Source organism: Tachyglossus aculeatus, chromosome Y4 (genome assembly GCF_015852505.1).
Source record: "Tachyglossus aculeatus isolate mTacAcu1 chromosome Y4, mTacAcu1.pri, whole genome shotgun sequence".
NCBI lineage: Eukaryota > Metazoa > Chordata > Mammalia > Monotremata > Tachyglossidae > Tachyglossus > Tachyglossus aculeatus.
The window spans coordinates 8,365,511-8,437,376 of NC_052096.1; the positions used below are offsets into that span (position 1 = coordinate 8,365,511).

A 71,866-nucleotide genomic window follows, 5' to 3' on the forward strand; every position below is an offset into this window, starting at 1 on the left:
AACCAACCCGGAAGCACTGAGGCCTAGTGGATAGAGCAAAGGCTTGGGAGTCAGAAGGACCTGGGTTCTAATCCTGCTCTGTCCCTTGTCTGCTGTGTGACTTTGTGCAAGTCACTTCACTTCTCTGTGCCTCAGTTACCTCATCTGTAAAATGGGGACATGCACTGTGTCCAACTTGATTATTTTGTATCTACCCCAGCTCTTAGAACGGTGCCTGGTGCAGAGTATGGTATTTAATAAATACCATATAAAAGGGCTTTAACAAACGTCATTTTTATTATTATCCTTAATGCTTCTGTCACCAATCCCTTCTCCTACCTTAGCCTGGGAATCCCTTGGGTATCTAATTTTCACCTTTATGGTGCATAGTACAGTGTTCGGCCCATGGTAGTAATAGAGTTAGTAGTAGTACTAAAAGCAGCAATAGAAGGAATATCAGTACTACTACTACTACTACTACTACTACTACTACTACTACTAATGGTATTTGTTAAGCACTCACTAGGTTCCAGACCACTGTACTAAGTGCTGGGGTGGATACAAGCAAATCAGTTTGAACACAGTCCCTGTCCCACATGGGGCTCACAGTCTCAATTCCCAATTTACAGATGAGGTAACTGAGGCTCAGAGAAGTGAAGTGACTTGTCCAAGGTCACACAAGGGGCAGAGCTGTGATTAGAACCCATGACTTTCTAACTCCCAGGCCCGTGCTCTATCCACCAGGCCATGCTGCTCCTCTAGCTTGTAATAGCAGTAGCTGTAGCAGTAGTAATAGTAGTAGTAATGGTGGTGAAAGGAATAATAGTAATGGTAGTAGTAGTAATATAAAATATAGTGTCCTCTCCCAAATGCTTAGTACAGTGCTCTGAACACAGTAAGTGCTCAATAAATATGACTGAGTAATTGGTTGGTAGTAGTAGTAGTAGTAGAAGTAGTAATAAAAATAATAATGATGGTATTTGTTAAGCGCTTACTATGTGCAAAGCACTGTTCTAAGCACTGGAGTAGCTACAAGGTGATCAGGTTGTCCCATGTAGGACTCACAGTCTTTATCCCCATTTTACAGATGAGGGAATTGAGGCACTGAGAAGTGAAGTGACTTGCCCAAAGCCACACAGCTGACAATTGTTGGAGTTGGGATTTGAACCTATGACCTCTGACTCCAAAGCCCGTGCTCTTTCCACTGAGCCACGCTGCATCTCTGTAGCAGCAGTGTTCGTTCATTCATTTGTATTTATTGAGTGCTTACTGTGTGCAGAGCACTGTACTAAGCACTTGGAAAGTACAGTTCAGCAACAAAGAGAGACAATCCCTGCCCACAACGGGCTCACAGTCTAGAAGGGGGGAGACAGACATCAGAAACAATTATACAGGCATCAATAGCAACGATATAAATAAATAGAATTATGGATACATACACATCAAAACAAAGCAGCATGGTTTTAATGGACAGAGCCCGGGCCTGAAAGTCAGAAAATCATGGGTTCTAATCCCAGCTCTGCCAGCTGTCTGCTGGGTGACCTCGGGCAAGTCATTTCACTTCTCTTGGGCTCAATTAACCTCACCTGCAAAACGGGGATTAAGACTGCAAGCCCCATGCAGGACAGGGACCGTGTCCAACCTGATTAACTTGTATCTACCAAAGTGCTTAGAACAGTACTTGGCATATAGTAAGCGCTTAACAAGTACCATAATTATTATTATTATTCGTGGTGGTAGTAGTAGTTGTTGTAGCAATAGCAGTAGCAGTAATAGTGGTAGTAGTAGCGTGTTTCCAGAGTGGTTTGGAGCTCAATTCATCAACTCACGAGGATTGTACAATTTCAGAAAGCCCTTGGGCATTTGTCTGGTTCATTCGTTCAATTGTATTTATTGAGCGCTTACTGTGTGCAGAGATGGTGGTCCCATGGGGTCAACGGGACCTTCTGCTCTTTCCAACGTGGGGGTCAAAGGCTGGAATGACCTTATCCTCCCTTTTTCCTTCCCTCCGCTAACTCCGCCTCCCAGTGATGTCACACCCACGCCCTGGGAGAACGCATTCCCCCCCCACGGCTTCAGCGACCACCTCTATGCAGATGATTCCCAGATTTCCATCTCCAGCCCTGACCTCTCTCCCTCTCTGCAGTCTCACATTTCATTCACTCATTCGTTCAATTCGATCATATTTATTGAGCGCTTACCGTGTACAGAGCTCTGTACTAAGTGTTTGGGAAGTACAATTCAGCAACAGAAACGATACCTGCCCGCAACAAGCTCACAGTCTAGAAGGGGGAGGAGGGGGAAGACAGGCATCAAAACAAGTAAACAGACATCAGTAGCATCATTATAAATAAATAGAATTATAGATCTATACACATCATTAATAAAATAAATAGAATTACAATTATAAACATGTACATATATACACAAGTGCTGTGGGGCAGGGAGGGGGGTAGAGCAGAGGGAGGGAGTCGGGGTGATGGGGAGGGGAGGAGCAGAGGAAAAGGGGGGGGTTTAGTCTGGGAAGGCCTCCCGGAGGAGGTGAGCTTTCAGTAGGGCTTTGAAGGGGGGAAGTGTGCTAGTTTGGCAGATCTGAGGAGGGAGGGTATTCCTGGCCAGAGGTAGGCATTTCCTCCTGCCACCAGGACATCTCTACTTGGATGTCCCGGTGACACCTCAAACTAAAATTGTCTGTACTAGAACTCCTCACCTTCCCCCCTGCCAACCTTGCCTTCCCACCGTCTTTACCATCACTGTAGACAACACCACCATCCTCCCTGTCTCTCAAACCTAAATCTTGGCATCATCCTTGACTCACCTCTCTCAGTCAACCCTCATATTCGGCCTGCCACCGAATCCTGTCGGTCCCACCTTCACAACATCTCTAAAATCCGCCCTTTCCTCTCCATCCAAACTGCTGCCACGTTAATCTAAGCACCCATCCTCTCCCACCTTGATGACTGCATCAGCCCCCTCGCTGACCTCCCTGCCTCCTGTCTATCCCCACTGCAGTCCAAGCTTCAAACTGCTGCCCGTATCATTTTTCTAAAAAAAAAAAAAGCTCAGTCCACGCCTCCCCACTTCTCAAGAACCTCTAGTGGTTGACCGTCCGCCCCCGCGACAAGCAAATCCTCCTCGCCATCGGCTTCAACTACTCAATCAGCAATCTTCCTCCTACCTCCCCTCGCCTCTCTCTTACCACATCCCAGCCAACCTACTCACTGTCCCACAAACCCATCTCCCTCACACCAGCTCCGTTCCCCCGTCTTCCTCCTTCCTCCTTCATATCTGACAGACCACTGCTCTCCCTTCTTCCAACCCCCACTAAAACCACATCTTCAAGAAGCCTTCCCTGACTGACCTCTCATTTCCCCACGTTACTCGCCGCCCTCCCTTCTGCATCACCAGTCAGTCAGTGGTATTTATTGAGCACTTACTGTGTGCAGAGCACTGTACTAAGCACTTGGGAGAGTAAAATGTAACAGAGTTGATGAATACAATACACCGTACACTCGGGTCTGTTTCCCTAAACACTTCAATATTCACCCCACTCCCAGCCCCACAGCACTTATGACCCTATTCATTCATTCAATCATATTTATTGAGTGCTTACTGTGTGCAGAGCACTGTACTGAGCGCTTGGGAGAATACAATACAATACAACAATAAACAGACACATTCCCTGCCCACAACAATCTTACAGTCCAGTATTCTCATATTCCCCCATTCCCTTACTCTGTAACCTATTTCGATGTTTTTCTCCTGCTCTAGACCATAAACTCCAGAGAGCAAGTATTGTGTCAACTAATTCTATTCTCTTGTACTCTCCCAAGCGCTTAGTACAGTGCTTTGCTCACAGGAAGAGCTCAATAAATAGAAGCAGCATGGACTAGTGGAAAGAGCCCGGCCCAAGGAGTCAGAGAACTTTTTTTTCTTTCTTTGGTATTCGTTAAGCACTTACTACGTGCCAGGCACTGTACTAACTGCTGGGGTGGATACAAGCGAATCGGGTTGGACACAGTCCCTGTCCCACATGGGGCTCACATGGGGCCCCATTATTCAGATGAGGGAACTGGGGCCCAGAGAAGAGAAATGATTTGCACAAGGTCACCCAGCAGACAAGTGGCAGAGCTGTGATTAGAACCCAGGTCCTTCTGTCCACTAAGTCATGAGCTCCACCACCTGTCTGCTGTGTGACCTTGGACAAGTCACTTTATTTCTCTGTGCCTATGTTACCTCCTCTGTCAAATGGGGATTAAGAATGTGAGCCCCATGTGGAACAGGGACTGTGTCCATTCTGATTAGCTTGTATCTACCCCAGCACTCAGTACAGTGCTTGGAACATAGTAAGCGCTTAATGAATACTAATACTGATACTAATAATAAGAAATCAATAAATATCACTGAATGATTGGTCAATTGACTGATTGATTGCTTAGTTAGTGCAGCCCGGGTGTTATTGGACTATGTCTGGCCCATGGTGGGACGGAGCAGGTTTTCAATTGCATCCCTCTAGACCACGTTGCTCTCCAGCCTGGCTAAAGCTGAAAACTTCCTCAGATTTCAATTCATGGTATTTACTGAGCACTTACTGTGTGCAAGAGCACTGCACTAAGTGCTTGGGAGAGGGTAATATGACAGGTTTTTTTTGTTTTGTTTTTATGGGATTTGTTAAGTGCTTACTGCGTGCCAGGCTCTATGCTAAGCTCTGGGGTACAGCCAAGCTAAACAGGTTAGGCACAGTCCCAGATGGGGCTCACAGTCTTAATCCCCATTATACAGATGAGGAAACTGAGGCCTAGAGAAGTGATGTGACTTTCCCGAGGTCACACAGCAGACGAGTGACAGAGCTGGAATTAGAACCCAGGTCCTTCTGACTCCCGGGCCGTCCCCTGCCCATCAGGAGCTTAGAGTTTCAGGATAGGCCCCAATCAATCGATCGTCTTTATTGAGCGCTTAATTTGCACAGAGCACTGAGCTAAGGCTTGGGAGAGGACAGTACTATGGAGAAGCAGCATGGCCTAGTGGAGAAAGCCCGGGCCTGAGAGTAAGAAGGATCTGGGTTCTAATCCCACCTCTGCCACTTGTCTGCTGTGTGACCCTGGGCAAGTCACTTCACTTCTCTGGGCCTCAGTTCCCTCATCTGCAGAAAGGGGATGAAGATAGTGAGCCCCACGTGGGACAAACTCATCACCTTGTAACCTCCCCAGCGCTTAGAACCGTGCTTTGCACATAGTAAGCGCTTATTAAATGCCATCATTATTATTAGAGAAGCAGCGTGGCTCCGTGGAAAGAGCACAGACTTCGGAGTCAGAGGTCACGGGTTCAAACCCCGGCTCCGCCAATTGTCAGCTGGGTGACTTTGGGCAAGTCACTTCACTTACATCAATCACTTATAATAAATGCCGCTATTATTATTATTATTACCCCAGTGCTTAGAGCAGTGCCTGGCACACAGTAAGCGCTTAGCAAATAGCAGAAAAAAAGCAGAAGAAGCAGCGTGGCTCAGCGGAAAGAGCCCGGGCTTGGGAGTCAGAGGTCATGGGTTCAAATCCCGACTCTGCCACTTGTCAGCTGGGTGACTTGGAGCAAGTCACTTCACTTCTCTGGGCCTCAGTTACCTCATCTGTAAAACGGGGGTGAAGACTGTGAGCCCCACGTGGGACAACCTGATCACCCTGTAACCTCCCCAGCGCTTAGAACAGGGCTTTGCACATAGTAAGTGCTTAATAAATGCTATTATTATTATTATTATTATAAAAGACTAGCCTCCAGCCTGGGAATGCCTCTCCCGCTGCCCGTTTCTCTCCTCCGCCCCCCAGATCTGCTTCCCGCTATAGGTTGGACCCCACGAGCCAGGCCCGGACGGACCGGGCAAAGGGGAACCGAAACCCTGGAGTCCCGGCAGCTCTAGTCTCTGGGATACCTTCCCAGCAGAGCGGCTCGGGGAGCCCCGGTAGCCGGGGTAGGGGGGAGGGACGTGGGCTGGGGCCCGGAGGATCCAGGGGAGGATGGGGAGGGGGGCAGAGGAAGGGACAGGGGGTGGGGGAAGAGTGGGGGACCCTGCTTGGAAACCAGGGCTCCCCGGGGCCTGGGGAGTTGGGGAATGGCCCTGGGTGACTGGACCTTTTCTCCAGAAGGGTGAGTGGGCCTGAGGAGAAGAGGCAGGAGGGGGGGATGAGCCGGCAACCCGTTCTGCTGGAGAAAACCCCAACAGACAGGAAGCATAAGGCTGGGGGATGGGCCGCCCTTTCCCCACCCCCGGCCCTGGGGAGGAGGACGCACACCTGCTTCTCAAAGCTCGACAGCAGTGCTCCCCCCCACTGCACCTCCTCCTCCTCTTCCTCCTCCTCCCCTAGTCCCCCAGAGGCCGGGCCCCCCGATTCCTCTCCTGGCCCAGCCATGGTGAGAATCCTGCTGCTCCTCTCCCTGGCCCTGGTCCTGCACTGCAAAGCCGGTAAGTGCGGCTGGCTCTGGGGTGGATAGGTGGGGCGGCTGGAAGGGGGGGACCGCTGTAGAGACCCCTGATTGTGCTATTCCAGATCCCCTTCCCCTCTGCCATCCTCCTCACACCCCCTCCTCACCTCCAGATCGAGGCCCCTCCGGCCCTGGCGGGGGTACCGACCTCTGGGCCTCTTGGTCAAACACAGTACTAAGGAGGGGTGCCAGCACTGTGCCGAACGCTGGGGCCCACCTGATGAAGAGGGAGGGAGGGTGGGCCCCTCTTGGCCCCGTTTGACAGAAGAGGACGAGGCCAGAGAGGTTCAGCGAGTCGCCTGGGGTCGCCCAGCGGAGGTGAGCCCATGACCGGGGAGCTCCAGGGGCCCGGCTCCACCCGGGACATAAAGATGATGAGAATGGTGGCATTCGTTAAGCGCTTACTCTGTGCCAAGCACTGTGCTGAGCGCTGGCGGAGAGGTCGGACGAAGAACCTGACCTGGATGGGGAAAATTGTCCCCGGGACCTTTCCACTATATTCATGGGATTTGTTAAGTGCTTACTATGTGCCAGGCACTGTACTAAGCGTTGGGGTGGATACGAGGTTGGACACGGTCTCCGTCCCACATAGGGCTCACAGTTTATAGATGAGGTAACCGAGGCCCAGAGAAGTGAAGTGACTTGTCCAAGTTCACACAGCAGACAAATGGCAGACTCGGGATTAGAACCCACGTCCTTGCTCTACCCATTAGGCCATCCTGCTTAGAACAATGCTGCCAAGATTATTTAGGTCAGGGCTGGGGTCGGGGAAGGGTCGGGGGTGAAATGGAAGGTGGCAAGGGAGGATCTCTCTGAGAAGTTCACCAAGAATGGATCAATAGTATTTATTGAGCACTTACTGTGTGCAGAACACTGTATTAAGCACCAGGGAGAGGACGACATAACAGAGTTGGTAGACATGTTCCCTGCCCACAGTGAGTTTACCATCTAGAGGAAGTTCAAACTATAATCAGTCAATCAATGGTCTTTATTGAGCACTTACTGTGTGCAAAACACTGTACTAAGCTCTTGGGAGAGGGCAGTGTAACAGAGTTCATTCATTCATTCATTCATTCAATCGTATTTATTGAGTGCTTACTGTGTGCAGAGCACTGTACTAAGCGCTTGGGAAGTACAAGTTGGCAACATATAGAGACGGTCCCTACCCAACAGTGGGCTCACAGTCTAGAAGGGGGAGACAGACAACAAAATAAAACATATTAACAAAATAAAATAAATAGAATAAATATGTACAAATAAAATAAATAAATAAATAGAGTAATAAATACGTACAAACATATATATAGGTGCTGTGGGGAGGGGAAGGAGGTAAGGCGGGGGGGATGGGAAGTGGGAGGAGGGGGAGAGGAAGGAGGGGAAGGAAAGGAAGGAATGATTGAATTCAATCATTCAATAGTATTTATTGAGCGCTTACTGTGTGCAAAGCACTGTACTAAGCGCTTGAGAGAGTACAATGCAACAAGAGACACATTCCTGCCCACGGCGAGCTCACAGTCCAGAAGGGGAGACAGACATTAATATAGATAAGTAAATAAATAAATAAATGACTGATATGTACATAAGTGCCACGGGGATGGAAGGGGGGAAGAAAGAAGGGAGCAAGTCTGGGCGACACAGAAGGAAGTGGGAGAAGAGGAAAGGAGGGCTTAGTCAGGGAAGGCTTCTTGGAAGAGATGGGCCTTCAGTAAGGCTTTGAAGTCAGGGAGAGCAATTGACTGTCTGATATGAGGAAGGAGGGCATTCCAGACCAGAGATAGGACATGAGCGAGAGGTCAGTGGCGAGATGGACAAGATCGAGGTCTAATGAGAAGGTTAGTATTAGAGAAATGAAGTGCGTGGGCTGGGTAGTAGAAGAGTAGCAAGGTGAGATAGGAGGGGGCAATGTGATTGAGTGCTTTAAAGCCAATGGTGAGGAGCTTTTGTTTGTTGTGGAGGTGGATAGGCAACGACTGAGGGTCTTGAGGAATGGGGAAACATGGTCTGAATGTTTTTAAGGAGAATGATCAAGGCAGCAAAACGGAGAATGGACTGCAGTGGGGAGAGACAGGAGGCAGGGAGGTCAGCGAGGAGGCTGTTACGATAATCAAGGCAGGATAGGATAAGTGCTTGTATTAACGGGGTAGCAGTTTGGATGGAGGGAAAGGGATGGATTTTAGCGATGTTGTGAAGGTAGAACTGAAAGGTTTTAGTGACGACTTAATTATGTGGGTTGACTGACAGAGAGGTGTCAAGGATAATGCCACGGTCACAGGCCTGTGAGGCAGGAAGGATGGTGGTGCCGTCTACAGTGATGAGAAAGTTGTGGGGAGGACAAGGTTTGGGTGGGAAGATAAGTTCAGTTTTAGACGTATTAAGTCTGAGGGGATGGGAGGACATCCAACTAGAGATGTCTTGAAGGCAGGAGGAAATGCTAGACTGTGGTGAGGGAGAGAGAGCAGGGCTGGAGGTGGAGATTTGGTTATCATCCTCGTAGAGGTGGTAGTTGAAGCTTTGGGAGCAAAAGAGTTCTCCAAGGGAGTGCAGCTAGTTGGAAAATAGAAGGGGATGCAAAACTGAACTTTGAGGGACCCCCACAGTTAGGGGGTGGGAGGCATAGGAAGAGCCTGCAAAAGAGACTGAGAATGAGCAGCCAGAGAGGTAGGAGGAGAACCAGGAGAGGATGGTGTCAGTGAAGCCGAGGTTGGGGAATGTTTCTAAGAGAAGGGGCTGGTCGACAGTGTCAAAGGCAGCTGAGCGGTCGAGGAGGATTAGAATAGAGCAGAGGACCTCGGATTTGGCAAGAAGGAGATTATTGGTGACCTTTGAGATGGCACATTCTGTGGAGTGAAAGGGCAGAAGCCAGACCGAAGTGGGTCAGGGTGAGAATTGGAGGAGAGGAACTTGAGACGGCAGGTGTGGGCAGCTCGTTCCAGGAGTTTGGAGAGGAATGGTAGAAGGGAGATGGGACAATAACTGGAAGGAGCCAAGGGGTCAAGGAAGGGTTTTTTTAGGATAGGGGAGACGTGGGCATGTTTGAAAGCAGTGGAGAAGAAGCCACTGGAGAGTGAAGGGTTGACGATGGCAGTTAGGGAGGGAAGGAGGGAGCGGGCAAGTGTTTTGAGAAGGTGCGAAGGAATAGGGTTGAAGGGAGGTGGAGGGGGTGGATTTTGAGAGAAAGCAGGAGATCTTCTCTAGAGATACTGCAGGGAAAGATGGGAGCATTGAAGAACGGGCAGGAGGGGGGAAGTACCGGGAGGGGCAGGGGAGATTTTTGGGAGATCGCGCCTGATACTGTCAATTTTCTTAATCAAGTAGATGCCCGGGTCACTGGGGGCAAAGGATGGGTGAGGCGGGGGGTCAGGGGGGCTGAGAAGGGAGTTAAATGTCTGGACCAACTGGCAAAGGTGAAGGGCATGGGGGTAGAGAAATGGTTTGGTCGGGTAGGGGAGAGGGCAGAGTTAAAGTATGCAAGGATAAACTTGAGGTGGATGAAGTCGGTAGAATTGGTATACGTTTTCCCTGCCCACAATGAGCTCACACTCTAGCGGATCCTAAACTGAAGGAACAGTTAAGGTTCAGGACAGGAGAGGGAATAAGTAGCCTGGTGGCTAGTCACTTAGTCAGCTGGGCCTCACTCCCACCTGGGGGATCCTGAATGTCTGACCAGGGCAGGGAAAAGAAAACTCAGAAGCAGCGTGGTCTAGTAGAAAAAGCACCGGCCTGAGCATCGGAGCACCTGGGTTCTAATCCCGGCTCCACCACTCATCTGCTGTGTGACCTCAGGCAAGTCGCTTCACTTATCTGTGCCTCCTTCAGTTGCAGAAGGGGGATTACGACGGTGAGCCCCATGTGGGCTAGGGACTGTGTCCAACCTGATGATCTTGTATCTACCCTGAGAGCTTAGTACAGTGCCCGGTGCATAGTAAGAGTTTAACGGAGAAGCAGTGTGGCTTAACGGAAAGAGCATGAGCTTGGGAGTCAGAGGATGTGGGTCCTGATGGTATTTGTTAAACGCTTACTATTCTATGTGGAAACACTGTTCTAAGCGCTGGGGGGATACGAGGTGATCAGGTTGTCCCATGGGGGGCTCACAGTCTTAATCCCCATTTTACAGGTGAGGTAACTGAGGCACAGAGAAGTGAAGTGACTTGCCCAAAGTCACACAACTGACAAGTGGCGAAGTGGGGATTAGACCAAATGACCTCTGGCTCCCAAACCCGAGCTGTTTCCATTAAGCCACGCTGCACTTCTCTGCTGCGTGACCTCGAGCAAGCCACTTAACTTCTCTGTGCCTCACTCACCTCATCTATAAAATGGGGATTAAGACCGTGAGTCCCTCGTGGGACAATCCGATTACCTTGTATCTACCCCAGCGCTTAGAATAGTGCTTCGCACCTAGTTAGCACTTAATAAATACCATAATTATTATTATTGTAAACAAACACCGTTGAAGAAAACAAAAGATCGGGGATTCCCGTCTCAGAGCCGGCGGTCGGAAGGGGAGGGAGAGGAAATGATCAGTGGAGCGGACTTTGGATGGAAAAGGGGAGGAATAGGGGTTGGGGTTCTCTCCTCCCAAGAGCCCCTAACTTGTCCCCCGTCCCTCAACCCCCAGGGGGTGAGGGGAGGGAGAAGACTGGGGTTTCTCAGGGTTTCAGAGGCGTAGACAAGAGGGCTTCTAGGTGAGGACCCGTGTCCAGCAGAAAGCTCACTGTGGGCAAGGGACGTATCTACCAACTCTGTTGCTATCATCCTCACCGAAGCGCTTAGTACAGTGCTCTACCCACAGTAATAATAATTACAATAATTATGGTACTCGTTAAGTGCTTTCTATGTGCCAAGCACTACTCTAAGCGCTGGGGGAGATACAAAATAATCGGGTTGTCCCACGTGGGGCTCACAGCCTTAATCTCCATTTTACAGAGGGAACTGAGGCATAGAGAAGTGAAGAGGCTTGCCCAAGGTCACATAGCAGACAAGTGGCGGAGCCGGAATTAGAACTCATGTCCTCTGGCTCCCAAGCCTGGGCTCTTTCCACTAAGCTACACTGCTTCTCTAGGTGCTCAACAGATACGATTGATGCATTGAACGGTTGGGACGGCCATGATCCAGGCTTGCCAGGCTCAGGTGGTCTGCAAGAAAGAGCCCCCTGAGGGAGGGGTCTCGGGGCCCCAATCTCCAACCAAGGGGACGGGGGCTCGGGAAAGAACCCAGGCCGCCTAAATTCCAGTCCTGTGCCCCATCACTGGACCACCGGCAGCTGCAAGGCCTTGTGGGAAAGGGCCTCAGTTTCCTCATCTCTAAAATGGGGAGAAAATCCCCATTCTCCCTCCCCCTCAGACTGCGGGCTGGGGACTGTGTCTGATCGGATGGCCTTGCACCCATCCTGGCGCTTAGTAAAGAGCTCAGTTTAGAGTCAGCGCCTAGTATAATCCCATAATTTATATATGTATATATGTTTTATATATGTATATATGTTTGTACATATTTTTTACTCTATTTATTTTTTTATTTTATTTGTACATATCTATTCTATTTATTTAATTTTGTTAGTATGTTTGGTTTTGTTCTCTGTCTCCCCCTTTTAGACTGTGAGCCCACTGTTGGGTAGGGACTGTCTCTATATGTTGCCAATTTGTACTTCCCAAGCGCTTAGTAGTGCTCTGCACATAGTACGCGCTCAATAAATACGATTGATGATGATGATGATGATGATAATTTTGATCGCCACAGTTGATGGCAAGCTCAGGGTCGAGGGTTTGCACCCCCAAATTCTGGATCCTCCAGAGGAGTGGTGGACCCCCATGTCCGAGGTGGGAGTGGGGGTGGGGGAGAGCAAGAGAATGAAAGGAGCCTCAGATTGGGGACCCTTTTTCACGCCCACCTCCGCCGCCCTCCCCTCTGTCGAACTCTGCACCCTCGAGTTTGCACATCGGACAATCCGTGGTATTTATTGAGTGCTTACTGTGTGCAGAGCACTGTACTAAGCACTTGGGAGCACACAATACAACAGAGTTGGTAGACACACTCCCTGCCCACAATGAGTTTACAGTCTAGAGGAAGTTCAAGCTATGATCAATCAATCGGTAGCATTTATTTATTCAATCGTATTTATTGAGTGCTTACTGTGTGCAGAGCACTGTACTAAGCGCATGTGCAAGTACAACAGAACAGAGTTGGTAGAAATGTTCTCTGCCCACAAGGAGCTTACAGTCTAGAGGAAGTTCATGCTATAATCGATCAATCAGTGGTATTTATTGAGCGCTTACTATGTTATGAGCACTGTACTAGAGAAGCAGCATGGTTTAGTGGCAAGAGCACGGGCTTGGAAGTCAGGGGTCATGGGTTCTAATCCTGGCTCTGCCACTTATCAGCTGTATGACTTTGGGCAAGTCACTTAACTTCCCTGTGCCTCCGTTACCTCATCTGTAAAATGGGGATTAAGCCCGTGAGCCCCGCGTGGGACAACCTGATTCGTTCAATCGTATTTATGACCTAGGTCATTTATAATAATAATAATGACATTTATTAAGCGCTTACTATGTGCAAAGCACTGTTCTAAGTGCTGGGGAGGTTACAAGGTGATCAGGTTGTCCCACGAGGGGCTCACAGTCTTAATCCCCATTTTACAGATGAGGAAACTGAGGCACAGAGAAGTGAAGTGACTTGTCCCAAGTCACACAGCTGACAGTTGATGGAGCCGGGATTTGAACCCATGACCTGTGACTCCAAAGCCCGGGCTCTTTCCACTGAGCTACGCTGCTTCTCTACCCCAGTGCTTAGAACAGGGCATTTAACAAATGCCATCATTGTTATGATTAGTATTACTACTAAGCACTTGAGAGAGTGGGAGACAGGTTCCCTGCCCACAGCGAGCTTACAGTCTATATGGGGAGACACATCTCAGACAAGCATCTCTCCCCATTGGTCAATCGCATTTATTATTGAGCTCTTACTGCGTGCAGAGCACTGTACTAAGCACTTGCCACGTCCCATCCTCCAGGATTTTAAACACTTTTCCACGGCTCCAGAGCTATCTTCTGCATCATCCATGCACCCTTTGGGCACTTGGTATTCATTCAAGTCATATTTATTGAATGCTTACTGTGTGCAGGAAGCACTGTACTAAGAGCTTGGGAGAGTACAATACAAGAAACAGACACATTCCCTGCCCACAACGAGCTTACAGTCTCCTCTCCTCCTTCAGCCCCACAATCCTTATGTCCTTCTCCAGATTTATTTATTTATATCAATGTCTGTCTCCCCCCTCTAGACTGGAAGATTATTTTTTGTTGGGTTTTCTTTCTAGTACTTTTTTTCATGGCATTTGTTAAGTGCTTACTCTGTGCCAGGCACTGTATTGAGCACTGGGGTAGATATACACTAATCAGGACGGACACAGTCCTCGCCCCACGTGGGGCTCGCAGTCTTAATCCACATTTTCCAGATGAGGTGACTGAGGCCCAGAGAAGTGAAGTGACTTGCCCAAGGTCACACAGCAGACAAGTGGCGGAGCCGGGATTAGAAGCCAGGTTCTCTCACTCCCAGGCACTTTCCCCTAGGCCACGGTGCTTCCCTTGTTTAGGTATTTGTTAAGCGCTTACTCTGTGTTAAGCGCTTACTCTGTGTCAAGCGCTGTACTAAGAGCTGGGGTAGATAAAAGATAATCAGGTCCCACATCAGACTCACAGTTGCGGGGAGAAAAGGCACTGGATTTCCATTTTGCAGATGAGGGAAGTGAGGCACAGAGAAGTGAAGTGACCCACCCAAGGTCACACAGCAGGTAAATGGTGCCAGAATTAGAACCAACTCCCAGGCCCGGGCTCCTTGCACTAGGCCACACTGCTTCTAAGCGCTGGGGGAGGTACAAGTTTATCAGGTCGGACACAGTCCCTGTCTCACTTGGGGCTCACAGTCTAAATTGGTGGAAAGGGGGAAACTGAGGCACAGAGAAGTGAAGCAACTAGCCCAAGGACACATGTCAAGCCAATAAGCGCTTAACAAATACCATCATTATTACTACTATTATTATTATTATTAATTGGCAGAGCTGAGATGAGGTTCTCTAACTCCCAGGCCCGTGCTCTATAATAATAATAATAATGATAGCATTTATTAAGCACTTACTATGTGCAAAGCACCATGCTGCTTCTCACCGTAGGAAGGGAAAGTGTCTATCAGCTTTCTCCTCACCCAAGTACTTAGCACTGTGCTCCATGCCCAGTAAGCACTCAGTAAGTACCAATGACTGATGGGTTGATTGGTTGATCATAGCCCGCAGGACTCAGTTTCCCCTTCACCATCACTTCCCAGACCCTACAGAGATTCCCACCCTCCCTCAGGCTTCAGGGGACCAACCACCTGATCCGCCGGGCCTTCTTTCTCCCGATGTGTCCATCTTAGGTATCAAACCTAAAGCTTTCCCGGAAGCCCCCGGGGGCCTCACTTCTCCTCCTCTCCCTGCTCTGTCCTCGGCCTTCCTTACTCCTTCCTTCCTCGTCACCTTCCTCAGCCCCCAGGGGATGGAGTCACCTTCCCCGGCTGGTCCTCCCGCCGAGGTGCCCATCTCGGGTACCAAACCCGATGCTTTCCCCGACGCCTCTGGGAGACTCTCACTGTCAGGGAGCCAGTGTTCTCCTCTCCTCCCTGCCCTGACCCATCCCCTCCCTCAATCAATCAATCAATTGTATTTATTGAGCGCTTACTGTGTGCAGAGCACTGTACTAAGCGCTTGGGAAGTACAAGTTGGCAACACATACAGTCCCTACCCAACAGTGGGCTTACAGTCTAAAAGGGGGAGACAGAGAACAGAGACAGAAGGGGACCGCCTCACCTGACCATGCTGGTCCCCCCCTGAAGTGCCCATCTTGGGTACCAAACCTGAAGTCTTCCCAGAAGCCTTCCCAGGGCCTTTCCCCATGTGGGGGCCTGTCTTCTCTTCCCCGGCCCGCCCTGGCCCGTCCCCTGCCTCAGCCCCCAAGTAGCCACGTCGGAACAGCGGGGAAGATGTGTGGGGGGTTTTGATTTGGGCCCGTCGCCCCCGGCGAGGACTCCCAGGAGCTGTGGACGGAAACGAGTGTGCCCACGGAAAGGGTGAGCCGTGACGAGCCAGCCAGCCGTGACGCCTCGTTTCTTGTAAACTGAGCGTTTCCCCCACCTCGCCCCTTCCCCCTCCCGCCTCCGTCCCCGGCTGCCTTCCCCCCGAACCCCTCTCCCACGGCCTCGGATTTACCCGCCCCATTGTCCCCTCTGAGCCCCCAATTCCTGCACCGTCCCCCTCATCCTGACTTCCCCCGCAGTTACCAGGGGCCTAGCGGAAAGAGCCCAGGCCTGCGAGTCAGAAGAGCTAGGATCTAATCCCAGCTCTGTCTCTAGTCCTCAGTTTCCTCATCTGTAAAATGGGGATTCAATACCCATTCTCCCACCTACTTAGGTTGCAAACCCCATGTGGGAAAGGGACAAATCTAATATATCTTTTTTATAAGGTATTTGTTAAGCGCTTACCGGGTGGCGGGCACTGTACCAAGCACTGGGGTGGATTCAAGTTGGACACAATCCCTGTCCCATATGGGGCTGGCTGTCTTAATCCCCATTTTACAGATGAGGGAACTGAGGCAGAGAGAAATGAAGTGACTTGCCCAAAGTCACATAATAAGGCAAGAGGAGGAGTCAGGATTAGAACCCAGGTCGTTCTGACTCTCAGGCTCTGGGCCCTATCCTTCAGGACACATTGTTTCTCTTGTAATCTCTGCTCTGCCACTTTTCTGCTGGGTGACCTTTGGCAAATCACTTCACTTCTCTGGGCCTCAGTTGCCTCATCTGGAAAATGCGGATGGAGACTGTGAGCCCCATGGGGGACAGGGACTGTGTTCAACCCGATTAGCTTGTACTCGCCCCAGCACTTAGTACAGTGCCTGCCACCCGGTAAGAGCTTAAAAAATAGCCTCATTATTACTATTATTATGGTACTTACCCCAGAGCACTTGACACATAGTAAGCCCATAACAAATGCCACTGTTATTGCTATTATTACTATTATTATTATTGTTATTATTACTATTATTATTGTTGTTATTATTACTATTATTATTATTGTTATTATTACTGTCTAAGAGAGGGGATGAGGGTCATATGCAGACAACTTGGTTGGAGTCTCAGGTGCTGATCAATTCCTCTCCACACACCCGCCCCCCGACCCACCACCATCGGCCAGGGGGTCTTGGAGAAGTTCCAGGGACCCCCGACCGCTGCAGGGGGAAGTGCTTAGTACAGTGTCTGGCACATAGTAAGCACTTAACAAATACCACAGTTATGATGATGATTATTATTATTATTACCTGGGGAGGCAGCGTGGCCTGCTGGTAATGCCCAGGAGCTGGCAGTCCCGGGTTTGAGCCCCGCCTTCACCACCGGGCTGCTGTGTGACCTCGGGCAAATCACTGAACCTCTCTGGGCCTTGGGTTTCTCCTCTGTAGAATGGGAACAAGATCTCCCCTGCCCTCCCTCCCGGATGGCGAGTTCCGATCAGGAAGGGGACTGCATCCGGTTAATTATCTGGAATCTATGAGGTGTTCAGCACAGTTCTGGGCACCTGCTCAAGTGCGTTGTCAATGTGGATTTCAAATGAAGAGTCTTCGACATGAGCCCCGTAACGGCAGGGAAGAGGACAATGGTGGGGTGAGAGGGGAGGCCGGTGGAAGGGAAGTGCTATGAGCACCATGCACTGTACCGAAGCAGAGTGGCTCAGTGTAAAAGAGCACGGGCTTTGGAGTCAGAGGTCACGGGTTCAAATCCCAGCTCCGCCAATTGTTAGCTGTGTGACTTTGGGCAAGTCACTTATCTTCTCTGTGCCTCAGTTGCCTCATCTGTAAAATGGGGATGAAGACTGTGAGCTCCACATGGGCCAACCTGATCACCTTGTAACCTCCCCGGAGCTTAGAACAGTGCTTTGCACATAGTCAGTGCTTAGTAAATGCCATCATTATTATTATTAGTGAGTGCTTGTTTAGTGCAATGTGCTGCACTGAGCTTCTGTTGAGTGTAGCGCGCTGTGCTGACTGCCTACTGAGTGTTATTTGCTGTACTGAACTCCTACTAAGTGCAATATGCTGTACTGAGCACCTGCTGAGTACATTGTGCTGTATTGAGCTCCTGCAGAGTGCCATGCGCTGTACTGAACGTTTACTGAGTGCAAAGGGACGTCCTGACAGCCTGATTGCTAGACAGTCTTACAGGGAAGGCCTTCCCCGCTCCTCCCGTCCATTCCCGCCGGTACCCCCCGGGCCTCCGCCATCAGGGCCCAAAGTTGACCGTCACCCCCACTTTGCAGGACGGACCTCCAGCTGCTCCAACCCGGAGAGGGTTCGGGGGACGGTGGGATCCCGGGTGCATCTGCCCCTGGTCCTGGAGGGGGCCAACGAGACCACACCGGTGACCATCAAGCTGCAGAGCCGGGGGCAGCAGAACAAGAAGAAGGTGTTTTCGGGGCAGAAGAAGAACCTGGTCGGAAAACTGGAGGCCCGTTACACCTTCTTCCCCGAAAACTCATCGCTGGAGATCGCCGAGGCCTCCTATGGCGACGCCGGCACCTACGAGGTCTCCGTGGAGGCCGGAGACTGGTTCAAGGAGTTTTGTCTCGAGCTGGAGCTGTTCGGTAAGCTGGGGGGCGGGGGTCCTGGGTCCTGGGTGGAAATTGGGGGGGCTCTGGGGTCAGCAGGAGACCCTGGGGGGAATAGGGAGGCCTCTCTCTCTCTCCATCACTCTCTGCCTCTCTTCGCCCCCTCTGTCTCTCTCTTCAGTTTATTAATAATGATAATAAAAATAATGATGGTATCTATTAAGCACTTACTAGGTGCCAAGCACTGTTCTCAGAACTAGGGTAGATATGAGGTAATCAGGTTGTCCCACGTGGCACTCACAGTCTCAATCCCCATTTTCCAGATGAGGTAACCGAGGCCCAGAGACGTGAAGTGATTTGCCCAAGGTCACACTGCAAGCAGTTGGCGGAGCTGGAATTAGAACCCAGGGCCCCTGACTCCCAGTCCTGGGTTCTTTCCATTGGTCCCTGCTGCTTCTTCTCTTGCCTGCTGTGTGGCTTTGGGTGAGTCGCTTCACTCCTCAGGGCCTCCACTTCCTCTGGAAAATGGGGATTCGACACCTGTAAATCAATCAATGGTATTATTTATTGAGTGCATGTAGTGTACAGAGCTGGGAGAGGACAATACAACAGACAGGACAGGGACTGTTTTGTAGGACAGGGACTGTGTCCAACCAGATTTGTATCCACCCCAGCACTTAGTACAGCGCTTGGCACATAGTAAGCTCTTAACAAATACTCAAATTATTATTAGGAGAAGCAGTAGGGCTTAGTGGAAAAAACACAGGCTTGGGAGTCAGAGGTCGTGGGTTCTAGTCCCAGCTCTGCCACTTGACTGCTGTGTGATTTGGGGCAAGTCACTTCGCTTCTCTGTGCCTCAGTTTCCTCATCTGTAAAATGGGGATTAAAACTGTGAACCCCCTTTGGGACAACTTGATGACCTGTATCTCCCCCAGCGTTTAGAACAGTGATCGGCACATAGTAAGCGCTTAACAAATGCCATCATTATTATGGTTGTTAATAAACCCCATCATAATTATTATTATTCCGATCAGAGCGGGTCTCGGCGCCGTCCATCGGAGTCAACTTGACGCTGGGGAACGGCAGCTGCGACCTGACGCTGGCCTGCCGGACGGAAAGCAAGGAGCCCGTGGGCTTCAACTGGACCTGGACGGTGGGTGGGGGGGCCTGGACCCCCCGGCTCCAAGGAAACATCCTGCATCTCACCCTCACGCCGGTGGCTCCCAATTTCTCCTGCACCTGTATCGCCTACAACGCCGTCAGCTCCGCCGAAACCCACTTCTTCAGCTCCTGGGACCGCTGCAGGGTCAGAGGTCAGTGTCCGTCCAGCCTCCGACCACCGGCCTGGAGAATACCCCGTCCTGCCGGGGAGGGGGAGGAGGCAGGAGAGCCAGGAAGTGGGGATGGGAAGCGGGGAGAGGAAGAAAGGAAACGGATCCAAAGTCATAACCTGGATTGGGCTTCTGAGATTCCCCTCCCATTCATCAATCAATCCGTCAATCAAAGGAGTTTTGGGCTTTTTGGGTTTTAGCACTTACTACGAGCCGGGCACTGTACTAAGCGCTGGGGTAGATCCAAGCTAATCAGGTGGGACACAGTCCCTGGCCCATGTGGGGCTCACAGTCATCATCCCCATTTTCCAGCTGAGGAAACTGAAGCCCAGAGGAGTGAAGTGACTTGACCAGGGTCATCCAGCAGACGAGCAGAGGAGCTGGGAGGAGAATCCAGGTCCTTCTAACTCCCAGGCCCGGGCTCTATAATAATAATAATAATGGCATTTATTAAGCACTTACTATGTGCAAAGCACTGTTCTAAGTGCTGGGGAGGTTACAAGGTGATCAGGTTGTCCCACTGGGGGCTCACAGTCTCAATCCCCATTTTACAGATGAGGTAACTGAGGCGTAGAGAAGTTAAGTGACTCGCCCAAAGTCACACAGCTGACAACTGGAGGAGCGGGATTTGAACCCATGACCTCTGACTCCAAAGCCCGGGCTCTTTCCACTGAGCCACACTGCTTCTCTTCTCTTCTCTTCTCTTCTCTTCTCTTCTCTTCTCTTCTCTTCTCTTCTCTTCTTCAGTGGCTCTACCCACTGGGTGACACGGCTTATCCCAACGCCCTCAAGCAGGACTGGATTCCCTAACTCCAGCCAGCCCTCTGGCCCCCAAGAGATGCGGGTTCTAATTCTGGTGCCGCCTCTTGTCTGCTGTGAGACCTAGGGCAAGTCGCTTCACTTCTCTGGTTTTCTCTTTCCTTAACTGTAAAACGGGGATTCGATTGCTGTTTGTCCTTTGCCCTTTGACAGGGCCAGGGACTGTTGTTGCTCTGATTAACTGATTCCTCCCCCAACATTTAACACAGTGCTCAGCATATCCAGCGCTTAGAACAGTGCTTGACACATAGTAAGCGCTTAACAAATTACCATCATCATCATCATCATCATTATTATTATACTAGTGCTTAACAAAACACCGTCATTATTACTGTTATCATTATTTATAGCACTGTAACTACAATACTTATAATTGACCTATTGGCAATGATACAATAACGACTGATAACAATGGCACTTGTTAAGCACTTACTATGTGCCAAGCACTGTTCTAAGGGCTAAATTAATCAGGTTGGACACAGTCCCCGTCCCCCATGGGGCTCACACTCTTAATCCCCATTTTCCAGATGAGGTCACTGAGGCCCAGAAAAGGTAAGTGACTTGCCCAAGGCCACACAGCAGGCATGTGGCAAGGTCAGGATTAGAACCCAGGTCCTCTGACTCCGAGGCCCGGGCTCTGTCCGCCAATCCATGCTGCTTCTCATCCTACCCCTTGTACTATGAGTAAAACCACAAGCCCCTCTCTAGACCTGAAACTCGTGGAGGGCGGGAGACGTGTTCTTCCAAGCGCTTAGTACAGTGCTCTGCGCATAGTAAGTGCTCAGTGAATACCACTGTTTGACTGATTGAGTCCCACGAGTGACAGGAACCTTGTGTGGTCGAACTCTGGCATACCACCACCCCCGCCAGCGCTCAGCACATAATAAGCACTTAACAAGTAGCCCAGTTATAAGTGCTTAGTACAGTGCTCTGCTCACAGTAAGCGCTCAGATGAATACGATTGGATGAATGATTACGATTTCAAGCCACCGGGGCCTGAAATTTCAAATTTGAAATTTCGAAGGGTGGGGCCGTGGGCTGGCGCCGTTATCGCTCACGATGTCACCAAAAGGGGAGGTGGAGTCAGGATCCGATTCCAGTCAGTCAGTCATATTTACTGAGCGCTTACTGTGTGCGGAACCCTGAACTAAGCGTTGGGGAGAGGATGCTATATTCATTCATTCATTCATTCATTCAGTCGTATTTATTGAGCTCTTACTGTGTGCAGAGCACTGTACTAAGCATTTGAGAAGGTACACCGTAAGAATAAGAAGACACATATCCTGCCCACGACGAGCTGGCAGACTAGAGGGCAATGTGGCTTACTGGATGGTGCGCAGAACTGGAAGTCAGAAGGATCTGGGTTCTAATCCCCGCTCTGCCACTCTTCTGCTGTGTGACCTTGGGCAAGTCACTTCACTTCTCTGGCCCTCAGTTCCCTCATCTGCTAAATGGGGATTTAATACCTGGTCTCCCTCCTACTTAAACTGTGACCCCCAGGATCTTGCAATTACCCCACCGCCTAGTCCAGCGCTTGGCATATAGTAAGCGCTTAACAAATACCACAATTATTATTACACTGGCTTCGTTAACGATGGCCTTATTCATTACTGTTTTAGAAGGTCATGGGTTCTAATCCCAGTTCCGCCACTTGTCTGAGCCCGCTGTTGGGTAGGGACCGTCTCTAGATGTTGCCAACTCGTACTTCCCAAATGCTTAGTACAGTGCTCTGCACACAGTAAGCGCTCAATAAATATGATTGAATGAATGAATGAATGTTGTGTGACCTTATGCGAGTCACTTCACTTCTCTGGGCCTCAGTTCCCTCATCTGGATAATAGGGATTGAAACCGTGAGCTCCATGTGGGACAGAGACTGTGTCCAACCCGATTTGCTTGTATCCATCCCAGGATACTTAGTACCAGGCTTAGTACGGTGTCTGGTACATAATAAGCGCTTAACAAATACCATCATTATTATTATGACCCGCGGTATATTTTTACTAGAGAAGCAGCGTGGCTCAGTGGAAAGAGCACGGGCTCTGGAGTCAGAGGTCATGGGTTCAAATCCCAGCTCCGCCAACTGTCGGCTGCGTGACTTTGGGCAAGTCACTTAACTTCTCTGTGCCCCAGTTACCTCATCTGTAAAATGGGGATTAAAACTGTGAGCCCTCCATGGGACAACCTGATCACCTTGTAACCTCCCCAGCGCTAAGAACAGTGCTTTGCACGTAGTAAGCGCTTAACAAATACCACCATCATCATCATTATAGTCCTTTATGAGGGCGGGGCTCCATCCCCATCCTTCCCAATATTCCGGACGTGTCCTTTGTGCGTCCTTACCCGTCTGGGAAACCGGCGGTGCCAGGGCGGGCGCACCCCAGAGCCAGCTGTACCCTTCGGGGGGCCGCTGTCAATTAAGCCGCATCTGTCCTGCCCCTCCCAGGGGAATTGGTGGAGACCCCAATGGGGAAAGAAAACCCCTCTGCTCCTCCCCAGCCTCAGACTCCGCATCCTCAGCTGTTGCCCCTCCTCCCTCCCTGCTGAGACAGCTCAAACAGCCAGCTGGAAAAAGGGGGTGCTGGGCTACTCCTCCCTCCCCTCACCCCATCACCCCGTTGCCATGGGAACGCGACGGCTTCCTGTAGATCTGCGGTTCTATTTCCTGTGCGTGCAGGGGGCCGGGAGATACTGGGGCGTTTTGTAAGTGTTGGGGAGGGCGGGGTGGCTCGGCCTACAGGGTGGGAGTTGGGAGACTCGGGTTCCTGTCCCCGCTCTGACCCCTTGACCCCAGCCTGCTGTGTGACCCCCGGCCCAGTGCCTTAACCTCTCTGGTCCCCCTTTTCCTTGCTTGTAAAATAGGGCCTCCTCTTAGGCTCTGAGGCCTACGCGGGACAAAGACCAGGTTCAATCCGTCTACCCCAGTGCTTGGCACGGTGTTTAGCCCGGAGAAAGTGCCTCATCCATACCATCATTTTTGCCGCCGACCTCCCAGTCGATCATTCATTCATTCATTCTATCGTATTTATTCATTCAGTCGTATTTATTGAGCGCTTACTGTGTGCAGAGCACTGTACTAAACGCTTGGAAAGGACAATTCGGCAACAGATAGAGAGAATCTCTACCCAACAACGGGCTCACAGTCTAGGAGGGGGAGACGGACAACAAAACAAAACAAGTTGACAGGCTTGTCTAAATAAAACAAAACAAGTAGACAGCAGATCAATGGTGGTGTTTATCGAGTGCTTAATGTGTGCAGAGTACTGGACTGAGCTCCTGGGAGAGGACAATATAACAATAGAACAGACACATTCCCTGCCCACAGCGAGCTTACAGTCTAGAGGGGGAGATAGACGTTAACAGAAATCAATAAATTACCGATATGGCCGTAAGTGGTGTGAGGCTGGAACGGGGGGATGAATAAAGGAAGCAAGTCAGGGTGACGCATAAGGGAGCGGGAGAAGAGGAAAAGAGGGTTTAGTCAGGGAAGGTTTTTTGGAGGAGAAGGCCTTCGATAAGGCTCTGAAGAGGGGTGAGAGTGATCATCTATTGCACACGGGGAGGGAGGGAGGTCCAGGCCAGGGGCAGGATGTGGGCAAGGGGTCGGCGGCAAGATAATAATGATGGCATTTGTTAAGCGCTTACTATGTGCTAAGCACTCTTCTAAGCCGTGGGGTAGATACAAGGTAATCAGATTGTCCCACATGGGGCTCACAGTCTTAAACCCCATTTTACAGATGAGGTAACTGAGGCACAGAGAAGTTAAATGACTTGCCCAAAGTCACACAACTGGTAAGTGGCGGAGCCGGGATTAAACGAGATAGACGAGATGGGGGGACAGTGAGAAGGTTGGCTTTAGGTGAGCGAAGTGTACCGGCTGGGTAGGAGTAGCCGGGTGAGGTAGTAGGGGGTGAGGAGATCGATGGCTTTATAGCCTATTGTGAGGCATTTATTTTTGCTACTGAGGTGGGTTGGCAACCTCTGGGGGTTCTTGAGGAGTGGGGAAACATGGACTGAACGTTTTTGTAGAAAAATAATCCAGGCAGCAGAGTGAATTAGGGGCTGGAGCGGGGAAAAGCAGGAGGTTGAGAGGTCAGCAAGGAAGGTGAGACAGGCCCACGTCCTGGCTCTGGCCTGGAGCCCCTTCCCACCTCATATAATAGTAATAATAATAATGATGATGGTATTTGTTAAGCGCTTACTATGTGCCAATCAAGCACTGTTCTAAGCGCTGGGGTAGATACAAGGTCATCAGGTTGTCCCACATGGGGCTCACAGTCTTAATCCCCATTTTACAGATGAGGGAACTGAGGCCCAGAGAAGTGAAGTGACTTGCCCAAAGTCACACAGCTGGTGAGTGGCGGAGCGGGGATTAGAACCCACGACCTCTGACTCCCAGCCCAGGCTCTTTCCACTAAACCACGCTGCTTCTCTGCTTCTCATATTTAACAAGCCTCCACTCTCCCCACCTTCAAAGCCTTATTAAAATCACGCCTCCTCCAAGAAGCCTTCCCCAACTAACCCTTCATTTCTCCTATTCCCTGCTCCCTTCTGTGTCGCCTTTGCCCTTGGACCTGTACCCTTTAGTCACCCCTTCCTCAGCCCCACAGCATTCTTTTTTTAATGATACTTATTATGCACTTACATGTGCCGGGCACTGTACTAAGCGCTAGGGTAGATACAGCTTAATTAGGTCGGATACAGTCCCTGTCCCACATGGGGCTCACAGTCATCACCCCCATTTTACAGACGAGGAAACCGAGGCCCAGAGAAGTGAAATGATTCGCCCAAGGTCACTCAGCAGACACGAAGCAGAGCGGGGATTAGAACTCAGGCCTGACTCCTAGGCCCACGCTCTACCCACTAGGATGCACTACGTTTTTTCTTAATTAATTCATTCGTATTTATTGAGCGCTTACTGTGTGCAGAGCACTGTACTAAGCGCTTGCGAAGTACAGTTCAGCAACAAATAGAGACAATCCCTGCCCACAACGGGCTCACAGGCTAGAAGTGGGGAGACGGGCATCAAAACAAGTAAACAGGCTTGATATTCGTTAGGTACTTACTACGTGCCAGGCACTGTACTGAGCGCTGGAATAGATACAAAGTTGTCTGGTGGTCTCCGTCTTGGGGTCTTCCTCTCCCTGTGAATTCCTGTGGTCACGCAGGGGCTGGGGGCGGGGTGCGAGGATCCTTCTCCGCCAGTCTTCAATCAAGCAATGGTATTTAGTGAGTGCTCACAGGGTGTAGAACACTGTACTAAGCGCTTGCGAGAGAGCCATACAGTAATCGACAGATTCATTCCCCGCCCTCAAGAACTTATGGTTTGGCCCAAGCCCTTAGTACAGCTCTCTGCACACAGTAAGCGCTCAATAAATACAATCAATCGAGTGGTTGAGCGATTAATACGCTTCTCTTCAAGATGAAGCAACGAGCAGGCAGGTTACAGCATCTCATGGCCCGAGACGGGGAGCCCCCTCCCCACCACCGCCCTTTTAGAATGACCAGAAGCAGTGTGGCCTAGTGGTTAGAACCCGGGCCTGGGCGTCAGAAGGACCTGGATTCTAACCCTCCTCCACCACCTCCTGTCTGCTGTGTGACCTCGGGCAAGTCGCTTCACTTCTCTGGGCCTCAGGTCTCTCGTCTGTAAAATGGGGGTGAAGGCTCTGAGCCCCACCCCGGTGGGGGACAGGGACTGTGTCCAACCTGATGAGTTTGGATCTACCCCGACGCTTAGTACAGTGTCTGGCACATAGTAAGCGCTCAACAAGTACCAATTAAAAAAAAAGTCAGCCCTGGGCTGTTGTAGAGCTAATAAAAGGGCCCCAATGGTGTGACCTAGAAATAGAAATACTGATCTTTTTTTAAGGGATGAAAATACCCAAATCGGATGTCCACACCCAGTTGACACGTGAGGGGTGGGAGAAAGGGGAAGCAAAACAGTTTTAGACAGATCAGCTGGAGCGGTGAGGGGAGGGAGAAAATGGTAAAGACACCAAGGGTCCTGTGTGCAGAGAGCTGTGCTGGGCGCCTTCCATGGGTGCAGAGCACGTAATAATAATCGTGGTATTTGTTAAGCGCTTACTATGTTCCGGGCTGGGGGGGATCTAAGCAATTTGGGTTGGACACAGTCCCCGTCCTACGGGGGGGCTGACAATCTCAATCCCCGTTTTACAGATGAGGTCACTGAGGCCCAGAGTAGTGAAGTGACTTGCCTGAGGTCACACAGCAGATGAGTGGCAGAGCCAGGATTAGAACCCAAGTCCGACTCCCAGGTGTGTGTACAGAACGTGTGCTGAGTGTCCACCGTGTGCAGAGCACTGAATAACTAAGAAAGTTCTGGACAGGGCAAAGACTTGGGTATTTGTTGTTTGTTTGTGGGTTTTTCTTATGGTATCTGATAAGCGCTTACTATCGGCTGGATACTGTACTAAGTGTTGGGGTACATCCAAGCTTATCATGTTGGACACGATCTCAATCCCCATTTTACAGATGAGGGAACCGAGGCCCAGAGAAGTGAAGCGACTTGCCCGAGGTCACACAGCAGACGTGTGGCGGAGTCGGCATTAGAACCCAGGTCCTTCTGGGGCTCTATCCGCTAGGCCGCATACCTTCTGGTTGCTCCAGAACGGGGCCAGAGAAGTGAAGCGACTTGCCCAAGGTCACACAGCAGACATGTGGCGGAGTCGGCATTAGAACCCAGGTCCTTCTGGGGCTCTATCCACTAGGCCGCGTACCTTCTGGTCGCTCCAGAACGGGGCCAGGGTGGGGGCGGGAGGAGGAAAAGAACAAGAAAAACATCGTGACATAGTGGAAAGAGGATGGGGGCTCTGAGTCAGCAGACCGGGGTTCTAATCCCAGCTCTACCCCTGGGGCGGGCTGTGCGTCCTTGAGCAAGACACCTAACCTCTCTGAGCCTCTGCATCCTCCCCTGTGAAACAGAGATCTGATCCCCGCTCTCTCTCCCTTGGTGGGCGGAGGTTGGGGAGCGGGTAGGGGCTGTTAGTGACTCACTTGTCCCGTGTTTGCCCCGGGGCTCAGCCCAGAGGAAGCGCTCAAAAGCATCAACTTTTCCAACAGGGGGGTCCTTGTCAGGTTTTCCAGTCCTGGAGGCAGGGAAAGGGCCAGACTAGCACCCACAGAAGGGATCCTGGGCACAAAATGAGGGTCAGAGAGGAGAAGGGTAGGCCTAGTGGGTAGACTAGGAGTTAGAAAGACCTGGGTTCTAATCCCAGCTCTGCCACTCATCTGTTGTGCGACACTGGGCAAGTCACTTTACTTCTCTGGGCCTCAGTTCCCTCATCTGGAAAATGGGGATGGAGACTGTGAGCCCCACGTGGGACAGGGACTGTGTCCAACCCGATTTGTTTGCATCTACCCCAGCGCTTAGTAATAATAATAATAATAGGCATTTATTAAGCGCTTACTATGTGCAAAGCACTGTTCTAAGCGCTGGGGAGACTACAGGGTGATCAGGTTGTCCCACGTGGGGCTCACAGTCTTAATCCCCATTTTACAGATGAGGTAACTGAGGCCCAGAGAAGTTAAGTGACTTGCCCAAGATCACACAGCAGACATGTGGCGGAGTCAGGATGCGAACCCATGACCTCTGTCTCCAAAGCCCGGGCTCTTTCCACTGAGCCACGCTGCTTCTCTGCCTGGCACCTAGTAAGCGCTTAACAGAGATCGTAATTATAGTAGCAGAATTAGTAGCAGCGGCAGTGGCTGTAGTAATCGCAGCAGAAGTGGTAGGAAAAGTAATAATAATAATAATAATGGTATTTGTTAAGCGTTTATTAGGTGCCAAGCACTGTTCTAAGCGCTGAGGTTCATGGGGGTAATCAGGCTGTCCCACGTGGGACTCACAGTTTTAATCCACATTTTGCAGATGAGGTAACTGAGGCCCAGAGAAGTTAGGTGGCTTGCCCAAGGTCACACAGCAGGCAAGTGGCAGAGTCGGAATTTGAACTCACGTCCTCCAACTCCCGAGCCCATGTTCTTGCCCCTAAACCACACTGCTTCATAGTAGCAGTAACAGCAGTAGTAGCTAACAGTAATAGTAGCAGTAGCAGGTAATAATAATAATAATAATAATAATGGTATTTGTTAAGTGTTTATTGTGTGCCAGTAGTAGTAGTAAGAGTATTTATTAACAGCTAATACTAATCCAGCCCCTCGCTCAGATTAAGGGGAAAGATCCGGTGTGGTTTAGTGGAAAGAGCACGGGCTTGGAGGTCAGAGGACGTGGGTTTTAATCCCGCTCCGCCACTTATCTGCTGTGTGACCTTGAGCAAGCCGCTTAACTTCTCTGTGCCTCAGTTCCCTCATCTGTAAAATGGGGATTAAGACTGTGAGCCCCTCGTGTACTTCCCAAGCGCTTAGTACAGTGCTCTGCGCACAGTAAGCGCTCAATAAATACGGTTGAATGAATGAATGAATGACAGCCTGATTACCATGTATCTACCCCAGCGCTTAGAAAAGTGCTTGCCACAGAATAAGCACTTAACAAATACCATTACTATTATAGAGAAGCAATGTGGCTCAGTGGAAAGAGCACGGGCTTGGAGGTCAGAGGACTCGGGTTCTAATCCCGGCTCTGCCACTCGTCTGCTGTGTGACCCTGGGCAAGCCACTTCACTTCTCTGTGCCTCAGTTACCTCATCTGGAAAATAGGGATTAAGACTGTGAGCCCCACGTGGGACAACCTGATTGCCTTACATCTACCTCAGAGCTTAGAACAGTGCTCGGCACATAGTAAACGCTTAACAAATACCATTATTATTATTATTGTTTATTATCATTATCCTGCCTTACATCTACCTCAGAGCTTAGAACAGTGCTCGGCACATAGTAAACGCTTAACAAATACCATTATTATTATTATTATCATTATCCTGCCTTACATCTACCTCAGAGCTTAGAACAGTGCTCGGCACATAGTAAACGCTTAATAAATACCATTATTATTATTATTATTATTATCATTATCATTATCCAGGGGTCTGTGGTCAGGGAATCTGCTCCTTCCTCAGCCCCCACACTGGGTCGGGCGGGGAGGGGGAGAAAAGGGTTAGGGGGGAGAAAAGAACTGTTTTGCAGAGTCTGTCAGTCACTCACCGGGTGGAGTGTAGCCATTTCCAGGGGAAGAAGTGGGTTAGAAGGTGGGTCAGAAGGAGGAAAGTCAGGAAGGGGATTTTTTTTGGTGGAGGGGGTGTCCCTGAGGGAGCAGGAAAATGATTCTGGCCCAGAGGGGGGGTGGGGGGACACTGTTGGGTAGGGACTGTCTCTATATGTTGCCAACTTGTACTTCCCAAGCGCTTAGTACAGTGCTCTGCACACAATAAGCGCTCAATAAATACGATTGATTGAATAAATACGATTGATGATGATGATGATGATTGATTGATTGATTGACTGGATCTGTGGGTTCGCTGCGCCCCCTGCTGGATCAGCCCGGGAACGGCGGCTTCCCCTGGGGAAACAACTCAGGAGTCACCGGGTTCTGATAATAATAATAATAATAGTAATGATGATGGTATTTGTTCATTCATTCATTCATTCATTCATTCATTCATTCATTCAATCGCATTTATTGAGCGCTTACTGTGTGCAGAGCACTGTACTAAGCGCTTGGAAAGTACAGTTCAGCAACAAATAGACAATCCCTGCCCAACAACGGGCTCACAGTCTAGAAGGCGGGAGGCAGACATCAAAACAAAGTAAACAGGCATCAATAGCATCAATATAAATAAATAGGATTAGAGATATGTGCACATCATTAATAAAAGAAATAATGATAAATATGTACAAATAGACACAAGTGCTGCGGGAAGGGGAATCAATCAATCGATCAATCGTATTTATTGAGCACTTACTGTGAGCAGATCACTGAACTAAGCGCTTGGGAAGTACAAGTTGGCAACACATAGAGACAGTCCCTATCAATCAATCAATCAATCGTATTTATTGAGCGCTTACTGTGTGCAGAGCACTGTACTAAGCGCTTGGAAAGTACAGTTCAGCAACAAATAGACAATCCCTGCCCAACAACGGGCTCACAGTCTAGAAGGCGGGAGGCAGACATCAAAACAAGTAAACAGGCATCAATAGCATCAATATAAATAAATAGGATTAGAGATATGTGCACATAATTAATAAAAGAAATAATGATAAATATGTACAAATAGACACAAGTGCTGCGGGAAGGGGAATCAATCGATCAATCGTATTTATTGAGCGCTTACTGTGAGCAGAGCACTGAACTAAGCGCTTGGGAAGTACAAGTTGGCAACACATAGAGACAGTCCCTATCAATCAATCAATCAATCGTATTTATTGAGCGCTTACTGTGTGCAGAGCACTGTACTAAGCGCTTGGGAAGTACAAGTTGGCAACATATAGAGACAGTCCCTACCCAACAGTGGGCTCACAGTCTAGAAGGGGGAGACAGGGGGAAGGGGGTAGGGCAGAGGCAGGAGGAGAGGAAAGGGGGGGCTCAGTCTGGGAAGGCCTCCTGGAGGAGGTGAGCTCTCAGTAGGGTTTTGAAGGGAGGAAGAGAGCTAGCTTGGCGGATGGGTGGAGGGAGGGCATTCCAGGCCAGGGGGAGGATGTGGGCCGGGGGTCGACGGCGGGATAGGTGAGAATGAGGCGCAGCAGAGGAGCGGAGGGTGCGGGCTGGGATGAAGAAGGTGAGAAGGGAGGTGAGGTAGGAGGGGGCAAGGGGATGGGTAGCTTTGAAGCCAATAGCGAGGAGTTTTTGCTCTAGTAGTATAACGACACTGGGATGTAGGGTTTTCTCCATTTCCTCCTTTTCATTTGGCTAAGCAACAGCAGGACCAATAGGGGGGATCTAAGGAAAGTTCTTGCATTTCCACAAAAACAACAACTTGGGAGATTCTACTAGAGTCACAACCTTTTCTATTACCCACAATTATCAATGAACATAAATCCACCACTTATAACACTTTTTTTCCCACCCGCACATTTATAGTTTGTGGCTCATCCCCACGCAGACACTGGTACCGAAATCCTCTCCAGGACCAGGTCTTCTGGTGGGAATACGGACTCAAGACGGGTGTTCATTCATTCATTCAATCGTATTTATTGAGCGTTTACTGTGTGCAGAGCACTGTACTAAGCGCTTCGGAAGTGCAAGTTGGCAACATATGGAGACGGTCCCTACCCAACAACGGGCTCACAGTCTAGAAGGGGGAGACACACAACAAAACAAATCATGTGGACAGGTGTCAAGTCATCAGAATAAATAGAAATAAAGCTAGATTCACATCATTAACAAAATAAATAGAATTCTGCGAAGCAGCTGAGCAGTGGATCCTGTCTTCAAGCCAATGGGCTAAAATCTAGGGAGTTACAATCTCAACCATAGATTAAGAACCCAGCAACATCATTCAGTAAGACTATTTTTGTACAATTAACTACTTTTTGTATTGGCATATAGGCATACTATTTTTTTCAACAACACATTGTTAATTCATTGGTGAATCTCTCAAAGCAGGGTTTTTTTGGCTCGAACCTAGCCGACAGTAAAGTTGACCGTTCCTAACCTGCTTAAAGATCTCTTTGTTAGATTTGTACTGGTCGCCACCCCTGCAGACATTTTTGCCGGAGTAGTTGGGCGACTCTTAATTACCGCTTTGCTTTTTCGCACCTTGGCTAATGCTTCCAATCAAGAGAGCCACATTTCACAGTAATGGGAGTTTTCATTTGCTTGAGGGAGATACCTTCCCCCACATTCCCTTCCCCCCCGCCACAGAAGTGATAACTCCTGAACTGTGGAGTAACTCAGTTTCCTCCTTAGGAATTTCCTAAATAGGAATTAGGAATTTCGTAATCAGTGCATAACACGCACAATACACACTCTGAAACTATTCCATCGCCCTAACCAGTTAATCTAACCAAACTTGTTCTATGTACACTCTTAGACAAGTTAGCACATTTTACACAATTCTTTCAGTCTTTAAAACCTAACGGAGTTGGCTTGAGGTCATCATCAGGAGACCTTTCTTCATCGGGGGTAGCAGGTTTCGGCCCAAGAGATCTGGTTCATAAAGGCTGATCGGGTGCCGGCAACTCCAACTTTTTGGTCATTAATACAAATAGAAGCCAATAATAATAATAATAATAATGGAATTTGTTAAGTGCTTACTATGTGTTGGGCACTGTACTAAATCCTGGGGTGGATACAAGCAGATTGGGTTGACACAGTCTCTGTCCCATGTAGCCTTCACAGTATCAATCCCCATTTTACAGACGAGGGAACTGAGGCCCAGAGAAGTGAAGCGACTTGCCCAAGGTCCCTCAGCAGACAGGTGGCGGAGCAGGGATTAGAATCTATGATCTTCTGGCTCCCAGGCCCGTGCTCTATCCATGACACCAAGCTGCTTCTTGTAATAATTATGGTTCTTGTTAAGCACTTACTAAGTGCCAGGCACTGTACTAAGCACTGGGATGGACACAATCTCTGTCCCATGTGGGGCTCACAATCTCAATCCTCATTTTAGAGTTGAGGGAACTGAGGCACAGAGAGAGCAGCGTAGCACACTGGCTAGAGTCCGGGCCTGGAATCAGAAGGACCTGGGTTCTAATCCCGACTCAATCAAATGTCTGCTGTGGGACCTGGGGCAAGTCCCTTCGCTTTTCTGGGCCTCAATTACCTCATCTGTAAAATGGGGATTAAGTGTGTGAGCCCTATGTTCTAATCCCAGCTCTGCCACCTGTCTGCTGTGTGACCTTGGGCAAGTCACTTCGCTTCTCTGTGATTCAATTACCTCATCCGTAGAATGGAGATGAAGACTGTGAGCCCCACGTGGGACAACCTGATGACCTTGTATCTACCCCAGGGCTTAGAACTGGGCTGGGCACATAGTAAGCGTTTACCAAATACCATAATAAGAGAGGGACACACAGAAGACAAGTAGCAGAGCCGAAATTAGATCACAGGTCCTTCTGACTCCCACGTCTGTGCTCTTGGACACTTCCTATCCCGCCTGGGGCTCACAGTTTAGGTAGGAGGGAGAACAGAAGAACTGAGGCACAGAGAAGTGAAGTGACTTGTCTAAGATCACACAGCAAGCATTTGGCCGAGCCAGGATTAGAACCCAGGTGCTCTGTCTCCCAGGTCCGTGTTCTTTCCAGTAGGTAATAATCATAATAATAATAATATTGGCATTTGTTAAGCGCTTACTATGTGCCAAGCACTGAACTAAGTGCTCGGGTAGATACAAGGTAATCAGATCATCCCACGTGGGGCTCACAGTCTTCATCCCCATTTGACAGATGAGGTAACTGAGGCACAGAAAAATTAAGTGACTTGTCCAAAGTCACACAGCAGATAAGTGGTGGAGCTGGGATTAGAACCCACGACCTCTGACTCCCAAACCCAGGCTCTTGCCACTAAGCCACGCGGGCTTTCAATCAATCAATCAATCAATCAATCGTATTTATTGAGCGCTTACTGTGTGCAGAGCACTGTACTAAGCGCTTGGGAAGTACTTGGGAGAGTATATTATTATTACTATAATTATTATTAACATTATTAGTAGTATAATTATTATTACGGTACTTAGTGCTTATGTGCCAAGCACTGTTCTAAACACCGAGGTGGAGACAAATTAATCAGATTGGGCACAGTCTCTGTCGCACATGGGGCTCCCACTCTTAACCCCCAAGCGCTTAGTACAGTGCCCTGCACACAGTAAGCGCTCAATAAATACGATTGATTGATTAACACCCATTTTCCAGAGGAGGGAACAGAGGCCCAGAGAATTAAAGTGACTTGCCCAAGGTCACCCAGCAGACAAGTGGTGGAGCTGGGATTAGAACCCGGGTCCTACTGACCCCCAGGCTCGGGTTCTAGCCATTAGCCACTAGCTTAGCTAAATTTGGTTTAGCACATAGTAAGCGCTTAACAGATACCATGATTATTAAGAGATGCTTAGCTGGTTTGCCTTCCCCCCCTTTATTTTTTTTCTCTCTCTCTCTTTCTTTCTCTTCCTCCCATCCCGTCTCTCTCTCCAGATGGTTCTCTCCAGCCCCCGCGGTGGCCAATATATTTGGCACTGTCCCTCGTATGCCTGGCGGCCTTAGCCATGATCTTGGCGATCGCCCTCGTGTCCAGAAAGAAGAGTAGGTGTCAATCCTTCCCCTGGGATTGGGGGGAAAAGGGAGGGGAGAGTCCGCTGAGGGGAGGGGAAAATGGGGCGCTCCGTCCAGATTCCCGTTTCTTTGGCTTCGGGTCGTCACCGTCCCCTGGAAAAAAACCACTCATTCAGTCATATTTACGCAATCCTATTTACTGAGCGCTTACTGTGGGCGAAGCACTGCACTGAGCTCCACCTGTCCCCTCACCCCTCGGCCAACCTCCCGTGTGGCCTCGTCGGTGGAATCAGCAATCGCCACCCCCTATCCCGTCCCCTCAATCACCATCAATCACTAGTGTGTAATAATAATAAATACTGATAATTATGGTATTTGTTAAGCACCTACTAGGTGCCGAGCACTGCTCTAAGCGCCGGGGGAGATACAAGGTGATCAGGTTGTCCCAAGTGGGGCTCACAGTCTTCATCCCCATTTTTACAGATGAGGGAACTGAGGCACAGAGAAAGGAAGTGGCTTGCCCAAGGCCACACAGCAAATGAGTGGCGGAGTAAGGATTGGAACCCACGTCCTCTGACTCTCAAGCCCGTGCTCTTTCCGCTAGGAAACACCGCTTCTCAAGTGTACTGACAGGTTGGGGAAGTCCAATTTCAGTCCATCAATCAACGGTATTTATTGGGTGCTTACTATGTGCAGAGCACTGTACTAAGCGTTGGGGAGAGAAGACAATACAACAGAATTAGCTGATGCATCCCCTGCCCATAACAAGCTTACGGTCTAGAGGAGATAGACAATAATTTAAATGTGATTTATAGAATAAATAATAGGGTGAGAAGATATGACCTAAGCCCTTGAGGAGCTTAAAGTACAGTGGGAATATCAATCCAACAAAAGCGATAGAGTGAGCGTCTACTGGGTGCAAAGCACTGTACTGAACACTTGGGGAAGTCCAATAAAAGACCAGAGTCCTACCCTCAAGGACCTTACGATCCAACGCGGGGAGAAAATAAATCACAGACAGTCGTAGTAATCGTCGAAATGGTGCTTATTGAGCACTTACTGTGAGGGCAGAACACTGCACTGAGCGCTTGGGAGAGTCCATTACAGCCCAAATCCCTGCCTTCAGGGAGCTTGCAGTGTAGAGGGGAAAATGGACGCCGATGTATACTAAAGAGAGGAGTTGTAGGTAATCACTCAATCAATGGTATTTATTGAGCGCTTACTGTGTGCGGAGCACTGTACTAAGCGATTGGGAGAGTCAATCAATCAATCAATCGTATTTATTGAGCGCTTACTATGTGCAGAGCACTGTACTAAGCGCTTGGGAAGTACAAATTGGCAACACATAGAGACAGTCCCTACCCAACAGTGGGCTCACAGTCTAGAAGGGGGAGACAGAGAACAGAACCAAATATACCAACAAAATAAAATAAATAGGATAGAAATGTACAAGTAAAATAAATAAATAAATAGAGTAATAAATATGTACAACCATATATACATATATACAGGTGTTGTGGGGAAGGGAAGGAGGTAAGATGGGGAGATGGAGAGGGGGACGAGGGAAATAGGAAGGAAGGGGCTCAGTCTGGGAAGGCCTCCTGGAGGAGGTGAGCTCTCAGCAGGGCCTTCCAACAACAGAGTCCAATCCAACAGAGTCAGTAGGCACGATCCCTGCCTTCAATGAGCTTACATTCCGGAGGGGGACATCGTCATCATCATCCGTCCTATTTATTGAGCACTTAACGTGTGCAGAGCACTGTACTAAGCGCTCGAGAGAGTGCAATACAGCAGGGTCGGTAGGCACGTTCCCTGCCCACCACGAGCTATCAGTCTAGAGGTGAGAGTATTAGGTAGCTCCCCAATACACGGCTCACCGGGTTTACTGGGGGAAGAGTGGGAAGAAAATTGGCAAATTACTCTCCCCTGCTAGATGGCCATGTATCTACTCGCTCAACCTTACTCTCCCAAGCGCTTAGTCCAGTGCTCTACACTTAGTAAGCGCTCGATAAACCCCCTGATTGACCAATTGATTGGTTAATCGATCGGCACCTCGTGCCATCCAACTTCCGTGTGACCTTGGGCAAGCCACTGAACTTCTCTGTGCCTCAGTTCCCTCATCTGTGAAATGGGGATTAAGACCGTGAGCCCCATGTGGGACAAACTGATTATCTTGTATCTACCCCAGCGCTTAGAACAGTAGTCAGCACATAGAAAGTGCTTAACGAATACATTATTATTATTATAATAGTAAGCCCACCCCTCAGACCTCCAGCTTCGTCCCCTCGGCCTCCCCTTTCCCCTTCTCCAACCCCGTACAGTGCCTGGCGCATAGTAGGCGCCAGTTGTCAGCTGTGTGACTTTGGGCAAGTCACTTGACTTCTCTGTGCTTCAGTGACCTCATCTGTAAAATGGGGATGAAGACTGTGAGCCCCACGTGGGACAACCTGATCACCTTGTATCCTCCCCAGCGCTTAGAACAGTGCTTTGCACATAGTAAGTGCTTTACAAATGCCATCATTATTATTATTATTATTATTATTATTATTCCCATCCAGCGTCCGCTTGCAGGGGATGTTTGCTATTTCCGCTAGGGTCTCCTTGGAGATGGTCCAGCCTGGGCTAGATCCTGAGGGGAGAGGGCTGGGGGGCCTGTGTGCAGAGCACTGTACTAAGCGCTGGGGAGAGCGCTTAGTTCTCTGTCTCTGTCTCTGTCTCTGTTCTCTGTCTCCCCCTTTTAGACTGTGAGCCCACTGTTGGGTAGGGACTGTCTCTATGTGTTGCCAATTTGTACTTCCCAAGCGCTTAGTACAGTGCTCTGCACATAGTAAGCGCTCAATAAATACGATTGATTGATTGAGAGTCCGCTATAACAGTCAACAGGCACGGTCCCTGCCCGCAATGAGCTTACAGTTTAGAGACCATGCTCCGAGTTCTGACCTTTGGAACCAGGATGACCCCTTCCTTTCCATCTTCTGCCCCGGTGATGGCTTGGACACCCCCCCACGAAGCCCCAGCTCGACCCTGAGTCTGAGGAATCCCCCCCTCCACGACCCCATAGCCACTTCTTTACGCCCACCATGGTGGGCTTCCTTCCACAGGCAAGTCAGCCCACTTCCAGCCTCCGGTCCTCACCATCTACGCCCAGGTGCAGAGAGCTCCTGTAAGTGCCCCCCGCCCCCACTGCGACCACCCACTCCCAAAGGTTGGGGGGGGGGGGGGGAACCAGCACCATCCCGCAGCCCCAACAATTGTTGGGGAGTCCTGAGATTCCCAGACCTTAATCTGTGTTGGGCTCCAACCAATGAGAATAATAATAATAATAAGGATGGTATTTGTTAAGCACTCACTATGTGCCAAGCACTGTTCTAAGCGCTGGGGTAGATACAAGGTCATCAGGTGGTCCCACGTGGGGCTCACAGTCTTCATCCCCATTTTACAGAGGGGGGAACTGAGGCACAGAGAAGTTAAGAGACTTGCCCAAGGTCACACAGCAGACGAGTGGCAGAGTCGAGATTAGAACCCACGTCCTCTGACTCCCAAGCCCGGGTTCTTTCCATTAAGACACGCTGCTTCTCCAAGAAGAATGAGAAGAATGAAGCAGCGTGGCTTAGTGGCAAGGGCCCGGGCTTGGGAGTCAGAGGTCATGGGTTCTAATCACAACTCTACCACTTGTCCACTGGGTGACACTCTGGGCAGGTGACTTCAATTCGCTGGGCCTCAGTGACCTCATCTGGAAAATGGGGATGAAGACTGTGAGTCCCACGTGGGACAATTTGATGAGCTTGCACCTACCCCGGCGCTTAGAACAGTGTGTGGCACATAGTAAGCGCTTAACAAATACCATTAAATAAATAATAAATAATTCCTCTTCATCCCATCCTCTTCCGAGGCCCCTCCAAATGGGGGGAGGTGGGCAGCAGGGGGGAGGGGGGCCCAGGGTCGGCTCTGGGGGAAGCCGTGAGAGGAGGGTCTTCTACAGTTTCGACTTTTCCGTGCAGCCCAAGAAGAAGCCGGAGTCCCCCACGGACAAGGACCCGTGTTCTACCATCTACGTGGCTGCCACCGCCGTGCAGCCCTCCGGGTCCCCGCCCCCGCCCCAAACCCAGGTATGGGACCCTCCAACAAAAATACCCCATCTTCCCGGATGGAGCTGTGGGGTTCAGACCAATCAGTTCCTTTCCCTCGGGGCTGGATTCGAACTCGGTGCCCAGAGGCGGGGCAGTGAAGCGAGGGTCAGAGCTGTAGGGCACTGGGGAGGGAGGGATAGGAATCCCAGAGGGGAGGGGGTGTAGGTGGACAAACCCAGCGGGTAGACCCCCCCAACCCAAACAGCCCCCAGCCTCATCCCAGCCCCTCCAAATCTTGTCTTGGGTCCAAAAGCCAGCACACAAACTCCATGAATCAAGCATCCCATTAATCAAGCAATGATATTTATTGAGCACTTACATGTGCACAGCACCGTACTAAGCGCTCGGAAGAGAGTAATACGACAGAATTGGCTGACAAATTCCCTGCCCACAGTGAGCTAACAATCTAAAGGACTTCCTTCCTCCCCGCCCCTCCCTCCCACCCCTCCTTCCCCAAGGCCCTTCCTGCTGCCGCCACCGGGAAGCCCTCCCGGATTGATCCCACCTGCTTTTCCCCTGCCACTCCCTCCCACCCTCCTTCCCCAAGGCCCTTCCTGCTGCCTCCGGGAAGCCTTCCCTGAGTGATCTCGCCTCCTCCCCCACCCCGTCATTCCCTCCCGCCCTCTCCGGCCGCTGCCGCCCCCCACCCCCACCCCAGGGAAGTCTTCCCGGGTTGATCCCACTCCCACCCGCCAGCGCCGTCAAACTGAGTCGAGATTGGGGAGAGCTCGGGGGGGAATTAACACCACTCCCCCACCCCCCAACTCGAGTAGGTTCCCCCTGCATCCTCCCCCCAGCGCCCCCCGGCTCACAGATCCTTCCTGTCCCCTTTGTCACCCCCCTTCCCCTCCAGAGCTGCAGCCCCATGACAGTTTATGCCAGCGTGACGCACCCGGACAGCTGACCCCCGCTCCGACCCGAGCAATCCACAGAAGGGCCTACCTGACTTCGTGAACTTTGACCCCACCCTGAGGGTACCGCCACCATCGCCCTACCCCTCTGGGGTCTTTCCCCGTTCCCAGTAAGCGACACTACCCACCCCCGACAGTCCTCCTGAAGAGAGGACACCCCTCTACGACCACCTGTGGGGTGACCGGGCGCTGCGCCCATTTTACAGAGGGGAAAGACCAAGGCCCGGGCCGGCTGAGGACCTCGCCCATCCTGCTCGGAGACAGTTGGGACCCCGGCGGTCCGAGGGGGTCGGAACCTCCCCTCCGCTTCCCCCCCGGCCCCAATGTATTCCAGAGACCCTGGGACCATGGGGCGATGAGCCGCCAAGAAGGGAATGGGAATTCGAACCCAGGATCCACGCCCCACCGCTCCCTCTCTCGGCCTCGGTTTTCCTGCTTGTGAAATGGGAGGAGTAACTGCCCCGGCAGGATCCCATCGGGAAACGGGTCCTGGGGCAGGACCTCTGGGGGTTGGGGGCATTCAAAGGGGCATCGCTAGGGGTGGGACCGGGGGGTGCGACCAGAGCTCAGATGGGGCAAAGTCCCTGTCCGTTCCCCTGGGGTCCCCTCCTCTATGAGGGCGAGCGGTGGGGAGCTCACCCCCACTGTACAGAGGATGAAGGGAAGGCCCAGAGGGGGGAGGTGATTTCCCCAAGGACACACAGCAGAAAAGTGACCTAGCAGGATTAGAATCCAGATCGCCTGACTCATAGCTCTCTCCACTAGGCAGCCCTCCCCCCTGACCGGAGCATAGAGGTAGAGGCCGGCACCCGGGGCAGGGCCCCCGGGGGTAGCAGAGAGACCCCTCGGGGCTTCCCACCCAATTCTGCCCCCCAAGTCATCATCATCCCCATCATCGCTACCTCCGCCACCGGGAATTTTGAAACGCTTTTACACCACGTGAACATACTTCACAGAGAGTAGAGGGAAATCAGGGGAAGGCCAGGAGAGGAGAAAAAAGGCAGAATAACAATAATAAATAACAATTGGGGTATGTGTTAAGAACTAAGTATATAACAAGCACTGTGGTAGGTAATAGTAAGAATAACTGTGGTATTTGTTAAGCGCTTACTAAGGCACTGTTCAAAGCGCCGGGGTAGATCCAAGATAATCGGGTCGGACACAGTCCCCATCCCAAATGGGGCTCATGGTCTTAATTCCCATTTTACAGACGGGGGAACTGAGGCCCAGAGAAGTGAAGTGACTTGTCCAAGGTCACACGGCAGACAAGTGGAGAAGCAGAGATTAGAACCCAGGTCCTTCTGCCTCCCGGGCCTGGGATCTATCCAGTAGGCAATCCCTGCTTCTCAAGCTAATCAGCCACAAGTTAATCAGGTTGGATGCAGTCCCCGTCCCACATGGGGCTAATGGCTTTAATCCCCATTATACAGATGAGGGAACCGAGGCCCAGAGAAGTGAAGCGACTTGCCCAAGATCACACAGCAGACGAGTGGCGGAGCCGGGATTAGAACCCAGGTCCTCCTGACTCCCAGCCCAGGCTGAAGACACTAGGCCACCCCATACTTACACCATGTGGACAACTTGGAAAGGAAGGGAAGGGAAATCAGGGGAAGAAAAGAGGAGAAAAGAGAAACAAGAATAATAACAATAAAAGTGGTATCTGTTAAGTACTTACTATATGCCAAGCACTGTACTGAGCACTGGGGTAGATGCAAGATAATCAGGTCCCCCATGCCCTCACAGTAGGAGGGAGCACAGGTATTGAATCTCCATTGTGCGGATGGGGAAACTGAGACCCGGAGAAGTTAAGTGGCTTGCGCAAAGTCACATGGTAGGTAAGTAGAAAAGTCAGAATTAGAACCCAGGTCCTCCAACTACCAGGCCCATGCTCCTTCCGTTAGGCCATGCTGCTTCTCTAATAATAAAAATAATAACAATAACGACATTCGTTAATTGCTTATTCTGGGCCAAGCACTGTAGTAAGCGTTGGGATAGATACACGATAATCGGTTCAGACACAATCGATGAATCAATCGATGTCATTTATTGAGCGCTTACTGTGTGAGGAGAGCTGTACTAAGCAGTTGGGAGAGTACAAGACAACAGAGCAGGTAGACACGTTCCCTGCTCACATTCATTCAATCGTATTTATTGAGCACCTACTATGTGCAAAGCACTGTACTAAGCGCTTGGGAGAGTACAATACGACAACAAACAGACACATTCCCTGCCCACAACGAGCTCATAGCCTTGGACCTTACAGTCTAGAATCAATCTATCTATCAGTCAACCAGTGATATTTACTGAGCGCTTACTGTGTGCAGAGCACTGTACTAAGCACTTGAAAGGGTTCAATACAACAGAACCGGTAGACAGGTTCCCTGCCCACATGGAGATTACAGTCTAGAATTAATCAATCAATCGTATTTATTGAGCATTTACTGTGTGCTGAGCACTGTAATAGTAATCAATCAATCAATCGTATTTATTGAGCGCTTACTATGTGCAGAGCACTGTACTAAGCACTTGGGAAGTACAAGTTGGCAACATATAGAGACAGTCCCTACCCAACAGTGGGCTCACAGTCTAAAAGGGACAGTCTAATAGTAATAATAATGATGATAATAACGGTCTATGTTAAGCGCTTAAGCACTTAGGAGAGTTCAAAACAAGAGAACTGGTCGACACGTTGCCAACCCACAAGGAGCTTACAGTGTAGAATCAATCAATCAGTGGCATTTATTGAGTGCTCACAGTGCGCAGAGCACTGTACTGAGCGCTTGGGAGAGATAGGCTACAACAGTATAATAGAAGACATCCGTTAGCCATTCTTTCTCTTCAGAGAAATTGATTCATCCCAGTGGCCTGAAACGGTCTGTCACTTGCCTTCTTGGAGTTCCGCAGAGGCGTATCCCTGATCCCGTTTGTCCGTCTGTCCATCCTCCTGCCCCAACATCTTGGGGCCTGCTTGGAGCCGGGAGCCCAGAGGAGGCCTAGCCGGGTTCTGGGAACAGACGGGAAAAGGGGGATCATGGTTTTCCTGTCGGCTCTCCCCTCTCCCCCGCCCCAGGCCTCCTGGCCTCCCTCCCCATCTCCGCCTTTTGCAGAACAACCTGGATTTCGCTTTGGTTTCGAGTTCTCTTCTGACAGGGATCCCACCACGGAGGGGGAGGATAGCGGGAACTGAGATTTCTCCCGGGTTCTGGGCTGGGAAAATCCTGTGGCTTTCCGAGAACTGGAGGAATGAGAGCCCAGGGGGGCAGAGAGCGGGGTGTCGGAGGATTGGGGGAGAGGAACACTGGTGGCTGGATTCGGGTGGGAATTTTTGCCACCTCCTGGAAATGAACCTGAACCACACTGAAGACTAGGGAAGCAGCATGGCCTAATGGATAGAGCCCGTTGTTGAGTAGGGATTATCTCTGTTGCTGAACTGTACGTTCCAAGCGCTTAGTACAGTGCTCTGCACACAGTAAGCGCTCAATGAATACGATTAAATGAATGAATGATAGAGCCCAGGCTATCAGAAGCCAGAAGGACCTGGGTTCTAATTCCACTTTGCCACTTATCCGCTTGGGAGAATCGCTTCACTTTTCTGGGCCTCAATTCCCTCATCTGTAAACTAGGGATTAAGACTGACAGCCCCTTCTGGGACAGGGACGGTTTCTAACCTGATTAGGTTGTACCTACCCCGGCGCTTAGTACAGTGTCTGGCACCTAGTAGCGCTTAACAAATACCATACAAAAAAGGGGGATTCGCCCCTGGCTTTCTGTTTCTCTGAGGGGAGAAGGTCCAGAGTGGGGATGTTTCTGGGCCTGGATTGGGGGTCGCCAAGGGGGTGTTTGTAGCCTCGTGCTGATGGGGGATGGGCAGAGTAGTATGTGTTAAGCGCTTACTACGTGTCAAGCACTGTACTGAACGCTGGGGTAAATCCAAGGTAATCGGGTCCCACAAGGAAAACGGGTAGTGAATTCCCATTTTGCAGATGAGGGAACTGAGGCACAAAGAATAATAATAATAATAGTAATAACGTTATTTATAAGAGTTCTAATCCCGGCTCTGCCACTTGTCTGCCATGTGACCTTGGGCAAGTCACTTCACTTCTCTGCGCCTCAGTTACCTTATCTATAAAATGGGGATTGAGACTATGAGCCCCACATAGAAAAGGGACTGTGTCCAACCTGATTTGCTTGTAACCATCCCAGCGGTTAGTACAGTGCCTGGCATATAGTAAGCACTCAACAAATACCACAATTATTATTATTGATGAGGTGACGGAGGTCCAGAGAAATGAAATGACTTGCTCAAAGTCATGCAGCATACACGGGACAGAGCAGGATTAGAACCCAGGTCCTCTGACTCCCAGGGCCAGGCTCTATCTACTAGGCCATACTGTTTCTCTGGACCAGTAGGCCCTGCTGTTGGGTTAATTCCACCTGGGCTTCTGGGACACTCAGGGTGCCTTTTCATCCAATTTTCACTGATCTCTCCCCTTTTTGCTCCAGACTGGGCTCCGGACGCTGGAACCATTGTTTCAGTGCTTAGGGACCACAATTCTTGCATCACACCAGTTTCCATGGCAACCTCCACCGAGCATCGCCGGCCCCGGGAGATTGTGGGTCACAGTGGATCTTCCCGCGCACGGGGTCATTGTCGGGCTGGGAGCAGGACTGAAGGGGAATCTTCTCAATGGGGATCAACTTCTTTTTTTTAATATGTTCTTTGTTAATAAAATGATATTCAATTAATCAATTTAGTTAATCAATCAATTAAAGATGTTTATTGAGCACTTCTAATGTGCAGAGCACCATACTAAGCACTTGGGAGAGTACAGTATATTTGGCAGATACGTTCCCTGCCCAAAATGAGCTGGAGCTTACTATGTGCCCGACACTGAAGCAGCGTGGCTCAGTGGAAAGAGCCCGGGCTTTGGAGACAGGGGTCATGGGTTCGAATCCCAGCTCTGCCACATGTCTGCTGTGTGACCTTGGGCAAGTCACTTAACTTCTCTGAGCCTCAGTTCCCTCATCTGTAAAACGGGGATTAAGACTGTGAGCCCCACGTGGGACAACCCGATCACCTTGTAACCTCCCAGCGCTTAGAACAGTGCTTTGCACATAGTAAGCGCTTAACAAATGCCATTATTATTATTATTATTATTATTACTAGTCCAAGTTAATCAGGTTAGACACAGTCCCTGTCCCACAAAGGGCTCACAGTCTTAATTCCCATTTTACAGATGAGGGAACTGAAGCCCAGAGAAGTTAAGTGACTTGCCCACAGTCACACAGCGGACAAGTGGCAGAGCCGGGGTTAGAACCCAAATCCTTCTGACTCCTAGGCCCCGGGCTTTATCATTCATTCATTCACTCAATCATATTTATTGAGCGCTTACTGTGCGGAGAGCTCTGTACTAAGCACTTGGAAAGTACAATTCAACTAGGCCATACTGCTTGTCCACCATGGACATGTTAGCTCCTTTCCTCTATACCATCACTCCATCTCTGGGAAATGGACGGCCTTCTATTTTTCCTTTTTGAAGATTTGAAACTTTTAAACAATGAAAATTTCACACACTGCTAGGGCAAGGGTGCCGCCATTGAATTCTAAAATTGAGAGGTAATAGTAATCATAATAATGGTGTCTGTTAAGAGCTTACTGCGTGCCAGACACTGTACTAAGTGCCGAGGTGGATACGAGCTAATCAGGTTGGACACACTCCCTGTCCCACGATGGGGTCAGAATCACTATCCCCATTTTGCACATGAGGTAACTGAGGCTGGAAGATCCATAATAATAACGATGGCATTTGTTAAGCGCTTACTATGCGCCAAGCACTGTTCTAAGCACTGGGGTAGATACAGGGTTATCAGGTTGTCCCACGTGGGAATCACAGTCTTCATCCCCATTTTCCAGATGAGGTAACTGAGGTACAGAGAAGTGAAGTGACTTGCCCAAAGTCGCACAGCTGACAAGCGGTGGAGCTGGGATTTGAACCCACGACCTCCGACTCCCAAGCCCGGGATGTGGGAAAGGGACTATATCCAACCTGATTATCTTGTATCTGCCCCCAACTCTGAGTACAGTGTTTGTCGCATAGCAAATCCTTAATAATAATAGCATTTGTTAAGTGCTTTCTATGTGTCAAACACTTTTCTAAGCGCAGGGGGAGATATAAATTAATCAGATTGGACGCAGACCCTGTCCCACGTGGGGCTCAGTCTTAATCTCCATTTTACAGATGAGGTAAGTGAGGCCCAGAGAAGTGAAGTGACATGCCTGAGGTCACACAGCAGACAAGCGATGGAGCTGGGATTAGAACCAGGTCCTTCCAACTCTCAGGCCCGGGCTCTAGCCACTAGGCCACACTGCTTTGCAATCTACGGATTTCACAGTCCATTTTATCCCCATTGTACCGATGAGGAAACCAAGACCCAGAGAGGTCAAGCGACTTGCCCTGAGTCACACAGCAATTCACAGAAACAGATCTCCTGTCTCCAAGGCCCACGCTCCGTTCCCTAGGCCAAACGTACTGATTATTGCAAATAATAACAATGCTAATTACACTGCTATATGAATGTCTGTCTCCCCATCTAAAAATGTGTCTACCAACTCTGCTGCCCTGGACTCTCCCAAACGCTTAGTATAGTACTCCGCAAACGGGAAGCATTCAATAAATACCATCAATTGCACATGGCTTAGTGGATAGAGAGACAGAAGGACTAGCCTCTGCCACTTTGCTGGTGACCTTGGGTGAGTCACTTCACTTCTCTGGGCCTCAGTTACCTCATCTGCAAAATGGCGATTAAGACTGTGAGCCCCACGTGGGACAGGGAGTGTGTCCAACCTCATTTGCTGGAACGCTCTCCCTCAAATCCGACATATAATGACTCGCCTCTCCTTCAAAGAGTTATTGAGGGTGCATCTCCTCCAAGAGGCCTTCCCATACTAAGCCCCTCCTTTCCTCTTCTCCCTCTCCCTTTGTTCTACCCCACCTCCCAGCCCCACACCACTTACGTCCATAACCGTCATTTATTGATTTCTATTAATATCCATCTCCCGCTGTAGACCGTGAACTCGTTGTGGGCAGAGAATGTGTCTGTTTACTGTTGCATTGCCCTCTCCCAAGCGCTCAGTACAGCACCCTGCACACCACAAACGCTCAGTGTATGAATGAATCTCCCCCAGCGCTTAGTACAGTGCCTGGCTCATAGTAAGCTCTTGAAAGATCCCATAGTGATTATTCTTATTACTGGGGTGAGAGGATGAGGTCGATTTCCAGGTTTGGAGCGGGTCGGGTTTTCTCCAGATCCAGTCAGCTCCTGGTCCCCCCATGGGCCCCAGCATGGCTTCCTCCATCTGTCCCCTCCTCTCCTCCCTCCTTCCTGGGGTGGGGGGACCCCCAACCTCCCCCCCCAACTATGGCCACCACCGGGGGACTCCAGGCTACCAGAGCCCTTGGCTGGGCCCCCACGTGCACACACTCTGGCTGGCGACGCGGCCGGGGATATCTCCACGAAGCCACCACTGGAGCCTGCTGGACTCAGAGGGTCCGGGCCCTGGGGGTCTTTGCCCCGGCCCCTCTCCGCTCCCCTACCTGACCGGTGTCAAATGCCACCATCTGTCCAGCCGGAATGTGGTCCAGACTCTCCCCCGCACCTTCTGGAGGTCTCAAGCAGGCCCGTCTACATTGGCTCCCTAATAGTTTCATTGAGACGGACTTAATCCGTCTCTGCTATCTCTGTTTCTCCCCTCTCTCTGGCTTGTTTCACCTCTCCGTCTTGTTTTCTTTCTGTCTCCCCCCTTTCTGCCCTGCTTCCTCTTTTTTCTCTCCCTTTCTGTCCCCTTGCTTCCTCTTCCTGTCTCTATCACTCTTTTCTCCGTCTCCCTCTCTTATTCTTTATCCTCCTCTTTTATTCTCTTTTTCTCAGCCTCTCTCCCTTTCTCTCTCATTTTATCTCCCTCTCCTTTTTCCATATCTTCTTCAATCTCCCCCCTCTCTGTATCTCTCTTTTTTTACTCATCTCCTTTTCTACTCTCTTTCTCCCACTGTTGGGTAGGGACTGTCTCTATATGTTGCCAACTTGTACTTCCCAAGCGCTTAGTACAGTGCTCTGCACACAGTAAGCGCTCAATAAATACGATTGACTGATTCTGTCTCACTCCTCCTCTTTCTCTCTCATCCCATCTCCCCTTTTTCTGTATCTCCTTCAATCTCTCTCCCTCTCTCATTCTGTCTCCCTATTATCTCAGTCTCTTCCTCAGTCTCTCTTATCTTTCTCTCTCCTTTCTCATTCTGTCTCCCTCTTTCTGCCTCTTCCCTAGCCTCTCCCTCTCTGTGTCTCTCTGCTCTCTCAGCGCTTAGAACAGTGCTTTGCACACAGTAAGCGCTTAACAAATACCATCATTATTATTATTATTCCCTCTCCCTCTCTGTGTCTCTCTGCTCTCTCAGCGCTTAGAACAGTGCTTTGCACACAGTAAGCACTTAACAAATACCATCATTATTATTATTATTCCATCTCCCTCTCTTTTTTCCTGTCTCTTCCTCAGTCTCTCTTCCCCTTCTGCCTCCCTCTCCTTTTTTCTGCCTCTCTTCCTTGGTCTCTCTCCTTCTCTCCTTTTCTCATTCTGCCTCTACTTCCATCGGCTATCTCTAACTCCCCTGTCCCTTTTCCTTCTTGGAGATGAAGAAGTGTGAGCCTGGAAATGTCTTGAGGGCAAAAGCCTTGATTCTTACCTCCACTCTGCTCTCCCAGAGGCTTAGAACAGTGGTCTGGATAAAGCCAGGTGCCCAGTCAGTCCCCCAGATGGGTGGCAGGATAGCTTGGCTTGGACCTCTAGCAATCTGAGCCCTCACCCACACCTCTCTGAGAGTGTAGGCCCCTCCACCAGAGGCGGGGTAAAACAAGAAGGGGAGGAGGCAGAAATGCTGCTGTCCCTGGCCCCTCAGAGGAAACCAAGCACCAGCCTAGAAGAGAGCACTTAATACAGTGGTCGGCCTACAGAAATCACTCATTAAACAGCCCTGCTTGATTGATCGATAAACCATCTCCTCCCTACCTCCTCTTGCGACTTCCAGAGCCAAGACCTGAACACGGAGGAGATGTCTCTGCTCAGCCCTTGGCTCCTAGCTATCTGGCTCCTGGCCATGGAACCATGCTCAGGTAAGCCCCCCGCCTCACACCTCCACCGACCCCTCCCCAGGATCCCATCTCTGCCCCTCTGTCTCTGTTTGCCCCTTTTATCCACCCCTCCCTCAATCCCACGGCGCTGACGTCCATAACCATCCTTATTTCTTCATCTTCTTGCCCGTCTCGCCCTCTAGACTGTAAACACGTCTGCTAACTGTTGTGTTGAACTCTCCTAAGCACTTAATTCAATGCACCGCACATAGTAAGTGTTTGATAAATGCAATTCCTTGCTGGATCGATTGATTAAGCACTTATCGTTGGCAGAGCAAAAACAATATTGTTGGCAAAGGGGTAACCACTCCGTCTGTGTGTAATGGTACTAGAATTTAGGGAATTCGTATTTTATTGAGTGCTTACTGTGTGCAGAGTACTGTATAAGTGCTTGGGAAGTACAATTCAGCAACAAATAGAGACAATCTCTGCCCATAACGGGCTCACAGTCTAGAAGGGAGGAGGCAGACATCGAAACAAGTAAACAGACATCGGTAGCAATATCATAGCAATACCTGTGCATTTGGGAGAGCACAGAGCAACTCCTCTGGTTGCTCTACAAGCCATCAGAGTTTCGATAAAGCAGAGACATGCTCTCTGAGGGTCGGTCAATCATATTAATTGAGCTCTGTCTGTGTACAGAGCACTGTACTAAGCGATTGAGAGAGGATAATAGAGAAGTAGCGCGGCTTAGTGGAAAGAGCACGGGTTTGGGAGTCAGAGGACCTGACTTCTAATCCCAGCTCTGCCACTTGTCAGCTGTGTGACTTTGGGCAAGTCACTTAACTTCTCTGGGTCTTGGTGACCTCATCTGTAAAATGGGGATTAAGACTGTGAGCCCCACTTGGAACAACCTGATTACCTTGACTCTACCCCAGCACTTAGAACGGTGCTTGGAAAACAATAACAATAATAATGATGATATTTGTTAAGCACTTACTATTTGCCAAGAACTGCTTTAATCACTGAGCACTGTTCTAAGCACCGAGCACTGTTCTAAGCGCTTAACAAATACCATTATTATTAACAGGCATATTTCCTGACCACACCAAGTTTACAGTCCAAAGGGACTTGGTGGGGGGGAGGGGGGGGCACTGTCACCGAGCAGGGGGTGTCTGTGTCACCCTGGCTCGGGGGGCCTCCACAGGAACAGAGCGGGGGGATTTGGCGGGGGAGGGAGTGTTGGAGAGGAGGGAAGGAAAAATGCGCAGGTCGGGACGTAATTCATAACTAGAAATGAAAATATCAGCCTGGAACTTTCCAAAGCCCCCCTGTCGGCCCCCACCCCTAACCTCACTCTCGCCGCCGACCCTCCCCGACATCCTGCCTCTGGCCTGGAATGCCCTCCCTCTCCACATCCGACAGACAACGATTCTCCCCCCATGGCCCCTTCAGAGCCTATCTCCTCCAAGAGGCCTTCCCTGACTAAGCTCCACTTTTCCTCATCCCCCACGGCCTTCTGCGTCACCCTGACTCACTCCCTTTATTCATCCCCCGCCCCAGCCCCACAGCACTTATGTCCATCTCTATCATTTCTTTATTTCTATTCATGTCTGTCTCCCCCTCTAGACTGTAAGCTCGTTGTGGAAGGGAAATGTGACTGTTTATTGTTATATTGGACTCTCCCAAGTGCTTAATCGATGGTATTTATTGGGTGCTCACTGTGTGCAAGACGCTATGCTAAGCACTTGGGAGCGTATGAGACAACAGAGCTGGCAGACACATTCCTTGCCCGCAACGAGCTTACAGTCTAGTTGGGGAGACAGACGTTAAAACGAATTAGGGGCGTGCTTTGGGGCTGAGTGGGAGTGAATATCCTCAATCGATGGTATTTATTGAGTGTGTACTATGTACTAAATGCTTGGGAGAGTACAGTACAGTAGAATTGGCAGTCACATTCCATGCTCACAAGGAGTTTACAGCCTAGGGGTGCTTAAAGGGTGCAGATACAGTACCAATGGCATTTATTATGTGCTTACGCCTTATTATACGCCAGAGTGCCCTTCATTCATTCATTCATTCATTCATTCAATCACATTTGTTGGGTGCTTAATATGTTCACAGCACTGTACTAAGCGCTTGGGAGAGTCCCAAAAAGCAGTAAACAGATATATTCCCTGCCCACAACGAGCTCGCTTGCGATCTAGAGAGGAGGCAGATTTAGCATCATCAAGACTGGATCCTGTTCCTGTCCCACGAGGAAATTGTAACAATATTCATTCATTCATTCAATCGTATTTATTGAGCGCTTACTGTGTGCAGAGCACTGTACTAAGCACTTGGGAAGTACAAGTCGGCAACATATAGAGACGGTCCCTACCCAACAGCGGGCTCACAGTCTAGAAGGGGGAGACGGACAACAAAACAAAACATATTAACAAAATAAAATAAATAGAATAAATATGTACAAGTAAAATAAATAAATAGAGTAATAAATATGTACAAACATATATACATATATACAAGTGCCGTGGGGAGGGGAAGGAGGTAAGGCGGGGGGATGGGGAGGGGGAGGAGGGGGTACATAGTACAGTGAGTGGTACATAGTAAGCGCTTAACAAATACCTTTTTTAAAAAGAAACAAAAAGCATCTACTTGCTCTTCGCTTGATATTCACCCCACCTTCATCCCCACAACACTTATGTATATATAGGGCAGGGAATGTTTCTAACAAACTCTATTGTACCATACTCTCCCAGACACTCAGTACAATGCTCCGCGCACAGTAAGTACTCAATAAATACCTTAGGCAAGTCACTTCCTTTCTGTGCCTCAGTTGCCTCATCTGTAAAATGGGGATTGAGACTGTGAGCCTCACGTGGGACAGGGGCTGTATCCAACCCGATTTGCTTGTAACCACCCCAGCGCTTAGTACAGTGCCTGGCATGTAGTAAGCACTTAACAAATACACAATTGTTGTTATTATTATTACCACTGATTGATCTGTGCTGAGCTTTGGAGTAGGTATTAATTGTCAATATTAATGTCTGTCTCCCTCTCTAAACCGTAAGTCCTTTATGGACAAGGAGTGTGTATACCCATCTCTGTTCTACTCTACTCCCCCAACTGCTTAGTACAGTGCTCTGCACATAGTGAGTGCTCAACAAACACCATTGATTGATTGATTGATTGATATGATTATGATGATGGTATTTGTTAAGCACTTACTATGTTCCAGGCACTCTTCTAAGACCTGATATGTGGCAAGCTCTATGCTAAGCACTGGAATAGATACCAGGTAATCAGATCAGACACAGTCCCTGTCCCACATTGAGCTTACAGTCCCAGGGGAAGGGAAACCACATTTACAGATCAGGAAACTGATCCCTGGAGAAGTGAAATGACTCACCCAAGGTCACACAGCAAGCCAGTGTCCGAGCTGGGAATCGAACCCGGTCTCCTGACTCCCAATCTCGTGCTCTCAGATCTAGGCCACGCAGCCGTTTGTAAAGACCACAAAGGATTTATTGTCAGCTCTTTGTTGGCATGGAGAATTGTCCCTCTCTTCCACAAAACTTTACAAGTAGAGAAGGGTTGTGGTGTCTTGAAGGGAAATAGAGAGGGGAAGCTGAAGCAGATGTTCAATTTTGCGCTATGATAGCATGTGTCCAGTTCTTTTTTCTTTTTTTATGCTACTTGTTAACAACTTGCTATGTGCTAAGCTCTGGGGTAGATCCAAGCTAATTTGATTGGACTCAGTCCCTGTTCCACATGGGGCTCCTGGCCTTTCTCCCCATTTTATAGAAGAGGGAACTGAGGCCTAAAGAATTTAATTCATTCGTTCAATCATATTTATTGAGCGCTTACTGTGTGCAAAGCACTGTGCTAGACATGTGGGAGAGTACAATACAATTATAGACACATTCCCTGACCACAGTGAGCTTACAGTCTAGAGGAAATATATATATGTATGCATGTATATATATACATATATATATCTGAATGCTACCTATATATACTGAGATAGCATTCAGATATATATATATACATATATATATATATATATATATACACATATCTGAATGCTATCTATATATACTGAGATAGCATTCAGATACAGAGAAGTGAAATGACTCACCCGAAGTCACTTGGTAGACAAATGAACTCCAGGCAGGGGGTTGGGAAGGGCACCAAATGGAGACTAGGGGAGCTGAAATACTTTCCCCATCTGGGAAATGGGCAGAAGATTTCCTCTATTCCGAGGAGCCCAGGGACTGGGTCCCAGCTGATGGTCGTCACTGGCCCCAGTGCTTTGCACAGGGTTCAGCACCCTGTCAGCCCTTAGTCTCTCCCAGGATGAGCAAAAGAAGCAAAACTATCAGCGGTCCCCAGCCTAGGTGTCTTACTCCCTCCGCCCCCGGTAGACAGCACAACCATCCTTCCTGTCTCACAAGCCCATAACCTTGGTGTCATCCTTGATTCTGCTCTCTCGTTCATCCCAACATCCAATCCGTCACCAAAATCTGCCGGTCTCACCTTCGCAACATCGCCAAGATCCGCTCTTTTCTCTCCATCCAAACAGCTTCCACCTTGGTGCAATCACTCATCCTGTCCCGCCTGGATGACCGCATCAACATCCTTTCTGAACTCCCAAGCTCCTGGCTCTCCCCGCTTCAGTCTATACTTCACTACGCTGCCCGGATTATCCTTCTACAGAAACGTTCAGAGCATGTCACTGGCCTCCTCAGAAATCTCCAGTGGTTGCCTATCAACCTCCGTATCAAGCAAAACTCTTCACACTCGGCTTCAAAGCTCTCCATCCCCTCACTCCCTCCTACCTCACCTCCCTTCTCTCCTTCTGCAGCCCAGCCCGCACCCTCCACTCCTCTGCCACTGCTAACCTCCTCACTGGGCCTCGTTCCCTGTCCCACCTTCGATCCCTGGCCCACAACCTACCTCTGGCCTGGAACGCCCTCTCTCCTCAAATCCACTGAACAATCTGAAGACTCACCTCCTCCAAGAGGCCTTCCCAGATTAAGTCCCTTTTTCCTCAGCTCCCCCTCCCTTCTGCATCACCTCGACTCGCTCCCTTTCCTCTCCCCCCACCCCACAGCACTTCTGAATATACCTATAATTCTATTTATTTACACTGATGACTGCTTATTTTGATGTCTGTCTCCCCTGCCCTCCCCGCTCCCCAAGACTGTGAGCCCATTGCAGGCAGGGATTGTTTCTCTTTATTGCCGTATTGTACTTTCCAAGCGCTTAGTACAGTGCTCTGCACACAGTAAGCACTCAATAAGTAAAAATGAAGACTGAATGAATGAATGAATGCAAACTCATGGGCAGGAAATGTGTCTCAAGCACTTAGTACAGTGCTTTTCACAGAGTAAGTGTTCAATAAATGCCATTGACTGACTGACATCGGCCTTTCCCCTGCCCAGGCTGGAGGTGAGGGGTCCCTTGAGACACATTTTGGGGATGGGGGGCGATGCTGAATTGGATCTCAAGACTCTGAGAAATGGCTAAAAGTGAGTGAGTGAGGGCTCGGGGTGACATAATAATAATAGTGGTATTTGTTATTTGTTAAGCACTTATTGTGTACTAAGCACTGTACTGAGATAGATACAAGCCAATCAGGTCCCACATGGGGGCTCACATTGCCAGCAGGAGAGAGAACGGGGATTGAAACCCCATTTATCAAATGAGGGAACTGAGGTCCAGAGAAGGGAAGTGACTTGCCCAAGATCACGTGGCAGATAACTGGCTGGGGCGGGATTAGAACCCAAGTCTCCTGATTCCCTGAAGCCCCGGGCTTTCCCCTGGACCCATCCGGGCATGTCTTGGTGGGCTCCTGCCGACTCTCCCCTCTCCACGGACCTCTCCATTCTAAGTGCTTAGTACAGTGCCAAGCGCTTAGAATGGTGCTCTGCACATAGTAAGCGCTCAGTAGGTATGACTGACTGACTACCGTCTACAGTCCCCGGGAATCCGTGTCTCTGAACTCGAGCAGCGGGTAGTGTTAGGGCTGGTGGTAGTTGTAATAAAGGTGCTTTAGTGCAACTGAGAATGTGTTTTTTGGCTTTATAAACCTAATAGCTTTCTTGATGTCCAGCAGCTTGGGCAGGGAGGGAATTATAACCTGAGAAAAGAATGCATTAAAAAACCTAAATGGATTCTCAAAATTGAGGTATCATTTTATGTGATCTCAGACTACACCCCAACTGGAAGGGAGGGTGTGGGGAAAATGGATTTGCAAAAATGGGTAGAAATTTCAGTCAACCAGTCCCACCTACTTCAGGAGAAGCAGCGTAGCTCAATGAAAAGAGGACAGGCTTGGGAGTCAGAGGTCGTGGGTTCTAATCCCGGATCCGCCATTTATCTGCTGTGCGACCTTGGGTAAGTCACTTCACTTCTCTGGGCCTCAGTGACTTCATCTGGAAAGGGGAGATTAAGACTGTGAGCCCCATGTGGGACAACCTATCTCGTATCTACCCCAGTGCTTAGAACAGTGTTTGGCACCTAGTAAGCACTTAAGAAATACCATAATTATTATTAATAGTAAGGGCCTTGATTGTGATTCCACTAGGTGCAATTAACCGCCCTAGCCCTTGGACGGTGGTGGTGGTGGTGGTGGCATTTACTGAGCATCCAAGTGGGTGCCGCGGACTGTACTGAGCACTGTGGAAAGTCCACTGGAGGTGCAGAATGAGTTCTCCGACGTCGGGGGCCTCCACTGAAAGTTTTCAAACATTTCCAGAGATCGGCGGAATCCAGTCATCAGCCATCAACCATCAGCAATCTCACCTCGTGGGGGTTCATTCATTCATTCATTCAGTGGTATTTATGGAGCACTTACTGTGTGCAGAGCACTGTACTAAGTGCTCAAGGGTTGGGGTGGGAAAAAAAAATAACAGAAATGCTAAAGGCGGCCCGAGATGGGGAGCAGGGCGTTAAATTGGGGCTTGTGGGAGGAGGTGGCTTTTTGGGGTGCTTTGAAGTTGGGAAGAGATATGTCTCCCTGCACACCCATCGTTCCCCACATGCCGAGGTGTCTTCCTGGCTCTATCTTTGTCACCCTTTTTTGTGAAGCGAAGGTGAGAGAGTGCTAAAGACGTAAATGGGGAGAGCTTTGGTGAATATTTGTGTGATCTCTGGTCTGGTATTTGAGGGGCGGTGTGCACCTAATCACCGTCCCCTAACGGAGTTCAATCATTCATTCATCTGTATTTATTAATACTAATAAATAATCATTATTATCGTATTTGTTAAGCACTTACTATGTGCCAAGCACTGTTCTAAGCTCCGGGCTAGATACAAGGTGAACAGATTGTCCCACGTGGGGCTTGCAGTCTTAATCCCCATTTTCCAGTTGAGATCACTGAGGCATGGAGAAGTCTTGCCCAAGGTCACAGCAGACAAGTGGCAGAGCCAGGATTAGAACCCACGTCCTCTGATTCCCAAGCCAGTGCTCTTTCTGCCAAGCCACGCTTCTTCTCTTATTTATTGAGCACTTACTGTGTGCAGAGCACTGTAATAAGCACTTGGAAAGTACAGTACACCCCTTCACACCTCAATACACCTCACTGCTCCCCTCACGCCACCAGCCCAGGTGAATGGGGGCTGCCTGAATATCCTCCTTAGCCTCTTCTCCTCTGGAAGAACCCCCAGGGCTCTCAAAGAGGGAACCAAGTTATCTCTGAAATAACCTGTGGTTTTTCCTCTGAAAGAGGATTCAGCCAGACTCTTCTTACTAAGAAGATGGCTGGTCATTACGAGAGAAAATTGGGGATGAGGCAGCAGGACAGAGGTGGGGGCAGTTAGGACAGAATTACTCAAACCCAAAGAGGAGAGAAGAGAAGCAGTGTGGCCTAGTGGATAAAGCCCAGGCTTGAGAATCAGAAGGACCTGGGTTTTCAGTGCTTACAACAGTGCTAGGCACAAAGTAAGTGCTGAACAAACACCATTATTATTATTATTAATAATAATAATAATAATAATATCCCGGCTCTGCCACTTGTAAGCTTGTAGGGGGGCAGTGAATGTGTCTGTTCATTGTTATATTGTCCTCTTAGCACTTAGCACAGTGATTAGTACAGTGCTAAGCGCTTAGTACAGTGCTCTGCAAACAGTAAGCACTCAATAAATACGATTGAATGAATGAATCTGTAAGTGCTCAATATGTACAACAGGCTAAGTTGGCTGTGTGACCTTGGGCAAATAATTATAATGATGGTATTTAAGTGTTTATTATGTGTCAAGCTCTCTTCTAAGCCCTGGAATAGATACAAGCTAATCAGTCTGGATACAGTCCCTGTTCCACATGGGGCTTGGTTTTAATACCCATTTTACAGATGAGGTAACTGAGGCACAGAGAAGTTAAGTGACTTTCCCTAGGTCACAAAGCAGGAAAGTGGTGGAGCCAGGATTAGAACCCATGAGCTTCTGACACCCAGGCCCATGCTCTATCCACTACGCCATGCTGCTTCTCACTTCACTTCACATCACTTCACTTCTCTGGGCCTCAGTTCCCTCACCTGTAAAATGGGGATTAAGACAGTGAGCCTCACGTGGGACGTAGACTGCTTCCGACCTAGAGAAGCAGTGTAGCTTAGTGGAAAGAGCCCAGGCTTGGGAGTCAGAAGCCATGGGTTCTAATCCCGGCTCCACCACTTATCAGTTGTATGACTTTGGGCAAGTCAGTTAACTTCTCTATGCCTCAGTTACCTCATCTATAAAATGGGGATTAAGACTGTGAGCCCCACGTGGGACAATCTGATTACCTTGTATCTACCCCAGCGCTTAGAACAGTGCCTGGCACATAGTAGGTGCTTAACACAGGCCATAAAAAAAGAAGAGGCCCTGTGGTCCTTATCAGCCAGCACAGAAGGGGCGGAAAGTGACCACGATGAATCGGCAACAGAATCCGTCCCCTCCAGAAGCTCCGATTTGTCCTTGGGGGCTGGTGTGTTGGGGGGAGGGAGGTCTGCCTTCCCTAAACTCCTCTTTCCTTTTCTCCCACTCTATTCTGCATCACTCTGACTTGCTCCCTTTATTCACCACCCCCACAGCCCCACAGCACTTATGTCCATATCTGTCATTTGTCTATTTCTATTAATGCCTGTCTCCCCCTCTAAACTGTAAGCTTGTGGTGGGCAGGCAACTTGGCCGATATATTGTTATATTGTCCTCTCCCAATCCCCTCTCAGGATGGCACCTGGAGAGTTTCTAGTCCCCTACCAGTCTCGGCTAAGGGAGGTAGAGTCGAACAGAAGCCTAACCATTCCCTTCCTAGCTTGGGTGGTGGCTAGCAAATGGCAGGCCATCTTCCACCTGTCAAAACTCACCTGCACTGGTAAGCATAGTCACGGGAAAGAGTCAAGGGCGGAGACTAATGTTTACTGCACAGAAGGAGGTAGTGGTGAACCACTACTGGATTTTTATGGAGAAAACTCTTTGGATCCACTACCAGAACAATTTCAGGTGGAGGTGGGACATTTTGGGAGAGTTTTGCCACGGGATCGCTAAGGGTCGGAAATGACTAGGTGGCATAAGACAAGAAAAGACTCTCCCAGTGCTTAGTACAGTGCTCTGCACACTGTTTAAGTGCTCAATAAATGCAACTGACTGACTCTGGGAGGAGGAAGAAGGAAGGTGGATAGGCAAAGGGGGTCCTTTAGTTTGTCCTTCAGAAGTGCGTACCTTCCCAAGTGCTTAGAACAGTGCTCTGCATACTGCAAACGCTCAATAATTATAATTGATTTATTGATTGATTGAAGGACCACCCAACTCTTCTTAAGCTCCTCTCTTAGGCTGTTTGCTCCTCATGGGCAGAGAACACTTCTACCAAGTCGGAGAAACAGTCTGGTCTAGTGGACAGAGCAATGGGCTGGGAGTCAGAAGGACCTAGATTCTAATCCTGACACCCCCACTTGTCCCTTGTGTGATGCTGGGTAATTCACTTTAATTCTCTGTGCCTTAAATTCTCTGTTGACACAGTTTCCTCATCTGGGAAATGGGGATTAAGACCATGAACCCCGGGTGGAACACGGACTGCCTTCAACCTGATTAGTTTGTGCCAACCCCAGCTCTTAATCAGTCAGTCGTATTTGTTGAGCGCCCAGCACTTCGAACAGTGCTTTGCACATAGTAAGCACTTAACAAATACCATCATTATTATTACCGTGTGCAGAGTACTGTACTAAGCGCTTGGGAGAGTACAATAAACAGACATACTGCCTTCCTACAACAAACTTACAGTCTAAAAGACAAGCAGGGCCTGACACATAGTAAGCACTTAACAAATACCATAAAAAACCCAACTCTCTTATAATGCACTCTCCCAAGTGCTCAGGACAGTGATTAGCACACAGTAAGCGCTCAATACCACTGATTGATTGATTGATTGATAGATAGCACTTTGGGGGTTGGGAGGAGGGGTGAGCGAAGAGGGGAATCTGAAATCTGGAAGATTCGTTCCCCTCTCGATGGGCGGTGGGGTCAGTTCTCCTGGAACCAAGATGGGCAGGGGTGTCTCGGACTTGACGCGTGGAGAGGAAGCGAGCACATGGAAAGAGGAAGTCGTCGTGAGTCACTTTTGGGGAGGGGGCACTTGGTCTGGACCTCTGCAAATCAGGGATCGTTAGTGACCACCAGCCCCACCCTAGATCTGGGGCTGAGCCACGCAGGACCGGACCACCGGGCTTTAAACCATCATCCCCGTTGAATGCAATGGTTGAGTCACAGTGACCTTGGGTGAGTCACTTCCCTTGGCTTCAGTTCCTGTTCTGTAAAATGGGATTCTTCCTTATACTGTGAGCCCCACGAGGGACCGGACGATCCCGCAGTGTTTAGTGCAGTGCTTGGCACACAGTAAGCGCTTTACGAATACCACAGCTATTATTATGAATTATTATTCCGAGCCCTCTGCCTCTGCCACTTTGCCACTGTTGTTGTTTTTCAGAACTCGACAGCTCAAGAGTGACACACCCCATCTCACTTCCTCGTTACTAAAGACTAGTAAACACAGTCGCAGTCTGAGCACTTACGGGGTCCAAAACACTGTACTGAGCATTTGGGCAAGTCCAATAGTTAGCAGGCATGATCCCTGCCTTTGAGGACCCTGCGGTCTAGGCGGAGAGAGAGATGATGAAATAAATTATAGACGAGGGAAGAGTGATAGAATTTAAAATGGTGGGAGAGGGGCTGAGTCCGATAGGATTGTCTTGTATCTGCCCCGGTATTTTGAGGTGGAGGAGAGGAGGGAAGAGGAGGAAAGGAGGGAGAGGAGGAAAAGGAGAAGGAAGAGGAGGAAGAAGAAGAGGAGGAGAAGGAGGAGGAGGGCGAGGAGGAGAAGGCAGGAGAAGGAGAAAGTGAAGCAGCGTGATCTAGTGGATAGATCAAGGATCTAGGAGTCAGAGGACCTGGATTCTAATCCCGACTCCGCCACTTGTCTGCCGTGTGACCTTAAGCAAGTCACTTTCTCGTCTCTCAGCTACCTCATCTGTAAAATGAGGATTAATGGAGACATGGGCTTTGTCCAATCTGATCATCTTGTATCTACCCCAACGCTTAGTACCAGGCCTGGCACATAGCAAGCACTTAACAAATGCCATAAAAAAGATGAGGAGCAGGAAAGAGGAGGAGCAGAAGGGAGAAGGCAAAGAAGGAAGGAAAGAGAGAGGAGGAGAGAGGAGAAGGAAGAGGGGAAAGGAGGAGAGGAGAAGAGGGGGGAGAGAGAAGGGAGAAGGGAATGCCCATTGTTGGGTAGGAATTGTCTCTATCTGTTGCTGAATTGTACTTTCCAAGCGCTTAGTACAGTGCTCTATGCACAGTAAGCACTTAATAAATATGATTGATTGAATGAATAAATGAAGATAGGAGGAGAGAAAGGGGAAAAAGAGAAAAGGGAGAGAGGAGGAGAGAGAAGAAAGGAGAGGAAAGGGGAGAAGGGAAAGAGTGAGGAGGAGAGAGAAGAGAGAGGGGGAGAGAAGAAAGAGAGAGGGGAGAGAGGAAGAGGAGAGAGTAGGGAAAGAGAAAGAAGGGAGAAGTAAGTCACTTCACTCCTCTGCTTCAGTTACCTCAGCTGTAAAATGGGGATGAAGAATGTGAGCCCCATGTGGGACAGGGACTGCGTCCAACCTGATTAACCTAGCCCAGCGCTTAGAACAGTGCTTGGCACATAGTAAGAGCTTTACAAGTACCATAATTACTATTATCATTATTATTATTGCATTCATCAAAACACTTATCCTCTCCCGCCTTGATTACTTGACCAAGAAGCAGTGTGGCTCAATGGAAAGAGTACGGGCTTGGGAGTCAGAGGTCATGGGTTCTAATCCCGGCTCTGTCACTTGTCTGCTGTGGCCTTGGGCAAGTCACTCCACTTCTTTGTGCCTCTGTTCCCTCATCTGTAAAATGGGGATTAAGATTGTGAGCCTCAGGTGGAACAACGTGATTACCTTGTACCCCAGCACTTAGACCAGTGCTTGGCACATAGCAAGTGCTTAGCAAATACTATTATTGTTATTATTATTATTATTGTAACTGCCTCAGCCTCCTCACTGACCTCCCTGCCTCCCGTATCTCCCCTCTCCAGTCCATACTTCACTGCTGCCCGGATCATTTTTCTAAATAAAAGTTTAACTACAACCCCGCCTGAACATTTCATTCTTTTAACACCAACCTACTCACTGTTCTTTCCAGCTTGTTTATCTCGCCGCCGACCTCTCGCCCACATCCTGCCTCTGGCCTGGAACCCCCTACCCCTTTGTATCTGACAGACTAATGCTCTCCCCACTTTAAAGTCATATTTAAAGCAATCTCCTACAAGGGGCCTAGCCCCCGACTAAGCCCTCATTTCCTCTCCTCTCACCACCTTCTGCATCACCCTTGCACTTTGATTTGCACCTTTTATTCATCCCACAGCATTTATGCGCAGATCTGTAATTAATTTATTTATAATGATGTCTGTCTCCCCCTCTAGACTGTAAGCTCATTGTGGACAGGTATATTGTATTCTCCCAAGCTCTTAGTACAGCACTGTGAGCTTGTTGAAGACAGCGAATATGTCTGTTGTTGCAATGTACTCTCCCAGGCACTTAGTACAGTGCTTTGCACACAGTAAGTGCTCAATAAATATGATTGAATGAATGAATGAATGCACACAATAAACGCTCAATAAATGTGATTGAATGATTGATTTCAATGGTTTCTCCTATCACCAGTGTGTCTTTGTGGGGGAAGTGATCTTGGATTATTACCACCATTATTACTATTGTATTTATTAAGCAGTTACTATGTATCAAACACTGTCTTAAGCCCTAGGATACATACAATAATAATAATAATAATGGCATTTATTAAGCACTCACTATATTCAAAGAACTGTTCTAAGCTCTAGAGAGGTTACAAGGTGATCAGGTTGTCCCACGTGGGGCTCACAGTCTTAATCCCCATTTTACAGATGAGGTAACTGAGGCCCAGAGAAGTTAAGTGACTTGCCCAAAGTCACACAGCTGACAATTGGCCGAGCCAGGATTTGAACCCATGACCTCTGACTCCAAAGTCCATGCTCTTTCCACCGAGCCACGCTGCTTCAGATCAGACAAAACACCAGTCTCTTATGGGGGGACCACAGTCTAAGTAGAAGAAAGAACCGCAATGAATCCCCATTTTATAGAGGAGGAAACTGAGGTGCAGAGAAGTGAAGTGACTCTCCCCAAGGTCATAAAGCAGGCAACTGGCAGAGCGGGGTATCAATCAATCAATATGTATTTATAGAGCATTTACTGTGTGCAGAGCACTGTACTAAGCACTTGGACGAGGACAGTATCACGGAGTTGGCAGACTTGTTCCTTGCCCACAAGGAGCTTCCAGTCTAGAGGATTAGAACCCAGGTCTGCTGACTCCCGGGTCTGGGCTCTGCCCTTTAGACCATACTGCTCCCCTAGAGCTCCTCAGATACTCTGGATTTTCCTCTTCCACGTTTCTCTCAGATTCCTAGGGCTCGCATCGACTTTCAAACATCCGATTAGCTCGTATCTACCCCAGAGCTTACTACAGTGCCTGGCACACCGTAAGCACTTAACAAATACCATCTGCCTCTGGAAAATTCGATTGATTGGTTGAGAATCAGCAAGGCCAAGTGGATAGAGCTCGGGCCTGGGAATCAGAAGGTCCTGGGTTCTCATCTCATCAAAGCTAGTCCTAACACCTTCCTTCAAGTGCTTAGTACAGTGTTCAGCATAGATTCAGCACAGTACCGAGAAGCCACATAGTATAGTGGATAGAGTGCGGCTCTGGGAGTCAGAAGGTCATGGGTTCTAATCCCACTCCACCTCTTCTCTGCTGTGACCTTGGGCAAGTTACTTCACTTCTCTGTGCCTCAGTTCCCTCATCTGCAAAATGGGGATTGAGAATGTGAGCCCCACGTGGGACAGGGACTGTGTCCAGTCTTGTATCTACCCCAGCGCTTAAAGCAGTGCTTGGCACATAGTAAGCATTTAACGAGTACCACAATCATTATTATTATCATTACTATTACTCCGCGTGCAGTGGGTGCTCAGTAAATGCAATATCGATTGATGACAGTTTCCTCTTCCGTGTCTGCAGGGTTCACAGCCTCGGCAGAACTGATGGGAGTAAAAGGGGAGTCGGTCCAGCTGTCCCCAGAGATCCCGGCCGGAAAGGAGGTTGCCAACATCATCTGGAATACCCATGTGTCTCTTGCCGTCGTACAGCCGGGCACGGCAGGGAGTCCCCCCAAAGTTCTCGTGACGGACAGTCGTTACCAGGGACGTGTGAGCGTCTCTAACCAGAGCTACATCCTGCACATCAGCGACCTGAAGATGGAGGATTGTGGACTCTACAAAGCCCAGATCAATCTGGTCGGTGCCTCTGCCACCATCATTAGGACGTACACCCTGCAGATCTACGGTGAGGCAACGGGGTGGGGAGACCAGCCGGCCCTTTGGGAATCTGCCTCATAAATCAGGGAAGCTCCTATCACCTCCAGACCTCACCCAGTCCCCTCTGCTCTAATAATAATAATAATGGCATTTGTTAAGCGCTTACTATGTGCAAAGCACTGTTCTAAGCGCTGGAATAGATACAAGGTAATCAGGTTGTCCCACGTGAGGCTCACAGTCTTAAACCCCGTTCTACAGATGAGGTAACTGAGGCACAGAGAAGTGAAGTGACTTGCCAAAATCACACAGCAGACAAGCGTCAGAGCCACGACCTCTGACTCCCAAGTCCAGGCTCTTTCCACTGAGCCACGCTGCTCTAGACCATAAGCTCACTGAGGGCAGGGGATGTGTCTGTTTATTGCTGAATTGTACCCTCCCAACCACTTAGGACAGCGTCCTGCCCATGGTAAGCGTTCAATAAATACAATCGACTGATTTACTGGCCCTTAGAGAGGCGGGGCTAAAGGGGCTAAGCTCAGCGTCCAGCTCAGCCCCACTCACGCTCCCCTTCCCGGGGGGAGCTGCGGGAAACCCATCAGGGATGGAGGAGAGAAGCAGCACGGCCTAGTGGAAGAAGCCCAGGCCTGAGATCTTGTTTGCTACGTGACCTTGGACAAGTCACTTCACTTCTCTGTGTTTCAGTTCTCTCATCTGCCAAATGGCATTTCAATACCTATTTTCCCTCCTCCGCAGATGGTAAAACCCGTGTGGAACCTGATGATCTTGTATCAACTGCAGCTCTTAATACAGTGCTTAACACATAGTAAGCACTTGGCAAATTCCACAGTTGTCATTACCGTCATCCTCACAGTCTGTGTCTTTCCTCCACCACCTACGCAGAGCCCCTGTCCAAACCAAAGATCACCCGAAAAATCAGCCGCGGTGAGAACGGCACCTGCAATTTCACCCTGACATGCTCCGTGGTCGGTGGAGGGGCCAACATCACGTACAGCTGGTCATCTCAGGGGCTGGGGGAGGCTCTGTCCACCAACGGCTCCATCCTCAGAGTCTACCGGAGCCCCGAAGATGGTCACACATACTACACCTGCACGGCCACAAACTCCATCACCAGGAGCTACGAGATCGTTGACTCTGATGAACTTCTCTGTCCAGGTACCAGACCTCCCCACCGACTTTCCCTCTCCCCAACCCGCAACCTTGGGGTCGCTCCATGGCAGCCCTCGAGCCCCAACCTAAAGCAGCCCCGAGGCTGCTGGGACTTGTAGATGAAACACGGGGCCTGTCTACTTGTTGTTTTTTAAATGACATTTATTAAGCGCTTACTATATGCAAAGCACTGTTCTAAGCACTGGGGAGGTTACAAGGTGATCAGGGTGTCCCACGGGGGGCTCACAGTCTTCATCCCCATTTTACAGCTGAGGTAACTGAGGCACAGAGAAGTTAAGTGACTTGCCCAAAGTCACACAGCTGACACGTGGCGGAGCCGGGATTTGAACCCATGACCTCTGACTCCAAAGCCCGAGCTTTTTCCACTGAGCCACGCTGCTTTTCAAAAAACCATGTGCCAAGCACTATTCTGTCTGTCTCCCCCTTCTAGACTGCGAGCCTGTTGTTGGGTAGGGATTGCCTCTATCTGTTGCCGAATTGTACTTTCCCAGCGCTTAGTACAGTGCTCTGCACACAGTAAGTGCTCAATAAATATGATTGAATGAATAATAATAATAATAATAATAATAATAATAATAATAATAATAATGGCATTTGTTAAGCGCTTACTATGTGCCAAGCACTGTTCTAAGTGCTGGGGTGAATATGAGGTTATCAAGTTGTCCCACGTAGGGCTCACAGTCTTAATCGCCATTAATTGCCATAACCGGGGCACAGAGAAGTGAAGTGACTTGCCCAAGATCACACAGCTGACACGTGGCGGAGTCGGGATTAGAGCCCATGACCTCTGACTCTCAAGCCCGGGCTCTTTCCACTAAGCCAGGCTGCTACTGTGGAGAGAGGGAGGACAGAGCAGTGAGTCCTCTGTAATAAGGAGGACCAAACCCAAGCCAACACCCCCCGACAATGGAGCCCACTCTTGGATCAAATTAGTCCCCCGACCCCTTTCCGGGTTGACCCGGGAGCCAGGCTTCAAATCTTCTCCCTCCACGGTGCTACGTACATCACCCGATAAAGCCCAGGAAGGGATCGGGGGAGAAGAGAGGGAAGGAAGGTGCAGGGGAGGGAAAGAGGGGGTAGCCGCCCAGATTCCAATCAATCAATCCTATTTATTGAGCGCTTACTGTGTGTGGAGCGCTGGATAACCACTTGGAAGAGGACAATATAACAGAGTTGGTAGACATGTTCCCTGCCCACAGCGAGTTTACAGTCTAGAGGGGGAGACAGTGATTTATAGAAATAAATGATGGATATAGGCTTAAGTGCTGGAGGGCTGAGGGAGGGAGAAGCAGAGGGAGCAAATCAGGGCCACGCAGAAGGGAGCGGGAGAAGAGGAAAGGAGGGCCTAGCCGGGGAAGGCCTCTTGGAGGAGGTGTGCCTTCGATAAGGCTTCGAAGGTGGGGAGGGGGGAATCGTTTGCCGGATAGGAAGAGGGAGGGGGTTCCAGGCCGGGTGTGGGGGGGCGAGGGTGAGGTAGAGAGCACCCTCTTCCCCCCGCCCCAGGGACAGCCTCTTCTGACTCACCATCCCTTCTCTCTTCTAAGCGTATCCTTCGTTCGCAGACCCGCTCCATTCCCCACTGAAGGCTGGGTTGGCCGCCCTGGCCATTCTGATGGCCCTGGTCGGGGCTTTCTTGGGGTACCTCCTGTTCTACAAGAAGACCTGGAAAGGTAAGGTCTCCCGAGAGGTGAAAGCTCCCAGATCCTCCTCCCCATCCCCCGCCCTGCCAAACTCTGGCTCGGCTCCCCCGAGGCCTGGGGAGGGGGCAAGGTGTGCCCAACTCCCAACACGTTGAAAGCCGGGGGCCTGGTGGGGGGGGGGGGGCGGTAGGAGGAGGAGATAATCCATCCTAGATTCTCTTCATCTGCCCCCGCCTCCCCCACTCCAGCCCCTCCCCCCTCCATCGATGCTGAAGGAGTCTCCCACCCTAAAGGCGATCGAGTTTCAAGTGGAGTCTCTCGGGCTTCAGGAGGGAGAACCGTTGCGGAAGCAATGATGATGGGGCTGGCGGCTTGCACGGCACCATTCGCACTCCCTCTCTTCCGCGGGGAGGATGATGGGGATCGCGGGGCGGGACACAACTGCCTTGGTACCCGCGGTGCGATGGGCAGTTACCTTGGTAACCACGGAGCTACGGATGCTTTCCCTGGTACCCGCGGTGCGGAGGGCAGTTACCTTGGTAACCGCCGTGCGACGGACAATTACTCTGGTACCCGCGGTGTGATGGGCAGTTAGCTTGGTAACCACAGCGCGGTGGATACTTTCCCTGGTACCCGCGGTGCGGAGGGCAGTTACCTTGGTAACCGCGGCGTGATGGACGGTTGTCCGGTAATCGAGCGGGTCTCCACGGATGTCTGGCTGCTCGGAAATGCGGGACGGTCACAACCTCCATCCTTCCGACTCCGCAGGTACCAACAAGCCCCAGTGGCCTAAGAATCCCGGTGAGTTTGAGCTGCCCAAGGCCCTCCGGGAGGGACGGGAGACGGGGGACTCTATCAATCAGTCCATCGGATTTATGGAGCGCCCACGGTGACCCCTTTCCAAAAACGCCTCTGCCAGGAGGTGGCGGGGACGCGGCGGGATCCCGGGAATGTTGGGGAGGGGGAAGAGGGGTGGTCGTCACCCCCGCGACCCCGGGGTCACCGGCCCGGCCTGATGTGCTGCAGAACCCGCTACAGAGGTCAGGGTGTATGACGAAGTGGGCCCAAACCTGGCTAAGGGTCTCCCGGACAGGGATGGAAACACGCTGTACTTCCGCATCAGCAAGCCCGAAAAGGTGGGTCTCTGGCAGTCCCGCCACTAATCCCTCCTCCCTCCTCCTCCCCCGTGACCCCCCCCATCCCCAGAAGCCCCTCCCCTAAACCCTCCTCCCTCACTCCCCTTGCTGACCTCTCTCCTCCAAGAAGCCTTCCCTGATTAAGCCCTTCATTCCTCTTCTCCCACTCCCTTCGGCCCGCTCTTACCTGCTCCTTCATTCATCCTCTCTCCAATTCCCACGGCACATCTGTATATATCTATAATTTATTTATCCATTTATGTACTTATTTCTATTAATGTCTATCTTCCCCTCTAGACTGTGAGCTCGCTGTGGGCAGGAATGTGTCTGTTGCTATAGTGTACTTTCCCAAGCGCTTAGTACAGTCCTTTGCCCGCAATAAACGCTCAAGAAATACGATTGGAGGAATGAATGACCCCATCCGACCCCATCCGCCCCTCCCCTAAACCCTCCTCCCTCGCCCTTCCAGGTGACCCCTCCCATCCTCAGAAGCCCCAGGGGTCCTCTCCTCCCCGCCGCCCCCTGGGCTCACGCTTAGTTTGTGTCTGACAGCTGCCATCCAAGCTGGATCCCGTGAAGGAAAAAGCTGTGAACACGATTTACTCCACGGTTGAGAGCCCCAAAGGGGTAAGACCCTCCCCCTCGACCCCTACACCTAAATCTCACCTTCTTCCATCCCCCGTTTCCACCTCTGCAGGGGTATCCCCGGGTTGCCCCTCCCTAGGCCTGATTCTGTGGACCGGGGCCCTGTCCACTACTTCCAGCCCAGCCTCGGGGTCCCTGGATCGACCCCTGGAGGGACCGGCTCCTCTGCGGGCGTGCTGCCCCCTTGCCCCCCCATCCCGGCTGGCTGGAGGCCCGGCTAAAACGGGGAGGGGCGTAGGGGGCTTTGGGGGTACCTAAGCCCTCTGAACCAGGGCCCAACTCACAAGAAGCCCCAGTTCCTGGAACCAGATCTTTGAAAAACTCAAGGCTCTCCTCTGGCTGGCCCTTCTGCATCATCAGCATCATCATATATGAAGCATTTACTCCATGCTAAGCACTGGGGTAGATATAAGATAATCAGATCAGACACAGGTAATGTCCCACATATATTGTACTCGCCCAAGAGGTTACTACAGTGCTCTGTATACAGGAAGCACTCAAAAAATACCGTCGATGGATTGATTGAGAGCAGGCATAGCCCTCCCATCTCTGCCCCAGAAGCCCCCGCCCCCCACCAGCTCCCGTGACTAACGTCCTCCTATCTCTCCCCTGGAAGTCACCTCCCCACAGCTGCCATGACTGACACCCTTTCATCTCTCCCCCAAAAGCCCCCCAAACACACCAGCTGCTTTGACTAACACCCTCCTACCCTTCCGTCTCTCCCCACTCCAGTCCATATTTCACTCTGCTGCCTGGATCATTTTCCTGCAAAAACGTTCAGGCCATGTCTCCCCACTCCTCAAGACCCTCCAGTGGTTGCCATCCACCTCCTTATCAAACAAAAACTCCTCACCATTGGCTTTAAAGCCCTCCATCGGCTCGCCCCCTCCTACCTCACCTCACTACTCTCCTACTACGACCCAGCCTACACACTTCCCTCCTCTAATGTCAACCTTCTCACTGGACCTCAGTCTCACGACCTGTCACCCACATCCTGCCCCTGGCCTGGAACGCCCTCCCTCCTCATATCCGAGAGACAATTACTCTTCCCTCTCTTCAACGCCTTATTGAAAGCCCATCTCCTCCAAGAGGCCTTCCCTGACTAAGCCCTCCTTTCCTCTTCTCCCACTTCCTTCTGTCATGCTGACTTACTCCCTTTATTCATCCCCCCCACCCAGCTCCATGCCACTTACGTACATATCTGTCATTTATCTGCTATTTATTTATTTATTCATATTAATGTCTATCTCCCCTCTAAACTGTAAGCTTTTGGGCAGGGAATGTGTCTGTTCGTTGTTGTGTTGTACTCTCCCAAGCACTTAGTTCAGTGTTCTGCACAGTAAGCACTCAATAAATATGATTGGATGAATGAATGAACGATTGAATGAATGTATCTGTTTATTGTTATATTGTACTCTCCCAAGTGCTTAATACAGTGCTTTGCACACAGTAAAACACTCAATAAACACAATAGAATAAATGAATCTCTCTCTCACAAGCTCCCTCCAGCTGCCATGACTGACGCCCTTCTATCTCTCCCCCAGAAGCCCCCACCCACAGCTGCCAAGACTGATGCCCTCCCATCTGTCCTCCCAACCCGGGTGAAAAATGTCAGTTTCCAGCAGACGGGTGTCGCAGCTCCGGAGAAACCTACTGATAAATACGCCATCTGAGCCCCCCCACAACTCAAGGTCGGCGGTGAAGCCAGGGGGCACATCAGGACCACCGACCTGGCCACCACACCCCTCCTCGGGACTCGGAAGAGGGAGGGAGATGGGGGTGTCTTGGGCTCCAGACCACCGTGGCCTCAGCAGCTCTGGCTGGGCAGGATCTCCCGGGGTTCGTCCCCTGCTGGGAGCCTGTCAAAGGGTGGGGGAGGACCCCTGGAGAGAAGAGGAGGGCAGGGGTCCTGGCTCTGAGGCCGGGCCGATCCCTGGCAGTGGGAGGCGAGAACACCAGCCTTCCAAGCCTGTAGGATGGAGAGCGGCCGGAAGCATTCATTCATTCAATCATGTTTATTGAGCACTTACTGTGTGCGGAGCACTGTACTAAGCGCTTGGAAAGTGCAATTCGGCAACAGATAGCGACAATCCCTACCCAACAACTGCCTAACAAGGCAAGGCCACAGGGAGTCAGGTCCTGGCCCTGGAGCCAGGCCAACCCTGGGCAGCTGGAGAATGCCAGCCTCCCAAGCCTGTAGGGTGGAGAGCGGCTCAAAGCAGGAAGGCAAGGCCGCAGGGAGCCAGGTGGTCTAGGGTTCCTCAGAAGCACACAGACCCTGCATCCCTATCCCCCCCATCCACCCCTTGACAGGCCCCCTTCCCCAACAGGACAGCCAGCACCCCCTCTTCCTTGAAGACATTTCAGTCCATTTTCTCCTCAGTCCAAAGTTGCTACCTCAGCAGGCCTGGCCTCCCAAGAGCCTATCTGGGTCTCTTCTCTCAGCACCAAACTACTCACTGAACTTTGAACTTTTCTGTCTCACCCCTGAGCCCCCCGATCACGTCCTCCCTCTGGCCCAGAACTCCCTTCCCCTTCATGTCAGACAGACCACCCCTCTCCCCACCTCAAAGCCCGATTGAAATTCCATCTCCTTCAAGAAGCTTTCCCCGATTAGCCTCTCTTTTCTCCACCCTATCTCCCCTGCCTTCTGCGTCACTTATGCACTTTTTTTCTTTTATAGTATTTGTTAAGTACTTACTATAGGCCAATCATTGTACTCAACACTGGGGAAGATACAAGCTAATCAGGTTGGAGACAGTCCATGTCCCATATGGGGCCCACAGTCTTAATCCCCATTTGACATATGAGGTAACTGAGGCACAGAGAAGTGAAGTGATTAACCCAAGGTCACACAGCAGACAAGTGGCAGAGACAGGATTAGAACCCAGGTCCTAATGACTCCCATGTCAAGGCTCTAGCCACTAGGTCACCCTTGGATCTGTACTCTGGTACTCACCCACTCCCAGCCCTTCAGCATTTACATCTGTAGTCTAATAATCTCCCATTTCCCCTAGCTCTAATTTATTTCAATGTCTGTCTCCCCCACTCAACCATAAACTCCTTGTAGGAAGGAATCATGCCTACCGATGCTATTGTATGATCCTCTCCCAAGCGCTTACTACAGTGCTCTGCACACGGTAAGCACTAGATAAATGCTGTTCATTACAGAAGCAGCGTGGCTTAGTGGAAAGAGCACGGGCTTGGGAGTCAGAGGTCATGGGTTCTAATCCCAGCTCTGCCACTTATGAGCTATGTGACTTTGGGCAAGTCACTTAATTTCTCTATGCCTCAGTTATCTAAACTGTAAAATGAATATTAAGACTGTGAGCCCCACGTGGGACAACCTGATTACCTTGAATCTACCCCATTGCTTAGAACAGTGCTCGGCACATACTAAGCGCTTAACAAATACCATCATCATTATTATTATTTATTCATTGACGTCACTATCTGTACTTCACTGCTTAGAGGATTTTCAGTTTTTTCTTCTCTTCTAATAATAATAATGGTATTTGTTAAGTGCTTACTATGTGTCAAGCACTGATCTAAGCACTGGGGTGGACACAAGGTAATCAGGTTGTCCCGCGTGGGGCTCACAGTCTTATTCCCACTTTACAGATGAAGTAACTGAGGCACAAAGAAGTTAAGTGACTTGCCCATGGTCACACAGCAGACAATAATTTCTATCTTAATTATTTTGCACCTGCCACCCCCACAACCACCCCGGCTAGACTGTAAGTTCCTCGAGGGTAGGAACTGTGTCTAATCATTCAACCTATCAATAATATTTATTGAGCACTTACTCCGTGCAGAGCAACAGACCATGTCTGACATGTCCGGCAGA

General features: G+C 49.9%; 2 protein-coding genes across 2 annotated transcripts in view; both read left to right on the forward strand.

The window, feature by feature from the left end:
- The first annotated feature begins 6,156 nt into the window (after positions 1-6,156).
- SLAMF1 (signaling lymphocytic activation molecule family member 1) lies at positions 6,157-39,458 on the forward strand. The gene is given in 9 exon segments (XM_038768862.1): positions 6,157-6,207; positions 6,210-6,305; positions 6,307-6,436; positions 17,786-18,109; positions 19,108-19,386; positions 34,260-34,367; positions 37,439-37,500; positions 38,339-38,446; positions 39,321-39,458. Coding segments are annotated over 9 exon segments (1,209 nt in total). The 3' UTR covers positions 39,372-39,458.
- Positions 39,459-48,382: 8,924 nt separating this feature from the next.
- LOC119946964 overlaps positions 48,383-71,866 on the forward strand; it is a 43,233-nt gene continuing 19,749 nt past the window's right edge. The window contains exons 1-8 of the mRNA XM_038768445.1: positions 48,383-48,543; positions 63,115-63,438; positions 64,311-64,583; positions 66,161-66,268; positions 67,007-67,039; positions 67,265-67,374; positions 67,927-68,001; positions 69,564-69,683. Coding sequence (XP_038624373.1) covers positions 48,483-48,543; positions 63,115-63,438; positions 64,311-64,583; positions 66,161-66,268; positions 67,007-67,039; positions 67,265-67,374; positions 67,927-68,001; positions 69,564-69,683 — 1,104 coding nt within the window. The 5' untranslated portion in view covers positions 48,383-48,482. The remainder of the gene's footprint in view (positions 48,544-63,114; positions 63,439-64,310; positions 64,584-66,160; positions 66,269-67,006; positions 67,040-67,264; positions 67,375-67,926; positions 68,002-69,563; positions 69,684-71,866) is intronic.